Source organism: Tachypleus tridentatus, chromosome 10 (assembly GCF_004210375.1).
Source record: "Tachypleus tridentatus isolate NWPU-2018 chromosome 10, ASM421037v1, whole genome shotgun sequence".
Classification (NCBI taxonomy): Eukaryota; Metazoa; Arthropoda; class Merostomata; order Xiphosura; family Limulidae; genus Tachypleus; species Tachypleus tridentatus.
In genome coordinates, this window is record NC_134834.1 from 108,891,176 (window position 1) to 108,957,716 (window position 66,541).

General features: G+C 34.8%; 1 protein-coding gene across 1 annotated transcript; it reads right to left on the minus strand.

Annotated features, from left to right (window-relative positions):
- Positions 1 to 26,857: 26,857 nt before the first annotated feature.
- LOC143230061 (venom allergen 5-like) lies at positions 26,858 to 40,563 on the minus strand. The gene is made up of 5 exons (XM_076463061.1): positions 40,416 to 40,563; positions 36,849 to 36,946; positions 33,374 to 33,508; positions 30,180 to 30,439; positions 26,858 to 27,284 (listed from the first exon to the last, which is right to left on the minus strand). Exons 2-5 carry the CDS (start codon positions 36,922 to 36,924, stop codon positions 27,198 to 27,200), a joined length of 558 nt encoding a protein of 185 aa, XP_076319176.1. The 5' UTR covers positions 36,925 to 36,946; positions 40,416 to 40,563; the 3' UTR covers positions 26,858 to 27,197.
- Positions 40,564 to 66,541: the final 25,978 nt, after the last annotated feature.

Here is a 66,541-nt window from a genome sequence, read left to right on the forward strand (position 1 = left end):
AAGAGACAGTGAAAAATGCTAACATCATGACTAGTAATTATTGACCTAAAAAACCGTATATTCCAAAGACAGTGAAAGTCATAGCAACATTATAACCTATCATATTTCTGGCTTAAAACAATATACTTTACAGATAGTGAATCATAGATGGTAAGATATTAGGCCTAAAACCACGTACCCTAGAGACAGTGAATGATAGCAACATAATGACAAGTTATCATTGGCCTAAAAACAATATATTCCTGAGAGAGTTAATCATACCAACATCATGACTAGTTATTATTGTCCTAAAAAACAGATACACTAAAGAGTGTGAATCATAGCAACATTTTGACTAGTTATTAATGGTCTAAGAATTATACACTCTAGAAACGGTGAATCATAACAATGTCATGAGTAGTTGTAAGTTGCCTTGAAACCACATAATCCAGAGAACGGTGAATCACATCATGAGTAGTTTTATATTGGCCTAAGAACCATAAATACTAAAAGCCAGTGAGTTATAGCAACATCGTGAGAGACATTATAGACTTAAAATAACATCTACTTTTAGATCACAGCAACATCATGTCTAGTTATTAGTGTAAGAACGATATACTCTAAAGTTAGCAACATCACGTCTAGTTATTTTTAGTGTAAGAACGATATACTCTAGAGTTAGCAACATCACGTCTAGTTATTATTAGCCTAACAACGATTTACTCTAAAGTTAATGAATCGTTGGAAACATCATGAGTAGTTACTATTGGTCTAAAGACCATATACTCTAGAAACACGGGTAAAATCCCTGAACTTAAACTGAGCTTGATGCTGGGAGACTGAATAGGGAGTACAGTTCCTAGCGATGTAGTTTAGTGTATGGGGCAGTGAGAGAGTGATAAACACCAGTTTACTGGAGATTCCTTGACCTTTCCCTTGGATGAGAATCTTCCAGTGTTGCTGTAAATCTACCTATTCTATAAAAATCTACTGTGAATAATCATTCAGGTGTTGAGAATCATTACCAGAGTTACAGATGTTTAGAGAGAGAAAAGTAAGCTGTAGAAAGGAGCAGACTGGGACAAAGACAGATAGAGTCAGAGTCACATTTGCCGAGAGAAAAGTAAGCTGTAGAAAGGATCAGACTGGGACAAGATGAGAGGTTTTCAGAGTTACAGATGTCGAGAGAGAAAAAGTACGTCAAAGGAGCAGACTGGGACAAAGATGAGAGAGCCAGAGTTACAGATGTCGAGAGAGAGAAGTGCTCAAGAAGGAAAGGAGCAAGATCCTGGGACAAGATGAGAGAGAGCCAGAGCTTACAGATGTCGAGAGAAAAGTAAGTGAAAGATCGAACAGAAACAGGATGATAGAGGATAGAGCCACAGATGTCGATAAGGAGAAAGCACTGCAGAACGGACAAGACCGGGACAAGATTGGAGACAGGATTACAAGATGTCACAGAGAGATATAAGCTACTGTAAGAAAGTGGGCTAAGACCGTATCAAAACAGAGAGTATATCGAGCGTCACGAATATGATAGCCGCAGAAAGAAACAGACTGGGACAAGATAGAAACCAGAGTTATTGATGTACGAGAGAGAAAAAGTAAGCTGTAGCAGAGCGTACTGACAGAATGAACAAAGAGACAGAGGTTGGTATCGTCGAGCCGAGTTAGAGCAAGTCAGCTGCAGAGAAAGCATAAGACTGGGACAAGATTTGATAGAGGAGGAAGGCAATGCCAACAAACGAAACATAGAACTTGGTGCAGAAGAGAATTCATTGATGTGTGGCAATCCGTACGTTTTAGTTTTTACGTTTGCCGCCAGGAAAATTACTATGACGTGATAATTGCCCAACAAGTCGCCAAAGCCAGCGCGTTGAATGTTAATAAACATGGCCAGTGCATACGGAGAAACAGAAGCGGAGTCTGTTTTGACTTTGTGTTCTGAACAGTGTTGAGTAGCACCATATCAATTCAAACTCACTGAACGAACCTAGAACAGTTACTTTTGACACAGATCTGACAAGTTCTAATGATGAGGACAGTTCCACGAACAAGAGTAGCGGAACTGTGAGTGATACTGAAGAAATAAGATTATATATTAAAACAACATGCTTTATGAGGTTTCCAGGATTTGCATTTAATATAACAATGTCAAAGTACTGTTTTAAGATTAATTTTATTATGATGAGTTATGGAAATATGTTATGGAGTTTATATTTGATTTTTTACAAGTCTACATTTTTTTAAATACATAACATATACTTGATTTATTTCAACATGTTCAAGACATAGTCTTATTTCAATTTATCTTGAAATACTAAATTTGAAAAATGGAATTCTTCAAACTTTTCCATGTTTAAAAATGATACAAAAACATCTACAGAATGATCTATCAGCTTTTAAACTTGGAATATACTCATTTGGGATAAATTTGTCCACTGTCTAGACGGTAAAATCAAGGTTTTACTGACTTTCAGGTGCCACAAATGCAAAACACGCTTATGAATGAAATGCATATGTTTAATTACATTCTTCAAAAACTTGTACTTTTTAAATTATTATATTATACTAGTTATTGTTTACCGCTTTATACTGCACACATACCTGTAAGTTTGTTCTTTTCGTGATGGCAAGGGATGGCTTCAGAGGGGTGGAACCTGTACGCTGCAGGCTGAGATCAGTTTTCAGCTCTACACGAGGAAACATGGTGGGGACGATCCTGTCTACTGCCGATGGTTTTTTCAGTCTCAACCTGTCTGGCTTGAAACCCACGGAATCCAAAACAGTGGGATCCGACACAAAACATGAGCGTTAAAAGTGATCTTGACAAAGCTTTGCATGGTGTGAATGTGTCCAGTTCTTCCTATTGACCATCCACACCCACTGTCGCCATCTTGCCGATTCCTTCTCCTTGCACGGAAACAAAAAGAAGCTTTTGCCCGATGCCAAACCGTTTTTACAACCATAAGCAACGCAGTAAACCATGTTATCATAAAACAAACATAAGCTAGCAATATCAAGACAAAAATAGTCTCACAAAATATGTAATCCGAAAAAAGCACCGATAGATTTACATAAAACATCAGCTCTGAAAGGAACAAAATGGTCGGCGCGCAACGAAGCGTGTTTGGCAACTATTACGTCATAGTTGTAAAACGTCACGGAAACAGCCGAACGACCGAGAGGAACTTGAGTTCGAGGACCCACATATTTTGTTTCATTTTTTACTCAAAAACTAAAGTGTTTAAAAATATGGCAACCACACAGCAATTATACCAAACCAAAATACAGTTTCTAAGCCAATTATTAAATTTGTTGAAAATTCACCTTTAAAATACTGATGCTTGACTTGGAACAGAAAAGAAATGCTACAAAATGACATTGGATCTGATAGTCCAAAAGAAGACAGAAGGGCTTAAGTAGGAATCATTGCCTCTCAATGGGTATGTAGGCTCCAGAAAAAGCTTGAAAACGTGGCTGATGCGATGGAGTTGAAGGATGCCTCAATAAAGCAAAATATGATCATTTGATGGACATCCTTATGGACTTTAACCTTATGGCATATCTTTCTGGATAGTCAATTGGATCACAGTTATATTCGAAAAGAAGGACGTAAGCTTCACAGATATTTGGACATACAGCTGCATAATCTTCTATTGGGACTGCTTCAGAGGTCACACACATACATCCTGACCTATTAAATATATACATATATACACCAAAAGTGCCAAAATGCAGGCTTGGAAGAACTTACAGTTGCAGAAAACATGGTAGTCTACAGGAGTGTTCAGGACAGAACACAAATTGCAAGAGAGCTGTAAAGTGCAACGCATAGCATATTAGTTTGGTGGGAGGATGCTGATGCTATCATTGAGCCATATAAATAATTCATACTATGGTGCTCAATTACCAATTGGATATTAAAGGATTATGTCCCAGAAATGGTAATCAAGAAATCTACCATAAAGTGATGAGATATCGGGGCATCACCTTTGATAGGACAAAGAAGGAGCTTCAGGCCTTGATAATCATGACCAATTTAGATATGGAGGGTTCTATAACAGTATCTCGTGATATCAGCTGTAGACTATAGCGTCATATTACTAACACTACAAAAAATGTTGTTGTGAAAACAAAAGCACATTTAGAATGAGGCCACAATGGCCATCTTGGCCTGTAAGAGCACACCCAATACAGGAGTTGATTCATGTTGGGACTGCCTTCCATTGAGAAAGGAAAGACAGTTCTGGAGGTAAAAGCCGAACTAAGAATTGTTCTGACAAGAACCAGCCCTCAGGATGCCCTGACTGATGACAGGGATGCAAAACTAAAAAGAAGAATTTTCAGTTATGTCAGAATTTCAGTTTACCATTACAAAGATGTAAGGCTGGAGGAGACTTTACATGGAGAGAAATGAGTACAGATCTACAGCGAAATGAATTTATTTTGCTAGAGTTATGATTATCATCGAGAGAGAGTTGCACTGATATATTAATTGAGATCAGACAACTGATTGAAGAAAATTCGAAACTTAGGGACCTAGTGATTTGTATTTATGGCTGAGTTACTAGAGGTGAGTATAGTAGAATGGGCATTGGGCAGCAATCTGGGCAGGTTGTTGCTTAACAAATAAAAGCATATACTACTACAACATTAAGCATGCAGTATGGTGATTCTGAGTCACATTAGCTGCCAATACACACACCAGTTTCTCTGATTCACAAAATAAGTTTCTTAAAATAAGATCTGGAGATTCTCGTGCAAGTCCTAAAATCCCTGTGAAAGTTACACGTGCGTAAAGAGACAAGCATTTGTATTTTACTCCCATTCATGCTGGGGTCCAAGGAAATAAAAAACAGATAAACTGCCTGGTTAGGCTTTGTGAAACCAGAGGTCAGAGAGACTAGAGATTGAAAAAGTTCTATGGGAAATCTTTCAGTAGAAAATTAGAAAGGTTGAATAAGCAATAACTAAAAGACTCAACACGTTTTTTTCTCTAGAAGAGATTAAAGAAATTACTGGCTAAAAGGAAAAGAACAGTGAATGTAGAATCAATATGTTATAGGATGAATCAGTTCACCCACGCTTCGATGGCTACTTAGGGTGAGACAGAGCGTGCATGTGAATGTACAAAATGCGTAGATGTCAGTTCTTCAACCAAGTCAGTAAATAGTTCCAACAAACTGAATGTTGATTAAGATTCACAACTCATACACAAATAAAGGAGTTTTTCAATCCATGTTTTGAAAGATGGAAAAACGTGTGAAGATGCTTCAGTTGGAGAAAAAGCATTCCCTAAGGTTTTATAAATATTCTGTGTGTGAGAAACCTTTTGGTGGCTTGGTTGAAAAGAGTGGGATTCTTACCAAACACTTAAAGGTTTCAGTTTTGTCCCAAATTAATTTTAAGTCTATTTAAAACTATTAACTTGATGAAAAAAGTTGGTAATTGCTTAGTAAGATTATAAATGAAGGGTCGGCAGATTTCCTCCCTCACAGACAGGTAGAGGAAGCACGAAAGTGTGCAGAAGTATAGTGAGTGGAAGACTGATGGAAGAAGTATGTTGGTCAACCATTACTGTCACTCCTTCCTGAAGAGTTCTATTAGACAATCCTTTCTTTCTGTGTAAGGAATACTGGTTTATGGTAGTATTGACAGATTTTAAAATAGAGTCGTCAGAATATATTGTAACCGTGCTTGACCATCAAATTACCATGGTAACATTAACAGTTTCATTTCATCAACTCTGACACATTTACTTAGGACATTATGCAACCAGACCTATGAGGAAGACCTTTAAAAATATTAAAATTCTGTGTTTTGGTTTGCCTTTGACTGGCCAAATACTTCAATAGATTGTGCCCACGAACTATCACTCCATGGATGTGACTTGAAAGAACATGGACAAAAAGTCTGGTTAATTATTATTTTATTTATAAGTATCTGCTATACAGCATTCATATGTTGGCTTCTTATTTAAAAATATAATGTTACACTGCCAAACAAAACACTGCAGCAATTTCAAATTATTAAGTAAGTATCTTATTACACCAATCAACAGGCAGAAATGTTCTACACAAAAACTGAGGGCTTCTAAGTTGAACCTAGTCATAATTTACCAACTCATTGACGAAAGGAGATAACACTGGGATTTCTTGTTTACACAGACTCTAGACTAGCAGAAAAATCTAGGTTCTACTCCTTGGGAAAACTTATTAAATCATAAGGTTTCTTATGTTTGGTTCTTAATAAACTACCTGCTTAATAAATGAAACCCGCACCAACAATTCTTGTTACAGTAAAGTACACATACACACATCTGTATCTCAAGAATATGATTCTCACTGTGACACATAATTGGTAGTACATCTATTAGCAAATATGCTCAATAAAATAATACTAACTATATGGAACACGTTACGATATGAACATCACTCAATAAAATAATACTAACTATATGGAACACGTTACGATATAAACATCACTCAATAAAATAATACTAACTATATGGAACACGTTACGATATAAACATCACTCAATAAAATAATACTAACTATATGGAACACGTTACGATATAAACATCACTCAATAAAATAATACTAACTATAGGGAACAACGTTACGATATAAACATCACTCAATAAAATAATACTAACTATATGGAACACGTTACGATATAAACATCACTCAATAAAATAATACTAACTATATGGAACACGTTACGATATAAACATCACTCAATAAAATAATACTAACTATATGAAACACGTTACGATATAAACATCACTCAATAAAATAATACTAACTATATGGAACACGTTACGATATAAACATCACTCAATAAAATAATACTAACTACTTGGAACACGTTACGATATAAACATCACTCAAAATAATACTAACTATATGGAACACGTTACGATATAAACATCACTCAATAAAATAATACTAACTATATGGAACACGTTACGATATAAACATCACTCAATAAAATAATACTAACTATATGGAACACGTTACGATATAAACATCACTCAATAAAATAATACTAACTATATGGAACACGTTACGATATAAACATCACTCAATAAAATAATACTAACTATATGGAACACGTTACGATATAAACATCACTCAATAAAATAATACTAACTATATGGAACACGTTACGATATAAACATCACTCAATAAAATAATACTAACTATATGGAACACGTTACGATATAAACATCACTCAATAAAATAATACTAACTATATGGAACACGTTACGATATAAACATCATCTCAATAATAATACTAACTATATGGAACACGTTACGATATAAACATCACTCAATAAAATAATACTAACTATATGGAACACGTTACGATATAAACATCACTCAATTAAAATAATACTAACTATATGGAACACGTTACGATATAAACATCACTCAATAAAATAATACAAACTATATGGAACACGTTACGATATAAACATCACTCAATAAAATAATACTAACTATATGGAACACGTTACGATATAAACATCACTCATTAAAATAATACTAACTATATGGAACACGTTACGATATAAACATCACTCAATAAAATAATACTAACTATATGGAACACGTTACGATATAAACATCACTCATTAAAATAATACTAACTATATGGAACACGTTACGATATAAACATCACTCAATAAAATAATACTAACTATATGGAACACGTTACGATATAAACATCACTCAATAAAATAATACTAACTATATGGAACACGTTACGATATAAACATCACTCATTAAAATAATACTAACTATATGGAACACGTTACGATATAAACATCACTCAATAAAATAATACTAACTATATGGAACACGTTACGATATAAACATCACTCAATAAAATAATACTAACTATATGGAACACGTTACGATATAAACATCACTCAATAAAATAATACTAACTATATGGAACACGTTACGATATAAACATCACTCAATAAAATAATACTAACTATATGGAACACGTTACGATATAAACATCACTCATTAATACAATACTAACTATATGGAACACGTTACGATATAAACATCACTCAATAAAATAATACTAACTATATGGAACACGTTACGATATAAACATCACTCAATAAAATAATACTAACTATATGGAACACGTTACGATATAAACATCACTCAATAAAATAATACTAACTATATGGAACACGTTACGATATAAACATCACTCATTAAAATAATACTAACTATATGGAACACGTTACGATATAAACATCACTCAATAAAATAATACTAACTATATGGAACACGTTACGATATAAACATCACTCAATAAAATAATACTAACTATATGGAACACGTTACGATATAAACATCACTCAATTAAAAATAATACTAACTATATGGAACACGTTACGATATAAACATCACTCAATAAAATAATACTAACTACATGGAACACGTACAATATATAAGTCACTCACATAAACAACCAGTGGCGAATCATCGCTACGGCTATAAAACATCACTAATAAAATAATACTAACTATATGGAACACGTTACGATATAAACATCACCTCAAAATAATACAACTATGGAAACACGTTGATATAAACATCACTCAATAAAATAATACTAACTATATGGTTCACGTTATATAAACATCACTCAATTAAATAATACTCAACATATGAACACGTTGACGATATAAACATCACTCATGTCAGCACATGTTGTTAGAGGAAGCCACTTTGTTAAACACCATGTTGTTGATGTCCCTCCATTAAGTACTGCTTCTTTGTTGGCCCCTAAAGATGGTGTTAAAGGATAGAAGTCCTTATTACACTTGTAGGTTCGTATATAAACACCACTATACAATGAAAAATATGTTGACCAAATGTGATAACTTAGGGTGTGAGTAATATTGTTGCTCTGATTGGTGTTGAACTCATGGCAAACATTCATTACATAGCACTTTGATTTCAGACTGTCCCCTCTCATTACCTTGCGAGTTGTATTTACAATTTATTTCAAAGGATAGAGAAGACGTAAAGTGAATTTTTGAAAAGTGCATTTACCCTTCATTCTTGTACTTCTATTGAGACCACCTGTGGTGAATATCTAAATCTACCCTTGATTCTTGTAGTTTTATTGAGGCCACCTGTGGTGAATATCTAAATCTACCCTTGATTCTTGTACATCTATTGAGGCCACCTGTGGTGAATATCTAAATCTATCCTTGATTTTTATACCTCTATTGAGGCCACCTGTGGTGAATATCTAAATCTACCCTTGATTCTTGTACTTCTATTGAGGCCACCTGTGGTGAATATATAAATCTACCCTTCATTCTTGTAGTTTTATTGAAGCCATCTGTGGTGAATATCTAAATCTACCTTTGATTCTTGTACTTCTATTGAGGCAACGTGTGGTGAATATCTAAATCTACCCTTGATTCTTGTACTTCTATTGAGGACACCTGTGGTGAGTATCTAAATCTATCCTTCATTCTTGTAGTTTTATTGAGGCCATCTGTGGTGAATATCTAAATCTACCGTTGATTCTTGTAGTTTTATTGAGGCCACCTGTGGTGAATATCTAAATCTACCCTTGATTCTTGTAGTTTAATTAAGGCCACCTGTGGTGAATATCTAAATCAACCCTTGATTTTTGTACTATTATTGCGGCCACCTGTGGTGAATATCTAAATCTACCTTTGATTCTTGTAGTTTCATTGAGACCACTTGTGGTGAATATCTAAATCTCAACGTGTTTTACAGGATCTTCTACAAACCTCCACATCATAAACTAACACAACGTCTATAGCTCTTGTTAATATTACAAAGGAAATCTCCACATCATGAACTAACACAACGTCTGTAGCTCTTGTTAACATAGCTATAAGAATTTTAACATCATGAACTAACACAACATCTGTAGTTCTTGTTAATATAGCTATGGGAATCTCCACATCAAGAACTAACACAATGTCTATAGCTCTTGTTAATATTACAAGGGAAATCTCCACATCATGACCTAACACAACGTCTATAGCTCTTGTTAACATAGCTATGGGAATCTCCACATCATGAACTAACACAACGTCTATAGCTCTTGTTAATATTACAATGGAAATCTCCACATCATGAACTAACACAACGTCTATAGCTCTTGTTAACATAGCTAGGGAATCTCCACATCATGAACTAACACAACGTCTATATCTCTTGTTAATAAAGCTAGGGAATCCCCACATCATGAACTAAAACATCGTCTATAGCCCTTGTTAATATAGCTGTGGGAATCTCCACATCATTAAATAACACAACGTCTATAGCGCTTGTTAATATAGCTATGGTAATCACCACATCAAGAAATAACACAACGTCTATAGCTCTTGTTATTATAGCTATGGGAATCTTCACATCAAGAACTAACACAACGTCTATATCTCTTGTTAATATAGCTATGGGAATCCCACATCACTAGCTAACACAACGTCTATATCTTATGTTAATATAGCTATGGGAATCCTCACATCATGAACTAAGACAACGTCTATAGCTCTTCTTAATATAGCTATGGGAATCTGCACATCATGTACTAACACAACGTCATTAGCTCTTGTTAATATAGCTATGAGAATCTCCACATCAAGAACTAACACAACGTCAATAGCTCTTGTTAATATAAATATGGGAATGTCCACATCATGAACAAACACAACATCTATAACTCTTGTTAATATATCTATGGGAAACTCAACATCATAAAATAACACAACGTCTATAGCTCTAGTTAACATAGCTATGGGAATCTCCACATCATGAACTAACACAACGTCTATATCTCTTGTTATTATAGATAAGGGAAAATCCACAACATGAACTAAAACAACGTCTATATCTCTTTTTAATATAGCTGTGGGAATCTCCATATCATGAAATAACACAACGTATAAAGCTCTTTTTAATATAGCTGTGGGAATTTTCACATCATGAACTAACAGAACGTCTATAGCTCTTGTTAATATAGCTATGGAATCTCCACATTAAAAACTAAAAACAACGTCTATAGCTCTTGTTAATATATTGCTATTGGAATCTTGACATCATGAACTATCACAACGTTTATAGCTCTTGTTAATATAGCTAAAAAATCTCACATCATGAGCTAAGACAACGTCTATAGCTTTTGTTAATATAGATATGGCAATCTCCACATCATGAACTAACACAACGTTTATATCTTATGTTAATATAGCTGTGGGAATCTCAACATCAAGAACTAACACAACGTCTATAGCTCTTGTTAATATAAATATGGGAATGTCCACATCAAGAACTAACACAACATCTATAACTCTTATTAATATAGGTATATGAATCTCCACTTCACAAAATAACACAAAGTCTATAGCTCTTGTTAATATAGCTATGGGAATCTCCACATCAAGAACTAACACAACGTCTATGGCTCTTGTTAATATTACAATGGAAATGTCCAAATCATGAACTAACACAACGTCAATAGCTCTTGTTAATATAGCTTTGGGAATATCCACATCATGAAATAACACATCATTTATAGCTCTTGATAATATAACTATGGGAATCTCCACATCATGAACGAACACAACGTCTATAGTCTCTTGTTAATATAGCTGGGGAATCTCCACATTATAAACTAAAACAACGACTATAGCTCTTGTTGATATAGATATAGGAATCTCCTTATAATGAATAAACACATCGTCTATAGCTCTTTTAATATAGCTGTGGGAATATTCATATTATGAATTAACACAACGTCTATAGCTCTTGTTAATATAGGTATGGGAATCTCCACATCATGAACTAACAGAACGTCTATTGCTCTTCTCAATTTAGCTTTGGGAATCTGAACATCATGAACTAACACAACGTCTATAGCTCTTCTTGATATAGCTATGGGAATCTCCACATAATGAACTAATAGAACGTCTATAGCTCTTGTTAATATAGCTATGGGAATCTACACATCATGAACTAACACGACGTCTATAGCTCTTGTTGATATAGCTATGGGAATCTCCAAGTCAAGAAATAATAGAACGTCTATAGCTCTTGTTAATATAACTATGGAAATCTTCACATCATTAACTAACACAACGTCTATATCTCTTGTTAATATAGCTATGGGAATCTCCATATCACTAGCTAACACAACGTCTATATCTTATGTTAATATAGCTATAGGAATCTTCACATCATGAACTAAGACAACGTCTATAGCTCTTGTTAATACAGCTATGGGAATCTGCACATCAAGAACTAACACAACGTCAATAGCTCTTGTTAATATAAATATGGGAATGTCCACATCATGAACTAACACAACGTCTATAGTTCTTGTTAATATAGCTATGGGAATATCCACATCATGAATTAACACAACGTCTATAGCTCTTGTTAATATAGGTATGGGAATCTCCACATCATGAACTTAACACAACGTCTATAGCTCTTCTAAATTCCAGCTTTGGGAATCTCTGAACATCATCAACTAACACAACGTCTATAGCTCTTCTTGATATAGCTATGGGAATCTCCATATCATGAAATAACACAACGTCTATAGCTCTTGTTAATATAGCTATGGGAATCTCCACATCAAGAACTAACACAACGTCAATAGCTCTTGTTAATATAAATATGGGAATGTCCACATCATGAACTAAAACAACATCTATAGCTCTTGTTAATATAGCTATGGGAATCTCCACATCATAAAATAACACAAAGTCTATAGCTCTTGTCAATATAGCTATGGGAATTTCCACATCAAGAACTAACACAACGTCTATAACTCTTGTTAATATACAATGGAAATATCTCACATCATGAACTAACACAACGTCTATTGCTCTTCTTTTATAGGTATGGGAATCTCCACATCATGAACTAACACAACGTCTATAGCTCTTGTTAATATAGATATGGGAATATCCACATCATGAACGAACACAACGTCTATGCTCTTGTTAACATAGCTACGGGAATCTCCACATTATAAACTAAAACAACGTCTATAGCTCTTGTTGATATAGATATAGGAATCTCCACATATGAACAAAACAACGTCTATAGCTCTTTTAATATAGCTGTGGGAATATTCATATCATGAATTAACACAACGTCTATAGCTCTTGTTAATATAGGTATGGGAATCTCCACATCATGAACTAACAGAACGTATTGCTCTTCTCAATTTAGCTTTGGGAATCTGAACATCATGAACTAACACGACGTCTATAGCTCTTGTTGATATAGCTATGGGAATCTCCAAGTCAAGAAATAATAGAACGTCTATAGCTCTTGTTAATATAACTATGGAAATCTTCACACATCATGAACTAACACAACGTCTATAGCTCTTGTTAATATAGCTATGGGAATGTCCATATCACTAACTAACACAACGTCTATATCTATGTTAATATAGCTATAGGAATCTCACATCATGAACTAAGACAACGTCTATAGCTCTTGTTAATACAGCTATGGGAATCTGCACATCAAGAACTAACACAACGTCAATAGCTCTTGTTAATATAAATATGGGAATGTCCACATCATGAACTAACACAACGTCTATAGTTCTTGTTAATATAGCTATGGGAATATCCACATCATGAATTAACACAACGTCTATAGCTCTTGTTAATATAGGTATGGGAATCTCCACATCATGAATTAACACAACGTCTATAGCTCTTCTCAATATAGCTTTGGGAATCTGACATCATCAACTAACACAACGTCTATAGCTCTTGTTGAATATAGCTGTGGGAATCTCCATATCATGAAATAACACAACGTCTATAGCTCTTGTTAATATAGCTATGGGAATCTCCACATCAAGAACTAACACAACGTCAATAGCTCTTGTTAATATAAATATGGGAATGTCCACATCATGAACTAACACAACGTCTATAGTTCTTGTTAATATAGCTATGGGAATATCCACATCATGAATTAACACAACGTCTATAGCTCTTGTTAATATAGGTATGGGAATCTCCACATCATGAATTAACACAACGTCTATAGCTCTTCTCAATTTAGCTTTGGGAATCTGAACATCATCAACTAACACAACGTCTATAGCTCTTCTTGATATAGCTGTGGGAATCTCCATATCATGAAATAACACAACGTCTATAGCTCTTTTTAATATAGCTATGGGAATCTCCACATCAAGAACTAACACAACGTCAATAGCTCTTGTTAATATAAATATGGGAATGTCCACATCATGAACTAAAACAACATCTATAGCTCTTGTTAATATAGCTATGGGAATCTCCACATCATAAAATAACACAAAGTCTATAGCTCTTGTCAATATAGCTATGGGAATTTCCACATCAAGAACTAACACAACGTCTATAACTCTTGTTAATATTACAATGGAAATATCTACATTATGAACGAACACAACGTCTATTGCTCTTCTTTATAGGTATGGGAATCTCCACATTATGAACTGGCACAACGTCTATAGCTCTTGTTAATATAGATATGGGAATATCCACATCATGAACGAACACAACGTCTATGTCTCTTGTTAACATAGCTACGGGAATCTCCACATTATAAACTAAAACAACGACTATAGCTCTTGTTGATATAGATATAGGAATCTCCTTATAATGAATAAACACATCGTCTATAGCTCTTTTAATATAGCTGTGGGAATATTCATATTATGAATTAACACAACGTCTATAGCTCTTGTTAATATAGGTATGGGAATCTCCACATCATGAACTAACAGAACGTCTATTGCTCTTCTCAATTTAGCTTTGGGAATCTGAACATCATGAACTAACACGACGTCTATAGCTCTTGTTGATATAGCTATGGGAATCTCCAAGTCAAGAAATAATAGAACGTCTATAGCTCTTGTTAATATAACTATGGAAATCTTCACATCATTAACTAACACAACGTCTATATCTCTTGTTAATATAGCTATGGGAATCTCCATATCACTAGCTAACACAACGTCTATATCTTATGTTAATATAGCTATAGGAATCCTCACATCATGAACTAAGACAACGTCTATAGCTCTTGTTAATACAGCTATGGGAATCTGCACATCAAGAACTAACACAACGTCAATAGCTCTTGTTAATATAAATATGGGAATGTCCACATCATGAACTAACACAACGTCTATAGTTCTTGTTAATATAGCTATGGGAATATCCACATCATGAATTAACACAACGTCTATAGCTCTTGTTAATATAGGTATGGGAATCTCCACATCATGAACTAACACAACGTCTATAGCTCTTGTTAATATAGCTATGGGAATCTCCACATCATGAACTAACACAACGTCTATAGCTCTTGTTAATATAGCTGTGGGAATCTCCATATCATGAAATAACACAACGTCTATAGCTCTTTTTAATATAGCTATGGGAATCTCCACATCAAGAACTAACACAACGTCTATAACTCTTGTTAATATTACAATGGAAATATCTACATTATGAACGAACACAACGTCTATTGCTCTTCTTTATATAGGTATGGGAATCTCCACATTATGAACTAACACAACGTCTATAGCTCTTGTTAATATAGATATGGGAATATCCACATCATGAACGAACACAACGTCTATGTCTCTTGTTAACATAGCTACGGGAATCTCCACATTATAAACTAAAACAACGACTATAGCTCTTGTTGATATAGATATAGGAATCTCCACATAATGAATAAACACATCGTCTATAGCTCTTTTAATATAGCTGTGGGAATATTCACATTATGAATTAACACAACGTCTATAGCTCTTGTTAATATAGGTATGGGAATCTCCACATCATGAACTAACAGGACGTCTATTGCTCTTCTCAATTTAGCTGTGGGAATCTGAACATCATGAACTAACACAACGTCTATAGCTCTTGTTGATATAGCTATGGGAATCTCCACATTATGAACTAATAGAACGTCTATAGCTATTGTTATTTTAGTTATGGGAATCTCCACATCATGAACTAACACAACGTCTATAGCTCTTGTTCAATATAGCTATGGGAATCTCCAGGTCATGAAATAATAGAACGTCTATAGCTCTTGTTAATATAACTATGGGAATCTTCACATCATTAACTAACACAACGTCTATAACTCTTGTTAATATAGCTATAGGAATCCCCACATCATGAACTAACACAACGTCTATGCTCTTGTTAATATAGCTATGAGAACCTACACATCATGAACGAACAAAACGTCTATGTCTCTTGTTAATATAGCCACAAGAATCTCCACATTATAAACTAAAACAACGACTATAGCTCTTGTTGATATAGATATAGGAATCTCCTTATAATGAATAAACACATCGTCTATAGCTCTTTTAATATAGCTGTGGGAATATTCATATTATGAATTAACACAACGTCTATAGCTCTTGTTAATATAGGTATGGGAATCTCCACATCATGAACTAACAGAACGTCTATTGCTCTTCTCAATTTAGCTTTGGGAATCTGAACATCATGAACTAACACAACGTCTATAGCTCTTCTTGATATAGCTATGGGAATCTCCACATAATGAACTAATAGAACGTCTATAGCTCTTGTTAATATAGCTATGGGAATCTACACATCATGAACTAACACGACGTCTATAGCTCTTGTTGATATAGCTATGGGAATCTCCAAGTCAAGAAATAATAGAACGTCTATAGCTCTTGTTAATATAACTATGGAAATCTTCACATCATTAACTAACACAACGTCTATATCTCTTGTTAATATAGCTATGGGAATCTCCATATCACTAGCTAACACAACGTCTATATCTTATGTTAATATAGCTATAGGAATCCTCACATCATGAACTAAGACAACGTCTATAGCTCTTGTTAATACAGCTATGGGAATCTGCACATCAAGAAAGAACACAACGTCAATAGCTCTTGTTAATATAAATATGGGAATGTCCACATCATGAACTAACACAACGTCTATAGTTCTTGTTAATATAGCTATGGGAATATCCACATCATGAATTAACACAACGTCTATAGCTCTTGTTAATATAGGTATGGGAATCTCCACATCATGAATTAACACAACGTCTATAGCTCTTCTCAATTTAGCTTTGGGAATCTGAACATCATCAACTAACACAACGTCTATAGCTCTTCTTGATATAGCTGTGGGAATCTCCATATCATGAAATAACACAACGTCTATAGCTCTTTTTAATATAGCTATGGGAATCTCCACATCAAGAACTAACACAACGTCAATAGCTCTTGTTAATATAAATATGGGAATGTCCTCATCATGAACTAAAACAACATCTATAGCTCTTGTTAATATAGCTATGGGAATCTCCACATCATAAAATAACACAAAGTCTATAGCTCTTGTTAATATAGCTATGGGAATTTCCACATCAAGAACTAACACAACGTCTATAACTCTTGTTAATATTACAATGGAAATATCTACATTATGAACGAACACAACGTCTATTGCTCTTCTTTTATAGGTATGGGAATCTCCACATTATGAACTGGCACAACGTCTATAGCTCTTGTTAATATAGATATGGGAATATCCACATCATGAACGAACACAACGTCTATGTCTCTTGTTAACATAGCTACGGGAATCTCCACATTATAAACTAAAACAACGACTATAGCTCTTGTTGATATAGATATAGGAATATCCACATAATGAATAAACACATCGTCTATAGCTCTTTTAATATAGCTGTGGGAATATTCACATTATGAATTAACACAACGTCTATAGCTCTTGTTAATATAGGTATGGGAATCTCCACATCATGAACTAACAGGACGTCTATTGCTCTTCTCAATTTAGCTGTGGGAATCTGAACATCATGAACTAACACAACGTCTATAGCTCTTGTTGATATAGCTATGGGAATCTCCACATAATGAACTAATAGAACGTATATAGCTCTTGTTAATATAGCTATGGGAATCTACACATCATGAACTAACACGACGTCTATAGCTCTTGTTGATATAGCTATGAGAATCTCCACATTATGAACTAATAGAACGTCTATAGCTATTGTTATTTTAGTTATGGGAATCTGCACATCATGAACTAACACAACGTCTATAGCTCTTGTTCATATAGCTCTGGGAACCTCCAGGTCATGAAATAATAGAACGTCTATAGCTCTTGTTAATATAACTATGGGAATCTTCACATCATTAACTAACACAACGTCTATAACTCTTGTTAATATGGCTATGGGAATCCCCTCATCATGAACTAACACAACGTCTATGTCTCTTGTTAATATAGCTATGAGAACCTACACATCATGAACGAACAAAACGTCTATGTCTCTTGTTAATATAGCTACGGGAATCTCCACATTATAAACTAAAACAACGACTATAGCTCTTGTTGATATAGATATAGGAATCTCCACATAATGAATAAACACATCGTCTATAGCTCTTTTAATATAGCTGTGGGAATATTCACATTATGAATTAACACAACGTCTATAGCTCTTGTTAATATAGGTATGGGAATCTCCACATCATGAACTAACAGAACGTCTATTGCTCTTCTCAATTTAGCTGTGGGAATCTGAACATCATGAACTAACACAACGTCCATAGCTCTTGTTGATATAACTATGGGAATCTCCACATAATGAACTAATAGAACGTCTATAGCTCTTGTTAATATAGCTATGGGAATCTACACATCATGAACTAACACGACGTCTATAGCTCTTGTTAATATAGCTATGGGAATCTACACATAATGAACTAATAGAACGTTTATAACTCTTGTTAATATAACTATGGGAATCCTCACATCATTAACTAACACAACGTCTATATCTCTTGTTAATAGAGCTATGGGAATCTCCACATCACTAGCTAACACAACGTCTATATCTTATGTTAATATAGCTATGGGAATCCTCACATCATGAACTAAGACAACGTCTATAGCTCTTGTTGATATAAGTATGGGATTCTCCACATCAAGAACTAACACAACGTCTGTAGCTCTTGTTAATATAACTATGGGAAACTACACATCATGAACTAACACAACGTCTATAGCTCTTGCTAATATAGCTATGGGTATCTGCAGATTATGAACTAACACAACGTCTATGTCTCTTGTTAATATAGCTACGGGAATCTCCTCATTATAAACTAAAACAACGTCTAAAGCTCTTGTTAATATAGCTGTGGGAATCTGCAGATTATGAACTAACACAACGTCTATGTCTCTTGTTAATATAGCTATGAGAACCTCCACATCATGAACGAACAAAACGTCTATGTCTCTTGTTAATATAGCTACGGGAATCTACACATTATAAACTAAAACAACGACTATAGCTCTTGTTGATATAGATATAGGAATCTCCACATAATGAATAAACACATCGTCTATAGCCCTTTTAATATAGCTGTGGGAATATTCACATCATGAATTAACACAACGTCTATAGCTCTTGTTAATATAGGTATAGGAATCTCCACATCATGAACTAACAGGACGTTTATTGCTCTTCTCAATTTAGCTGTGGGAATCTGAACATCGTGAACTAACACAACGTCTATAGCTCTTGTTGATATAGCTATGGGAATCTCCACATAATGAACTAATAGAACGTATATAGCTCTTGTTAATATAGCTATGGGAATCTACACATCATGAACTAACACGACGTCTATAGCTCTTGTTGATATAGCTATGAGAATCTCCACATTATGAACTAATAGAACGTCTATAGCTATTGTTATTTTAGTTATGGGAATCTGCACATCATGAACTAACAAAACGTCTATAGCTCTTGTTCATATAGCTGTGGGAATCTCCATATCATGAAATAACACAACGTATAAAGCTCTTTTTAATATAGCTGTGGGAATTTTCACACATGAACTAACAGAACGTCTTTAGCTCTTGTTAATATAGCTCTAAAAATCTCCACATCATGAGCTAAGACAACGTCTATAGCTCTTGTTAATATAGATATGGCAATCTCCACATCATGAACTAAAGCAACGTTTATATCTTATGTTAATATAGCTATGGGAATCTTCACATCATGAAGTAACACAACGTTTATAGCTTATGTTGATATAGCTATGGGAATCTTGACATCATAAACAAACACAACGTCTATATCTCTTGTTAATATAGCTCTGAGAATCTCCACATCATTAACTAAGACAACGTCTGTAGCTCTTGTTAATATAGCTATGGGAATCCTTACATCAAGAACTAACACAACGTCTATATCTCTTGTTCATATAGCTATGGGAATCTCCAGGTCATGAAATAATAGAACGTCTATAGCTTTTGTTAATATAACTATGGGAATATTCACATCATAAACTAACACAACGTTCATAGCTCTTGTTAATATAGTTATTGGGATCTCCACTTTAAGAACTAACACAACGTCTATATCTCTTGTTCATATGGCTATGGGAATCTCCACATCACTAACTGACACAACGTCTATATGTTATGTTAATATAGCTATGGGAATTTTCACATCATGAGCTAAGACAACGTCTATAGCTCTTGTTCATATAGCTATGGGAGTCTCCACATCAAGAACTAACACAACGTCTATATCTGTTGTTAATATAGCTATGGGAATCTCCACATCATAAAGAAACACAACATCTGTAGCTCTTGCAAATACAGCTATGGGAATCTGCACATCATGAACTAACACAATGTCTATAGCTTTTGTTGATATATCTATGAGAATCTGAACATCATGAAATAATAGAACGTCCATATCTCATGTTAATTTAGCTATGGCAATCTGCATGAACTAACACAACGTCTGTAGCTCTTGTTAATACAGCTATGGGAATCTCCACATCATCAACTAACACGACGTCTATAGCTCTTGTTAATATAGCTATGGGAATCTCGACATCAAGAACTAACACAACGTCTTCAGCTCCTGTTAATATAGATAAAGGAATCTCCACATTATGAACTAACACAACATCTATATCTCTTGTTAATATATTTATGGGAATCTCCACATATTGAACTAACACAACGTCTATAGCTCTAGTTAATATAGCTATGGAAATCTCCACATTTTGAACTAACACAACGTCTATAACTCTTGTTAATATAGCTATGGAAATCTTTGCATAATGAACTAACACAACGTCTATAGCTATTGTTGATATAGTTATGGGAATCTCCACATAATGAACTAACACAACGTTTATAGCTCTTGTTAATATAGCTATGGGAATATCCACATAATGAAGTAACACAACGTCTATAGCTCTAGTTAATATAGCTATGGGAATCTCCACATAATGAACTAACACAACGTCTATAGCTCTTGTTAATATACATATAGGAATCTCCACATCATGAACTAATACAATGTCTATAGCTCTTGTTAATATAGCTATGGAAATCTACACATCATTAACTAACACAACGTTTATAGTTCTTTTTAATATAACAAATAGAATCTCCACATCATGAACTAACACAACGTCTATAGGTCTTGTTATTATAGCTATGGGAATCTCCACATCAAGAACTAAGACAACGTCTTTAGCTCTTGTTGATATAGCTATGGGGAATCTCCATATCATGAACTAACACATCTTCTATAGCTCTTGTTCATATAGCTATGGGAATCTCCACATTAAGATCTAACACAACGTCTATAGCTCTTGTTAATATAACTATGGGAATGTCCACATCCTAAACTAACACAACGTCTATAGCTATAGTTAATATAGCTATGGGAATCTCCACATGATGAACTAACACAATGTCTATATCTTATGTTAATATAGCTATGGGAATCTCCGAGCTTTTCATTCTTCTGTCGTTCAAAAGTTCTTCATAAATTTGCTAAGACAATAATTTGCTTACGTTCTCTGAAGAAACATCCAAATTATAATCCTATAAAATTTCGTAGATGGAATAGTTGTTTCGGATTCTGTGATGAAACAGAAGAGTGAAAATGGAAGTTTAAGGTAATTTTGACTTCAGTTACAAGAGTTATAATTAAATTATAAAACAGGGTAGCTGTATTAATAACGTCTTTAAACATCTTTTCAGAGATTTCATCAGTGTCAATGAAACGTTCCACCAAGGTATTTTATCCAAATAGTATGACCATTTGATGTACTTTCCTTAGAAAATATTGGATCATATTTGATCATTCATCAGTATATTAACCTCTTTTTTATGACGACATAGACGTTTCAGAATTGTCATAGACAATAACCATAGTAACAGATCTACAAGCACTAAACCTCTGAAAACGTATAACTATTGTACAAGAAAGATGAAGAACAACTCTCAACAACTCTTACTATATATCATGCAAAATAACAACTATATATTTTATGGTGTCATTATCTGTCATCTAAATATACAAAGAAACTACAAAATGTGCTCGTTGTACGTAAATAGTGACATTTTCTTAAGGTGGAGGAGGTGGTGTGTGTGGCATGATGTAAATAGGGACACTTTCTTAAGGTGGAGGAGGTGGTGTTTGTGGCATGATGTAAATAGGGACACTTTCTTAAGGTAGAGGAGGTGGTGTGTGTGGCATGATGTAAATAGGGACACTTTCTTAAGGTGGAGGAGGTGGTGTGTGTGCATGACGTAAATAGGACACTCTCTAAGGAGGAGGTGGTGTGTGTGGCATGATGTAAATAGGGACACCTCTTTAAGGTGGAGGATGTGGTGTGTGTGGCATGATGTAAATAGTCGAACTTCTTAAGGTTGAGGAGGTTGTGTGTGTGGCATGACGCAAATAGGACACCTCCTTAAGGTGGAGGAGGTGGCATTTGCGGCATGATGTAAACAGGACAACCTCCTTAAGGTGGAGGAGGTGGTGTGTGGCATGTGGCAAACAGGACATCCTCCTTAAGGTGGAGGAGGTGGTGTTTGTGGCATGATGTAAACAGGGACACTCTCTTAAGGTAGAGGAGGTGGTGTGTGGCATGATGCAAAGTGATCAACCTCCTTAAAGTGGAGGAGGATGGTGTGTGTGGCATGATGTAAACAGTGACCTCCCTAAGGTGGAGGAGGTGATGTGTGTGGCATGACGTAAACAGTGACACCTTCTTAAGGTGGAGGAGGTGGTGCGTGTGGCATGATGTAAATAGTGACAACCTCTCCGGAGAGGTGAAGTGTGCGTGGCATGACGTAAACAGGATCAACCTTGCTGGTGGAGGAGGTGGTGTGTGTGGCATGATGTAAATAGTCGATCCTCCTTAAGGCAGAGAGATGTGATGTGTGCGGCATGACGTAAACAGCGACACCTCCTTAAGGTGGAGGAGGTGGCGTGTGTGGCATGATGTAAACAGCATCAACCTCCTTACAGGTGGATGAGGTGGTGTGTGTGGCATGATGTAAACAGGACACCTCCTTAAGGTGGGAGGAGGTGTGTGTGGCATGATGTAAATAGGGACACCTCCTTAAGGTGGAGGAGGTGGTGTGTGTGGCATGATGTAAATAGTGACAACCTCCTTAGGTGGAGGAGGTGGTGTGTGTGCAGCATGATGTAAATAGTTGACCTTCTTAAGGTGGAAGAGGTGGTGTGTGTGGCATGATGTAAAAAGTGACACCTTCTTAAGATGGAGTAGGTGGTGTGTGTGGCATGATGTAAATAGTGACACCTTCTTAAGGTGGAGTAGTTGGTGTGTGTGGCATGATGTAAAAAGTGACACCTTCTTAAGGTGGAGGTGGTGGTGTGTGTGGCATGATGTAAATAGTGACACCTTCTTAAGATGGAGTAGGTGGTGTGTGTGGCATGATGTAAAAAGTGACACCTTCTTAAGGTAGAAGTAGGTGGTGTGTGTGGCATGGCTTCCCCTGTTGTTTTTTTTCCTGAGTTTAATGACAAACGTCTTACACGATATCAAAGTTTGGTGTTTATAGACTTTGACCGTTTCTTATAATTTTCTTAGTTACAATATTTAAATGCTGATTTGAAACACAAGGATGGACATTTCTGAATCCTATTCTTTTAAATAATCTACCAGGTTAAGACCAGAACGGTGCTGGTTCTAGTATATGTATATATATATATATATATATGTATGTGTGTGTAAAACAAACGTTCCTACATACAGATTGATATAAAAGGAAAATGAGGGCTTATAAATTTTACCTTTAATTTCAATCATAACTGTATTTCATCAATAGCTTACATGTACATCAGTATTAAGTATTATATTATATGATGCATAGGTCTTGGCGGTACGGCATATTAAGTTTGGTATATATCAATATTAAACATTACATCGTGGATGTATGTATTTAGGGGTAAATCATATTTACTCTGATGCAAGTCAGTAACAAATATTATTCTGTGGGTTTATTTGTGTTGAGCTTTCGTCTGACCTACGTCAGTATTAAGTTTGTTTCTGAATTTCGCGGAAAGCTACAATATGGCTATCTGCGCTAGCCGTCCCTAATTTAGCAGTATAAGACTAGAGGGAAGGTAGCTACTCATCACTACCCGCCGCCAACTCTAGGTCTACATTTTTACCAATTAATAGTGGAAATGACCATCACATTATAACGCCCCCAAGGCTAAGAGGGCGGTCATTTTTTGGTGCAAGGGTGATTCAAACCCGAGACCCTTGAATTACGACTCAAGCGCCTTAACCCCTGGCCATTCCGCGCTTCAGTATTAAGTACTGTACAATAGAATGTGTATTTCGTCTGATGTACGTCTGTGTAAAATATTGTATTATAGGATATATATATATATATATGTCTGGCTATTTAGTCCGATGTTTAATTGTATTAAATATACTTTTGAGATATACATATGTCTGGGATTTATCTGGTGTATATTTGTATTAAATATATTATATCATGGTTGTATATGTCTCGAGGTAAGATATGTTTAATTTTATAGTTATATTATACCTGTTATCGTCATTGTTACATCATTCGTTTCAGGAAACGAAACGTTGCTCTCTCCTTATCAATAAAAGTGTTAATACCCATATCAGCTGTTATGAGATACATGTATATCGATGTATTTTGTTATACAAAATATATATATATATATATATATATATCTATTTTTAAGATATATATTTGGAATTTTATGGTGACAGCTATATCTTTACCTATATCTTTGTTGTTCCAATTTCTGGTTTTTATATATTTGTAGTTATATTGTATTTTGACTGATATCTATTGTTATAAAATATTTTTGGTTTTATATGTTATTAGTCTTGATACATCTCGTGTGATGTCTTTATTTGACGAATATATTGTTAATATTGTTAGTGAATATATTGTTAATATTGTTAGTTATATTGTTCTTGACGTTGCTACAGCAAAGGGTAGTCAAAATATTTTTTCCTATTTTAAAATTTAATAATTTACTAACTAAGAAGTATTTGGTTTATTTTGAATTATGCGCAACGTTTCAATAGGACTATCTGCGCTAGCTATCCCTAACTTAACAATGATAGACTATAAGTAAGACAGTTACTCAATACTATCTATCACTAGCTCTTGGGCCTCTCTTTTACCAACAGGTAGTTGGATTGAAAGGGTGACCATATTCGGTGTGACGTGGATTCAAACCCGCGACCCACAATTTTACTGACACATTGGTTGACTTCTATGTATGCACAATTCTTAGCTCTCAGCACTTCTAGCCAATATTCGATTTCAATCCACGTTCACTGCATCATGCCCACAGTTACATCGACGATACTATTTCCCATCCTGGCCTTTAGTTCTGTGATTTTTCTATAGGTGTGCGTTACACGATATCCTTAACATACCCCTTCCCCCATACATATTTTCTGTATTGGCGTCTGTAATTACGCTGCACCACAAACATTGACAAGGCAAACGACGCATTGAGCCATCTTTTTTTGCACAGTTGCCTTTTTCAAGGGTAACACTACTCACTGGAATGAAAACACACAATATAGCGATAAAATACCGTTTGAGTTTGATTACAAAATGCTTGTAAATGTATAATATTTTACCTGATATCTGTTATTACAAATATTGTTGGTTTTTTGTGTTCATAGGCATGTTATATATTTTTCACGTGTCTATTGCTACAATATATGAGAGTATTTGAGTGAAAAGTCTATAACTTTTCTCTGTTTGATGCAGTTATCCTTAAATCACAGTGAAAGTATTATAGTGTGTGATTATTTATTTATCTCTGCAGTTTCTACAGTTTATTTGTGTTTTAACCGGCGTGGTTGATTTCTTTCATTGGATGTGTTTTTCTACATCATATATGTTCTTGGTAAATATTATATGATCTGTTTAGTGTTAACACACCTACATTGTACTTTCAGTTGTGTATGTATGGCTAGCAATGCTTAGTTAGAGATTACGATCACATGAACTCCAAAAGATGCTGTAATTCATAGGGATATGGACTTTCAGATTGATTCATTTACCTATAGGTCCAGTAGCTCAGTGGAAGTATGAGACCTTATAGCATTACAAGTCTCGGATGGGCAGAGTACAGATGATCCATTATGTTGCTTTGTGCCTTAACGAAATTCAAACAAGCCATAACTATTAGGTTTGAATGGAATACCCAAACACAGAATCTTACATTACTTATTCATGTATTTAATCACCAGGTGGATGAGGTGTGCACTGAGCCGAAAGCTCTTTGAATTGGATGAATTTTCCTTTACTAGGGAAGAAAACAGCATCAAACAGCAACTTTTATTCAAATTAAAATGTTGTTTTTTTATCGTAAAAATAATAAATAAAAGATAAACATCTGAGAAACAAAGGAGAGAAATTAAATAACATTGACTTTATTTTAATCAAATGTTTAAAGCAATCGACACACTAATATGCTACACGAATAATGTGGTTTCACATTAGATGTGCTGGACAATATGAACTGTCGACATGATTATAATAAAAAAGTAATACATCTGAGTCTCAAGAAATTTAAAACGGTTGTGTTTCCACAAGATGGGAAAACTAAGGAAATTTGTGCCATCGCGTTTTAGATTAATACTGAATCACCATCCAAATATCTGTGGGAAAACTGGAACTGGAAAGAAAAGTTCCTTGAAGTGGATTTTTTATTTGGAATCCTAAATCCACATGGAATAATTTTAGAGACGTACTAACACGGCCCACCTTTGACAGCAACATATCGCAGATTGACATACTGATCAGGAGCACCAGTTGGTACGCTAAACTCAACACCAACCTGTTTAAAGAAAAGAATAAACACGATAACTAAGACACAATAACACCTGGTCTAATCTGGCCTAGCAAGACAGTAAACATGTTAATTAATATACAATAATACCTGGTCTAATCTGGCCTAGCAACACAGTAAACATGTTAATTAATATACAATAATACCTGGTCTAATCTGGCCTAGCAACACAGTAAACATGTTAATTAATATACAATAATACCTGGTCTAATCTGGCCTAGCAAGACAGTAAACATGTTAATTAATATACAATAATACCTGGTCTAATCTGGCCTAGCAAGACAGTAAACATGTTAATTAATATACAATAATGCCTGGTCTAATCTGGCCTAGCAATACAGTAAACATGTTAATTAATATACAATAATACCTGGTCTAATCTGGCCAAACAAGAGAGTAAACATGTTAACTAAAATACTATAACATCTGGTTTAATCTGATCAAAGAAGACAGTAAACATATTAACTAAGGTACAATAACACTTAGTCTAACCTAGTCAAACGAGACAGTAGACATGTCAGCTAAGATATAATAACACTTGGTCTAATCCGTTCATAAAGATATTAAACATGTTAATTGAGGTACAATAACACCTAATCTAAACTAGTCAAAGACACAACTAAGACACAATAACACCTGGTCTAAACTAGTCAAAGAAGACAATAAACATGTTAACTAAGGTACAATAACACCTGGTGTAATCTGGTTAAACATGACAGTTAAGGATGTTAACAAGTGCACAAGATCCAACAAGACAGTTAAGGATGTTAACAAGAGCGCAAGATCCAACAAACCAGTTAAGGATGTTAACAAGTGCACAAGATCCAACAAAACAGTTAAGGATGTTAACAAGTGCACAAGATCCAACAAGACAGTTAAGGATGTTAACAAATGCACAAGATCCAACAAGACAGTTAAGGATGTTAACAAGTGCACAAGATCCAACAAAACAGTTAAGGATGTTAACAAGTGCACAAGATCCAACAAAACAGTTAAGGATGTTAACAAGTGTACAAGATCCAACAAAACAGTTAAGGATGTTAACAAGTGTACAAGATCCAACAAAACAGTTAAGGATGTTAACAAGTGCACAAGATCCAACAAGACAGTTAAGGATGTTAACAAGTGCACAAGATCCAACAAAACAGTTAAGGATGTTAACAAGTGCACAAGATCCAACAAGACAGTTAAGGATGTTAACAAGTGCACAAGATCCAACAAAACAGTTAAGGATGTTAACAAGTGCACAAGATCCAACAAAACAGTTAAGGATGTTAACAAGTGCACAAGATCCAACAAAACAATTAAGGATGTTAACAAGTGCACAAGATCCAACAAGACAGTTAAGGATGTTAACAAGTGCACAAGATCCAACAAAACAGTTAAGGATGTTAACAAGTGCACAAGATCCAACAAAACAATTAAGCGTATTAACAGGTGATGAACTGCAGGCAAAATCATGTTAGACAAATACAGTAAACATGTTAACATTTGTAGAATGATTTCCTTGTTAAAGAAACAGTATTTGTTGAATTTCACTATTCAAAGATAACATCAAAGTAGGAAAAGAAAATATTAGTAACCGAATATTTGTTTCCTTTTCTCAGCCATTTAAGGAAGATATAAAATCTGAATATTTAAACTGTGATGTGGGGCTTGGATTGTTCACTAAAACAGAGGTTTGTTTTAAACATATTAAAATGATTGTTTCTCATTAAATAGTGTAAGTAGCTAATGTTGTTAAGGTTAGTTGTCCAAATCCTGACATAAGTAGAGTTAGTATAAGGTTGTCGTGCTTAGTTGTCCCAACCTTACCGTGGGTTTAGCTGATTTAACCTTGTCATGGTCAGTTGTTCCAACCTTGCCGTAAATTTAGTTAGTTTAACATTGTCATGGTTAGTTGTCCCAACCTTAGCGTGGGTTTAGCTAGTTTAACATTGTCATGGTCAGTTGTCCCAATCTTAGCGTGGGTTTAGCTAGTTTAACCTTGTCATGGTCAGTTGTCCCAATCTTAGCGTGGGTTTAGCTAGTTTAACCTTGTCATGGTTAGTTGCATCAACGGTGTTGTAAATACTTGTAGACTTTTGTTAATAAATATTCTACTTGCAGCTGTTTGTTGTAGTTTAATTTATTTTTATAGATTAATTAATAGCTTTATTAACATTTCAAAATTTTACAGAAATGAAGTCTTATCTATAAATAACCCCATTGTCTCAGAGGTAAATGTGAGGAGTGTTAGTGTTAAAATTTGAGTTCTATCCCTGCTATGAGCTACAGATAGCCCATTTTGTATCTTTGGGTTGAACAGTTAAATGAATAAATAGTAGATAACCAGTGTTGATATGTCTGGTCACTTAAAGTTTTAGAACGAAAAACAAAAGCTTTAGGAAGAAACCTGAACAAGATAATTCTTTACAAAATATTTGAGATTGCAAAAGATTTCATAATAATCAAAATTATATCGTTAAATGTAGATTTGTTTGTTCTAAATTTTGCGCAAAGCTACTCGAGGGTTATCTGCGCTAGCTGTCCCTAATTTAGCAGTGTAAGACTAGAGGGAAAGCAGCTAGTCATCACCACCCACCACCAACTCTTGGGCTACTCTTTTACCAACGAATAGTGGGATTGACCGTCACATTATAACGCCCCCACAACTGAAAAATTGAGCATATTTGATGCAACGGGGATTCAAACTCGCCATCCTCAGATTACGAGTCGAACGCTTTAACCCACCTGGCTACGGCGGGCCGTTAAATGTAGGCATAATGAACAACTATTATGATGTATAAAATACCATGACGAAGACGTAAGTTAGAAAAATGTACAATTTTAAAACAGTGAGAAGCCGAGAAGAACATTTTTTAAACATACTGAGGTGAATACCTGTGTTTCAAACCTCCACTGAAGATAAATGGTATGTTTGATCCAGGATGAAGAGTCTAGACCTATTTGGGCTTTATATACATATGAATAAGCCGGAACCTGGATGTTTAGCTTCATGTTATTGTTGGATACGTCACCAGCCCTATAAGGTCCTTTCCGGTATTCGAACTGTACACACATGTTGTTAGAGGAAGTCACTTTTTTGTTAAACACCAGTGTTGTTGATGTTCCTCCATTAAGTACTGCTTCCTTGTAGGCCCCTAAAGATGGTGTTAATGGATGAAAGTTCTTTATTACACTTGTAGGTTCGTATATAACCACCACTATACAACGAAATATGTGTTGACCAAATGTGATAACTTAGGGTGTTATAATCATCACACCACGGTTAATATTGACATTCACCAAGATAGTCCAGGAACATGCAATTATCAAATATAAATATAAGATGAGATTAACGTGTTAATATAACATTTTTACTTTATTAACACATCAAATAAGCTAATTACGTTGCTATAAACATTTAACGAACCTAAAAAAAATATTTCTTTGAGTGTAGTCTTTCAAAATTTGTGGTACACACTGGAGATATTTGTACATTTTGATAAAAGTTAAAAAAGAACGACCTTTAAACTCCAGGTAATTATAAAATAATATTTTTTTTACTTAAACGAACGTTTCGCTTTTTCAACTTATTCGGAATTAATATACATAACTGTTTGATATATGAAAGTACCTCTATCCCAGGTACCATCCTAGTAGCCCTTTTCTGAACCGTTTCCAATAATTCAGCGTCTTTCTGAGGCCATTCACTCCTATGATAAACCTTTTTCTACATCGCATGCATTTAGTTTATCCTGACTCTCCCCACGTTTTAGTCCTAGTTTCAAACTTTTCTTACTACGGAGTTACTAGCCATTTCAGACAAGCCAGTTTTTACTATATTTAAATGTAAACTGATCCCAAGAGTCCAGTCTAGTCATCCTTACACATTAGCCTAAGCCTAGTTTTCAGCCCTAGTGACCTATTTATAATTTTATCTCCATAACAAATTCTTATCCTTGACACAATTAACTTATGGTACTTTTCTTTATCTGCCTTTACCAACTACTTTAACTTATTAATTAGCTCCTCTGACCTACCTTCCCCTACATCATTAGCCCCTACACGTACAACAAAAAATTCATTTCTATTAGCCCTCTTTATCATATCTCCTGCTCTGTCAGTTATATCATTCACTTTGGCAGCATAATCTGATTCTTTTCTCCTATTTACCCCACAAACTATCCTATCCACATGTTTTGTCAAGGAATAACCTATAACCTGTAACCTCTTTATTATCAACATCCTTCTTTGACCCTTTTATTTTCCTTTCTTCCAATAGTTCCTCATCTGCAAAAGCCAATGATTAAAATTTGTTGATCAATAGAACACTCTCGTTACAACAAAACCGTGTACTTTTAGCCCTAATATTACCCTTTCTATCTTCCTGAGAGTCGTTGTTATCTGATGTATTCATAACACGTAAGCTCCATCTGAAACTTTACATTTCACACAGTTTGCTCTTCTCGTTATGGTATTGCCTCTACTTTAATCACGATAACTTCCATATTTTCTAACGTGCAAGCACAACAAACTAATTGCACATCTTTACTACAATCCCTAGATCACAAATAAAGTTAACTCAGTGCACCCGCCACGTATCAGTCTTTACGATATATAAGAAGCAATATAAATTTCAGTATTAAAATAATACTTCACCAAAATATCTTTTTCCATAATAAGGCAACGTAATTTTTTTTTTACATTTTTAAACCATTAATGAGATAGACGTTTAAAATTCTGTTTAGAAGGTGATTGTCAAAACGTTCTACAATCAACTAGGACGGTTAATTAGAATTATACGAAAACGAAACAAACTGATAATTCAATAAAAATTTGAAATTAATTCAGTACTATAAGACTGGGTTATGCTCTGACTTACGAACAAGGACACTTACTAATAAACTAAATAGACAGATTGATTAATGTTCTGACTTACAAACAAGGACACTTACTGGTAACCTAAACAGACAGATTGATTAATGTTCTAACTTACGAGAAGGACACTTACTGGTAACCTAAACAGACAGATTGATTAATGTTCTGACTTACGACAAGGATACTTACTAGTAACCTAAACAGACAGATTGATTTGTGTTCTGACTTACGACAAAGACACTTACTAGTAACCTAAACAGACAGATTGATTATTGTTCTGACTTACGACAAAGACACTTACTAGTAACCTAAACAGACAGATTGATTTGTGTTCTGACTTACGACAAGGACACTTACTAGTAACCTAAACAGATAGATTGATTATTGTTCTGACTTACGACAAGGACACTTACTAGTAACCTAAACAGACAGATTGATTATTGTTCTGACTTACGACAAAGACACTTACTAGTAACCTAAACAAACAGATTGATTATGTTCTGACTTACGACAAGGACACTTACTAGTAACCTAAACAGACAGGTTGATTATTGTTCTGACTTAAGAACAAGGACACTTACTAGTAACCTAAACAAACAGATTGATTATTGTTCTGACTTACGACAAGGACACTTACTAGTAACCTAAACAGACAGGTTGATTTACGTTCTAACTTAAGAACAAGGACACTTACTAGTAACCTAAACAGACAGATTGATTTGTGTTCTGACTTATGAACAATGTCATTTTTACTAGTAAACTAAACGGAGAGATTCATTTATTCCATAAACACAAGAATATCAGTAGATGTATCTTGTATTAGCTAGAATGTAAAAAACCTATTATCTCTGCAATTATTTTGTATATTAAGCCACAAACACTAGAATGTTTCGTGGATGAATCCCGAATTACCGTATACTAATAGCAGTAAGTAATGACTCAGATGTTTCAAATATCATTCACTGGTCAATAGCTTAGATAACTCTTCAGAAAACATAATATCTCAAGGCTTATTTTATTAATATGTATATTTTAATTATGTCTTTGTTTTTCTGAAGAACAACCAGTTACAGAAAGTGACTCACACCTTGTCAGTGTTCTTCCACATTTATGGTTAAATCTAATCAAAGTTAGGCCTTACTTTAAATATATCCACACTCCTTTCTTTCCTATTTCAGACTATGAAAATACAGTTAACAATTTCTTTTACTTGCCATAGAACAGGGAGACTTTCTTCCAAGACTTTCCTGTCACCACTGCGTCACAGTCAGTGTTTCCCTCAAGGAAATCGCAGAACATTAAAGCTTGATCTGGGATTTCCATACTTGGTCCTTTTCCGTCTGTGGAATCTTTAAGTAAATGTTAAGAAGTTACACTTAAAACTCCATTTTTAACTTTAAAAAAGGTATTCATTGTAAAATATGAAACAAGTGGCAATTAATAGTAACTTTATTATTTGAGGTTCTGCGTTGTTTTACCCAGAAATATTGATAAATTCTGGTGAACATTTAGTATTTACAAATCAATTTTGATGTCATTTTAGAGGATATTTCTCTCTGGCTCAGCAATAAAGTTCCTCGGCTTATAACTCTAAAAATCGGGTTTCGATACCCGTAGGGACATATAGTTCATGGTATAGCTTTACAATAAACAAACTTACAGGATAACTACAGGTAACACGTTTTGTTATTCTAAGTGGTTATGTTGATGAATAAGCATAAAGCGTTGTTGTGGTTCACATGAACTACGTTTGAACTACAGTGTATAAAGCATTGTTCTTGTGGTTCACATGAACTACGTTTGAACTACAGTGTATAAAGCATTGTTCTTGTGGTTCACATGAACTACGTTTGAACTACAGTGTATAAAGCATTGTTCTTGTGGTTCACATGAACTACGTTTGAACTACAGTGTATAAAGCATTGTTCTTGTGGTTCACATGAACTACGTTTGAACTACAGTGTATAAAGCATTGTTCTTGTGGTTCACATGAACTACGTTTGAACTACAGTGTATAAAGCATTGTTCTTGTGGTTCACATGAACTACGTTTGAACTACAGTGTATAAAGCATTGTTCTTGTGGTTCACATGAACTACGTTTGAACTACAGTGTATAAAGCATTGTTCTTGTGGTTCACATGAACTACGTTTGAACTACAGGGTATAAAGCATTGTTCTTGTGGTTCACATGAACTACGTTTGAACTACAGTGTATAAAGCATTGTTCTTGTGGTTCACATGAACTACGTTTGAACTACAGTGTATAAAGCATTGTTCTTGTGGTTCACATGAACTACGTTTGAACTACAGGGTATAAAGCATTGTTCTTGTGGTTCACATGAGCTACGTTCGAACTACCGAGCATAAAGAGTGATTCTTGTAGTTTACATGATTATATTGTTTGAACTACAATGAATGTTATTGTCGGGTGATAAAAGAGCTACTTTGTTTTATTTAGCACACAGGCACACAATGACGTATCTTTGTTCTGTCTGCCGTGAGTAATCGAAACCTAGATTATAGTGTCATAAGTTCGCGAAGCCAGAGACCTATCGGAAGCATGGCCTGGTGGTTAAAGCAATCGACTCGTAATTTGAAGGTCAAGGGTGCGAATCCCTTTCACACCAAGCATGCTCGCCCTTTCAGCCGTGGGGACGTTATAATGTACGGTCAATACCACTATTCGTTGGTAAAAGAGTAGTCCAAGAGTTGGCAGTGGGAGGTGATGACTAACAGCCTTCCCTCTAGTCTTACACTGCTAAATTAGACACGGATAGCGCAGATATTCCTCGTGTAGTTTTGCGCGAAATTAAAAAACAATCAAACGTTAAGACTGTTGAAACGAATCTTCAATAATGATGGAGGGAATGAGTTGATTTGTGGGATAGCTGTGACAATAAGGGGTTTAGGGATAGGAGACTTAAAGCATAACAAACTAGATAATTATCTTTCTGATAAATCAGTAGTTAAGCCTAATTTAGAATATTGTAAACAGTTTCAGTCTCCTTATCTAAGAATATGATATTAACTTATTGGAGAAAATTGAACAGGGTACTGATACACAGATTTCGATTATGGAACGGTTGATTATCAGGTGGGGATAGGTTGATATATCTTAACTTCACTTGATATTAAGAAAAGTAGGCTTAAGAAATTATCTTATTGAAATGTGCAAAATTATATGGATATATACCCACTCTAAAATTTTTCACTTAAGAACAAACAAACAAAATGTATTCTGTTAAATATAACTACTTCTTCCTCTTTTCCTTTCATAATCGTATATTAACTTCCTGTTCTTATATTTCAGTGGATAACATACAAACCAACTGTTGACTACTTACAGATTATTAGTTAAATTTTGTAAAGACGTCAGCAGTAAAATTTATTATCTGTGCCACATTTTGAATACAATAACACGAGAAGAATTTGGAAATGACAGACTAGACAAGTAAGCAGGCTGCATGCAGTTATTAAATAAAATATTTTTAATGGTTTATTGCCTTTCGGAACGTATTTCTGTCAGCATTAGTAGATGGCAGCACGTTACAACAATCGACAATTTTCTGAAACGCGAAGGATGAGTTATATTAAATTTTGCTTTTTTTTCAGGGTTGTGCACGCGCGCGTGTGTGAACAACTTTGAAGGATCACATAACGTCTTGTTTTTCATGTGTGAACAACTTTGCTGGATCACATAACGTCTTGTTTTTCATGTGTGAACAACTTTGATGGATCACATGACGTCTTGTTTTTCATGTGTGAACAACTTTGAAGGATCACATAACATCTTGTTTTTCGCATGCTGTGTTATTACAATTTTATAGAAACAGTTAAAAGTAATAAACCAAGTATAATGCTTATTTTTTTACTCCTCGGTGGATGAGTGGTAAAAAACGGGACGATATCTGTGATGAAAACATAAACACATATCCCACTTTAAAATTATCCACTTAAGAACAAACAAACAAAATTTGTTCTGTTAAATTTAACTACTTCGTTTTCTTATCTTTTCATAATCATATATTAACTTACTGTTCTTATACTTCACTGGATAAAATACAAACTAACTATTGACTACACAGAGTGTTGGTAATTTAATTTGTAAAGACGTCAGCAGTATAAGTTATTATCATAATGTTCAGCTTTTTGTTATATAAATCTAAAAAAAACAAAAAAAAGTGGACTTTAATGTCGATGCAAATTGTGCTCCAAACATCTTGTAAAAATGCATAGACAAGAATTATGCCACATTAACATGAGTCGAACTCCGATAAACTGAAACTGATATTTTACATATCATATTTTTTCATAGAGGGAGCTTTGCGTATACAGAATAAAACTTTTGGTTTTAAATCGCTCCGAGGAAATTGTGTCACATATTATTTATTGTACGATACAACTGATGAGCAGTCGACATTTAGATTGTCCTGCCATCTAGTGGTAAGGATTAAAGTACCTAATAAATTATTAAAAAACAAATTTTATGATGTGCTGTCACCTAGTGGTAGCAACTATAAACGTATAGTATATGTTAAATACACACAAACGGATTATAGTTTATAAGTTAAATCGTAATATATAATACAGCTTTTAAATATAACAGAAGTCATTAGAAAAAAAAACACTTTCTTATTTCCCCACACCAGTCTGTAATACTTAAGTCTTGTTATCTTCAAGATACTTACAACATAAGCCAGCATAGTCACTCCCGCACGAAGTGTTGGGTGGGCAGTTACTACAACTGATACCTTTCTCGTACATCTGTCCATTTAAAATGTTACCTCTGGAAAATAAGAGACGTGCAGGTTATAATATGATAATCGATTATTACTTATTTGATCTGAACTCATCAGGTTTCTATGTAAGTATCGATTCATTATTTCTGTGTTCTATATAATTAGCAATTCATGTTTTTTCGTGTTCTAACGTAAAACCCGAAACCTTTTAAAAGTCAATTCTGGTTAATATTTTTTAAAGACTTATAACTAGTGCATAGACTATTAGTGAACATGTGATGTGATGATATGACCAGTACTTCGTAAAGGATGAAAAACAAACATTTAAAAATATTAAGTCAAATTATGAATGACTTTGAATGATTATGAACAAATTACTGCCAAACATTTGTAATTATCAGGACCAAAGTTGGTAGACGGACATAAGGTGGTTATATATAGCGTATGTCTGCCATGAAACGCTAGGGAGAGGGGTACATCCACGTTTGTTGTTTGTCTAACAGTGAAATTTCAAACTAGAGTACGTGTTACTGCTTCCCTTCAGTAACCCAAGTACGGACTTAGCGACACCATACTAGAACACACGAGCTCAGGTGCTACAGGTGGGTGTCCTACCAGTTATGCGTTTTGACGTGCTTAAAACCTCACCCCACTCAAACTGAGATAGTCATAGAGATAGCTGAAGATATAGAGGATATTGAGCAATACACTTAAGAGTTGTAGGAACTTAATAAGTATACTGGGAGATGTGAGCCCCACAGCTATAGAGTTGTAGGAATGTGATAAGTATACTAAGAGATTTGAACCCCACAGCTATAGAGCTGTAGGAACGTGATAGGTATACTGGGGTATTTGAGCCCCACAGCTATAGAGTTGTAGGAACGTGATAGGTATACTGGGGTATTTGAGCCCCACAGCTATAGAGGTGTGGGAATGTAAAAATTATACTGGCAGATTTGAGCCCCACAACTATAGAGTTGTAGGAACGTGATAAATATATTGGGGTATTTGAGCCCCACAGCTATAGAGTTGTAGGAACGTGATAAGTATACTGGGAGATTTGAACCCCACAGCTATAGAGTTGTGGGAGTGTGATACGTATACTGGGGTATTTGAGCCCAACAGCTGGCCCGGCATGGCCAAGAGTGTTAAGGCGTGCGACTCGTAATCTGAGGGTCGCGAGTTCGCGTCCCGGTCGCGCCAATCATGCTCGCCCTTTCAGCCGTGGGGGCGTTATACCGTTACGGTCAATTTTACTATTCGTTGGTAAAAGAGTAGCCCAAGAGTTGGCGGTGGGTGGTGATGACTAGCTGCCTTCCCTCTAGTCTTACACTCCTAAATTAGGGATGGCTAGCACAGCTAGCCCTCGAGTAGTTTTGTGCGAAATTCTAAAACAAACAAACAAACAAACCCAACCAACAGCTATAGTATTCGTATACGTGATAAGTATACTGGGAGATTTGAGCCCCACAATTATAGAGTTGTAGGAAAGTGATAAGTATACTGGGGTATTTGAACCCCACAGCTATAGAGTTGTGGAAACGTGACAAGTATAATGGGGTATTTGAGCCCCACAGCTATAGAGTTTTAGGAACGTGATAAGTATACTGGGAGATTTGAGCCCCACAGCTATAGAGTTGTAGGAACATGATAAGTATACTGGGGTATTTGAGCCCCACAGCTATAGAGTTGTGGGAACGTGATACATATACTGGGGTATTTGAGCCCCACAGCTATAGAGTTGTGGGAATGTGATAAGTATACTGGGGTATTGAGTCCCACAGCTATAGAGTTGTAGGAACGTGACAAGTATACTGGGAGATTTGAGCCTCACAGCTATAGAGTTGTGGGAATGTGATAAATATACTGGGGTATCTGAGCCCCACAGCTATAGAGTTGTGGGAATGTGATACGTATACTGGGGTATTTGAACCCTGCAGCTATAGAGTTGTAGGAACATGATAAGTATACTGGGAGATTTGAGCCCCACACCTATAGAGTTGTAGGAACATGATAAGTATACTGGGGTATCTGAGCCCCACAGCTATAGAGTTGTGGGAATGTGATACGTATACTGGGGTATTTGAACCCTGCAGCTATAGAGTTGTAGGAACATGATAAGTATACTGGGAGATTTGAGCCCCACACCTATAGAGTTGTAGGAACGTGACAAGTATACTGGGAGATTTGAGCCTCACAGCTATAGAGTTGTGGGAATGTGATAAATATACTGGGGTATCTGAGCCCCACAGCTATAGAGTTGTGGGAATGTGATACGTATACTGGGGTATTTGAACCCTGCAGCTATAGAGTTGTAGAAACGTGATAAGTATTCTGGGGCATTTTAGCCCTGCAGCTTTAAGGTGTTGTTTCTTTATGGAAGTTGAACAAACTTTTGTTGCAACATTCATGAATGAGATATGACAAAATCGTGATGTTTATCCTATGAAAGAAACATGTACGTTATCCGTTAACTGCTAAATAAAACACAGGCAAACAATATAATATAATAAGATACACATCCGAGATGTAGAGCAGACATGGAAAGCAGGATATAGAGTAGATATATGTAAAATAGAATATTACAGCAGTGCGATATATATAGAAGGCTGAGGGTAGATATCTGGAAATTAGAACGTTAAAACATTATGATAGAGGTCCAGGGTCCAAATGACGATTAAAACGGCATGCGAAAAAAATTTTAAATAATAAATTAACAATAAGAAGGAACGTGTCAGCTACGAAACAACTTTGTTCGAAAACAGCAAAACATGTCTTTCTGACAACCAAATTTCTTTTAAAATATATCTGTATTGAAAACAAAATGTCCGTAGGCTGTTGATTTAGTGTGCTTCTAACAAAGGTAGAAAGTTGGTTTCTGTCAGGCCAGAGCCACATTAGAAAATGTGATAGGTTCTCCGAAGGAGGAATTGAACCATAGATTTTAGCGTTCTAAGATCTTAGTGCTACCTTTGACCCTCCATAGAAGTGTCTTGAAATAAAGATATCCTGTTGTAAGCATATTAGCCATGACATTTGAAAGTGAGGTTAGATTTTGAAGACAAGTGTGGAATATGTAATTTTAATCTGAGACTGAAAGTAATATTTCAACATAAATTTGTGTTGAAAATCTTTGAAAAAATAAAACGTAGTTAGTTTTATTAACGGATAAGGACTGGGTGTTAAGTGAACTCTAAAATAACGTATACAACTTACATTTTGGATGTAATGCCGATTAATGCGGTATAAAGTTTTAGACCAAAGATAAATTCAAAGCACATGTATACATAATTATATGTTTGATTACGTTACCGTTCAACTTCGCCTCTAATTTAAAGGTATGAATGTTTATAAAATATATTTATATTTTCACCGCCACAATATTCGTTCTCAGAACTGAATAATTTAGCACTGTCGTTTCTGTTCTATACGAGTGTTAACTGTTGAATAATACTTACACGAGTGTTTACTGTTGAACAATACTTACACGAGTGTTTACGGTTGAACAATACTTACGCTGGACCGTAGTTGCATGTGTACAACTGTTGCCATTTAAAAGGACCTTTGTTGACAGCGAAACAGGTGAAGCCACATCCTAAACGCCATGTTGAAGCCCAAGCTATCTGAATAACACACAAGTAAAATAGCGCTAATTATGGTTATAAACATATCAAAATACTCTAACCACCAACTTTGTGCGGTTATTTTTTTTAATATGTAATATTACACAGAGTTTGTTGATACAGTTGTGTTATAACTTAACATTTGCTAACAATATATAATAAGTAAATGCTGTTTTTACCATATGTCTCAGGTTCGTCACGTCATTTTCCATACGTTTAAAAACTAAACTAATGCATTCTACACTGTGTAGACAACTGGCGTGTTCTACACAATGTAGGTAACTGTTCTGTTGTATACGGTGTAGGTAACAGGTGTATTTTACATAGTGTGTATAACTAGTGTCTTCTATACTGTGGAGATAACCGGTTTGTTCTACACTGCGTATATAACCGGTTTGTTCTACACTGCGTATATAACTGGTGTGTTCTACACTCTGTAGATAATTGATGTGTGCTACCAATCGCTGAGTACACGTGAGGTATATAACTAGTGTGTCTCTACGCTGTGTATTTAATTGGTGTTTTCTATACCTTGCACGTAAGTGCTGTGTTCTCTATTATAGTGCTCTGAATGTCAAAGAAATTCAACCAAACTCAGGTAAACGGTGAGAGTAAGTATGACTATTTTAAGGAGTTATTAAAACTCTCTTAAAGTCATAGAACATTGCAGAGTACTCTCTTCAAGAGGTACCTGCTCGTGGTACAGTTGGATACAGAACAGCCTGTAACTAAACCTCCTAACGTGAAGGAGAAAACTGAAAACTCACATGGTAAATTCACCACCAGTACGTGTCCAAAGGCAGGAGAAATAAACCCTAAACGAGAGATGGTAATCCTTTAAACTGTGATGAGGACTTACCGAAGTCACTGGCTATTCGGGTACCCATTGCGAATTGCAGTCCTACCCTGTATTAGCATTTTATAAGGACCTGGCCGACCCTATATCAGAGAAGGTCATTTTGAAAATATGGAACGTTGTTTAATAGATAAAATCTATGGTTTGGCATCCTTGGGGTGCCAGGGTGACGGCTAAACTCAAGCTACTTGGCACCATCCTGGTATGGTAACTTACAAGTGATTACCCGGCGACGAGGAAAAGGATAGTCTAACATCAGGAATAGAAGCATTGACAGATACCTATTCCGATACCAGTTCACATAAAGGATAGTCTACCATCAGGAATAGAAGCATTGACAGATACCTATTGCGATACCAGTTCACATAAAGGATAGTCTAACATCAGGAATAGAAGCATTGACAGATACCTATTCCGACACCAGTTCACATAAAAGATAGTCTAACATCAAGAATAGAAGCATTGACAGATACCTATTCCGATACCAGTTCACATAAAAGATAGTCTAACATCAGGAATAGAAGCATTGACAGATACCTATTCCGACACCAGTTCACATAAAAGATAGTCTAACATCAAGAATAGAAGCATTGACAGATACCTATTCCGATACCAGTTCACATAAAGGATAGTCTAACATCAAGAATAGAAGCATTGACAGATACCTATTCCGATACCAGTTCACATATAGGATAGTTTAACATCAGGAATGGAAGCATTGACAGATACCTATTGCGATACCAGTTCACATATAGGATAGTTTAACATCAGGAATAGAAGCATTGACAGATACCTATTCAGACACCAGTTCACATACCCAAAACGAAACCGGTTCAACTGATCTTTCTACCACTGGAGAAAGATACCACGTCGTAACACTCAGGTGGACGGCTCAAGTTATATAATCTCGTTTAGCGAGAAAAATTACAACCCTATCACTACGGTGGATGGCAATTATGAATAAAAAAAACGAACAAACATCAGTATAGGATGGGTAGACACAACAGCGTTTGTTGACACACCTGTAGAAAAAAATGGCATTTAACCTGTGTCCACACGAGGTTACGGCTCTTTCCAAGTTTGCAGCCAACCTGGCAAACAAACACAACTCGTTGGGACAAGCATCAACATAAGACATCGGCATCCTACTATCAAAAATGCCGGACAAATACTATTTCAAGGAGTCAGGGCGCAACCAGAGCGCCCACGCCATGTAGTGTGATTCGAGGAAGAAATATGAACCCTCCGAGGTGTGTAAGTAGTATACTCTAGCCATAAGAATATCACTGTTCTCAGTGCAGGACATATATCTGGAAAATCTCATAAGTAAGTCTCGGATAAGCGCCGTGACCTTAATAAGGTACAACCACCTGTCCAGGTTAATTGTAATAACACCATAAGTCGTGAAGACCCTGTTGATATTGTACAGTTTGAGAAACTAAATTGGGAAAAGATATTTCTCCCTGAACAAAATTCTAAATCCTGTTTGTACTTAAGTCAACCGAGAGATCAGAAGGGTCTCGATGAAGCAACATGGCGGGAGGTTGAAATTGTGACTAAACAATGGGTTGACGAGCTTTACCATTGAGAAGCGTTTTGGAGCAATGGAAAAACTTCGAAGCAGACGATTAAAAACCTCAAACCTGCCAGAAGACCATACAAGAGACGTCTTCACCGGGTGGAACGTTTTAAAATGTTCCAGAAATGTTCGATTTCGGACGTAAACGCCTAGCTGAGGACATACTGGATGACCAGGATGCTGTCCGATGTAACCTCGGTAAAAATCAGGTGAACGACAACTACCATCAGGTCTGTAGTGTTCCTGATGATGACTTTAATGGTGTGTGGATGCCCACTAACACCCAGGGCAAATAACACCAATATTCTGTAACCGATAACACCAGATGAAGAGAGGGCGGCACTTAAAGGTATGAAGAAAGGAGCTGCAGGTCCCAATAACATCACTACTCCGTTCCTACTCAAACGTTAAGTATGGTGTAGATGTTTCCTTGACAAATGTGTTCAGTTTCTGGCAATTTACAGGTCGCATTCCAGAATGCATGAAAGTCAATAGGTCGGTGCTCATTCTGAAAGGAAAAAGTAATCTACACGATGTCAAATACTGGAGGCCTATCACAATTTCATTCATTGTGCTTCGGCTATATTCCAGGATTATGGCACAACTCCTAGAGCAGGCAATGCAGATAAATCACAAACAGCGGGATTTATGCCTCAGGCTCGATGTAGGGATAATATATTTCTGTTTCAGTCTATCACGAAGAAGACCAAACGACATGGTCCTCTGGTTATGGCTTTCTTAAACCTGTGCAAAGCTTTTGATACGGCTGGCCACAAACACCTATTAGTCAGGCTTGTCAGATGTAAGGTTCATTCGCACTTCATTCAAATTGTGGAGAATATGTATGATTGAAGTACAACAACCTTTCGAGCCAGTATTCAGAATTCCAATCCAATCAGCCTACTCAAAGGTGTGAAACAAGGGGACCCCAATGTCTCCAATACTGTTTAGTATCACCTTGGACACTCTTCTGCGGAAGCTAGGAGAGCAAGGCCGATGAATACTGCTTGGCAAGAAACTGGAACCGGTCTCAACCTTAGCATGTGCCGATGATATGGCAGTACTGGCTAAAGACCATGCCATCCTCCGGGCGACGTTAAATACAGTGGATGATTACTGTTCGGGTAACCGTTAATGACTGCCTTTCATGGTCATTCAACGGAGAAACACTCCCAATGATCGAACCCGAACAATCATACCGATATCTTAGAGTAAATGTTTGTCCATGGACAAGGGTTTGCAATGAACCTGTAAAACCAACCCTTGAGAAGTGGACAAACAGTATATCCAACACTCCCCTCAAACCACATAAGAGGGTCAAAATGTTATGTAAATTTCCTGTGCCCAAGATTTTATACCAACTTGAACTGGGCAAAATAAATTCGAAGATGCTAAAAAAACTAGACAGTTTAATAAGAAAAACTGTGAAAAACTGGTGCCCCCTACCGGCCTGCTTTGTTTTGTTTGTTTGTTTGTTTTGGAATTTCGCACAAAGCTACTCAAGGGCTATCTGTGCTAGCCGTCCCTAATTTAGCAGTGTAAAACTAGAGGGAAGGCAGCTAGTCATCACCACCCACCGCCAACTCTTGGGCTACTCTTTTACCAACGAATAGTGGGATTGACCGCACATTATAACGCCCCCACGGCTGGGAGGGCGAGCATGTTTGGCGCGGTGCGGGCGCGAACCCACGACCCTCAGATTACGAGTCGCACGCCTTACGCGCTAGGCCATGCCAGGCCTAACGGCCTGCAAGGCTGACGGTTTGCTTTACTCACGTCACTTATTCCAACCTTAAAGATAATTTGAGACCCATTTACTCATTTAGTAACATCTTGCGTGGCAGAAAAAGATGGTTTGTTGAGGGTATTGCCATGAAAGCCAAACTTCCGATCCCTAAGCCTAAGCAGAGATCCGGAAAATATTATTCTAATTGGAAAGTTATGGAAAGGAAAAATTTGGAAAGGCTAGCCATGCAAGGGCATGGTGTAGAACTTTTCAAATGTTCAAGATCTGCCCACCACTGGTTACCTAAACCAGTTGGTATGAAAACCCACCAACAAGTATAGTGTCTGGCTCTAAGGGCAAATGTGTACCTTACAAAGGAAGCCCTCAGCAGAGGCAATGCCACTAAGAACAGGGAATCTGCCAAATGTCGGGGCTGCCACAAGAGAGACCCTATGTTATTTTAACGGTCAATGTCCTAAACTGAAGTCGATGAGAATACGTCGTCATCATTTGGTGAAAGAGGCTTCTTATGAAGGGTGGAATGTTCTTCAATAATCCACTTTTGAGAAAGAAAGCGGAGAACGTCAGTGACCTGGTCTCATCTTCCACCGTGATAACAAATCGTTGACGTGACGATTTACTAAGAACTTATGTATGACTCGTTAAAAGACGCATACGAGCCAAAGGTCTCCAAGTGTGAAAATCTAGCATTTTAAATAAAAGATCTAACAGGTGCATCTTCAGTTGTATTTCACGGTCTCCCAATTGGTTGCCTGAGAACACGGAAGTCCAAGCAGACACAGACATCAAGTCCAACTAATTCGAGGAATTTTTATGCAGGCGAACAATCCTCTTCACGCTGGACGTCCTATGGAAAGCGAATAACGAAGGACATCTCGACTCCATGGGAAGACTCCTCGTACCACGTCTCCATTCATGTTAAACAACATCCGGCATCTGTTGGTATCGTGGACTCTGATGTAAAATCGGGTAATTTGAAACATCGATAGCCAAACATCATCTAATTAGTGACGCGCATAAATGAATTAATGAGATTCCGATTGTCCTTATCTACTATCTAGCGAAACCACAGACAAGTGAACGAGCTTGTTGTGTGTACACTATTTTAATAACTGATTGGTTACATGTTGTGTAGATAATTGTAGCATTCGAACCCTACACTATCTGTGTAGTGTTGTAGATATCCTACGACCTGATAACGATTAATGTTATTTATTGGCAATCTTATCTGATAAAAATTTTAACACACTGAGTTTGCATGAATGGTTTGGTTACGTCTTAACTGATTCAACTCATTAGCGATTAAGACATTATTTTCCTGAGTAAGGTGTTTAAGTTACTTGTTGAGATCATTGTTAACTCAACAGTACTAATTACACATATATTGATGTATTACATGCTCTGTAAATAGTTGTTGTATTCTACCCTAGGTTTGTATCAGATGTGTTATATGCTATTTAGGTGACTGATGTGTTCTGCATCGGACACATAAGTATTGCATTATAAATGTAACGTCCTATTATATAATTACTGTATCATTCTATATTGTACGTCTAACTGATGTATTCCATGTACAAAACTGGTGTGTTGTTCTACATTGTGTATGTAACTGATGTATTCTATGTAAATAACTGCTGTGTTGTTCTATATTGTGTTTGTAACTTATGTATTTTGTGTACATAATTCGTGTGTTGTTCTATACAGTATATGTAACTGATGTATTCTATGTACATAACTGGTGTGTTGTTCTATAATGTATATGTAACTGATGCATTCTATGTACATAACTGGTGTGTTGTTCTATACAGTATATGTAACTGATGTATTCTATGTACATAACTGGTGTGTTGGTCTATATTGTATATGTAACTGATGCATTCTATGTATACAACTGGTGTGTTGTTCTATATTAGTTTTTAACTGATGTATTCTATGTACATAACTGGTGTGTTGTTCTATACAGTATATGTAACTGATGTATTCTATGTACATAACTGGTGTGTTGGTCTATATTGTATATGTAACTGATGCATTCTATGTATACAACTGGTGTGTTGTTCTATATTAGTTTTAACTGATGTATTCTATGTACATAACTAGTGTGTTGTTCTATACAGAACATGTAGCTGATGTATTCTATGTACATAACTGTTGTGTTGTTCAATACAGTACATGTAGCTGATGTATTCTATGTACATAACTGGTGTGTTGGTCTATATTGTATATGTAACTGATGCATTCTATGTATACAATTGGTGTGTTGTTCTATATTAGTTTTTAACTGATGTATTCTATGTACATAACTAGTGTGTTGTTCTATACAGAACATGTAGCTGATGTATTCTATGTACATAACTGTTGTGTTGTTCAATACAGTACATGTAGCTGATATATTCTATGTACATAACTGGTGTGTTGGTCTATATTGTATATGTAACTGATGCATTCTATGTATACAATTGGTGTGTTGTTCTATATTAGTTTTTAACTGATGTATTCTATGTATATAACTAGTGTGTTGTTCTATACAGAACATGTAGCTGATGTATTCTATGTACATAACTGGAGTGTTGTTCAATACAGTACATGTAGCTGATGTATTCTATGTACATAACTGGTGTGTTGTTCGATACAATACATGTAGCTGATGTATTCTATGTACATAACTACTGTGTTGTTCAATACAGTACATGTAGCTGATGTATCCTATGTACATAACTACTGTGTTGTTCAATACAGTACATGTAGCTGATGTATTCTATGTACTAACTACTGTGTTGTTCAATACAGTACATGTAGCTGATGTATTCTATGTACATAACTACTGTGTTGTTCTATACAGAACATGTAGCTGATGTATTCTATGTACATAACTGGTGTGTTGTTCGATACAGTACATGTAGCTGATGTATTCTATGTACATAACTGGTGTGTTGTTCAATACAGTACATGTAGCTGATGTATTCTATGTACATAACTGGTGTGTTGTTCAATACAGTACATGTAGCTGATGTATTCTATGTACATAACTGGTGTGTTGTTCAATACAGTACATGTAGCTGATGTATTCTATGTACATAACTGGTGTGTTGTTCGATACAGTACATGTAGCTGATGTATTCTATGTACATAACTGGTGTGTTGGTCTATATTGTATATGTAACTGATGCATTCTATGTATACAACTGGTGTGTTGTTCTATATTAGTTTTTAACTGATGTATTCTATGTACATAACTAGTGTGTTGTTCTATACAGAACATGTAGCTGATGTATTCTATGTACATAACTGGTGTGTTGTTCGATACAGTACATGTAGGTGATGTATTCTATGTACATAACTGGTGTGTTGTTCAATACAGTACATGTAGCTGATGTATTCCATGTACATAACTGGTGTGTTGTTCTATACAGTACATGTAGCTGATGTATTCTATGTACATAACTGGTGTGTTGTTCTATAATGTATATGTAACTGATGCATTCTATGTATACATAATTCGTGTGTTGTTCTATACAGTATATGTAACTGATGTATTCTGTGTACATAACTGGTTTGTTGTTCTATATTCTGTATGTAACTGATGTTTTCTATGTACATAATTGGTCTATTGTGTATGTAACATTCTTCACTGTATAAATAAGTGATGTGCTGTAACAACACATTCTTCACTGTATAAATAAGTGATGTGCTGTAACAACACTTTATTCACTGTATAAATAAGTGATGTGCTGTAACAACACTTTATTCACTGTATAAATAAATGATGTGCTGTAACAACACTTTCTTCACTGTATAAATAAGTGATGTGCTGTAACAACACTTTCTTCACTGTATAAATAAGTGATGTGTTGTAACAACACTTTATTCTCTGTATAAATAAGTGATGTGCTGTAGCAACACTTTCTTCACTGTATAAATAAGTGATGTGCTGTAACAACACATTCTTCACTGTATAAATAAGTGATGTGCTGTAACAACACTTTCTTCACCGTATAAATAAGTGATGTGCTGTAACAACACTTTCTTCACTGTATAAATAAGTGATGTGCTGTAACAACATCTCTTCACTGTATAAATAAGTGATGTGGTGTAACAACACTTTCTTCACTGTATAAATAAGTGATGTGCTGTAAACACTTTCTTCACACTGTTAAATAAGTGATGTGTGTAACAACACTTTAGTCACTGTATAAATAAGTGATGTAACAACACTTTCTTCACTGTATAAATAAGTGATGTGCTGTAACAACACTTTCTTCACTGTATAAATAAGTGATGTGCTGTAACAACACTTTCTTCACTGTATAAATAAGTGATGTGCTGTAACAACACTTTCTTCACTGTATAAATAAGTGATGTGGTGTAACAACACATTCTTCACTGTATAAATAAGTGATGTGCTGTAACAACACATTCTTCACTGTATAAATAAGTGATGTGCTGTAACAACACTTTCTTCACTGTATAAATAAGTGATGTGCTGTAACAACACATTCTTCACTGTATAAATAAGTGATGTGCTGTAACAACACATTCTTCACTGTATAAATAAGTGATGTGCTGTAACAACACTTTCTTCACTGTATAAATAAGTGATGTGCTGTAACAACACTTTCTTCACTGTATAAATAAGTGATGTGCTGTAACAACACTTTCTTCACTGTATAAATAAGTGATGTGCTGTAACAACACTTTCTTCACTGTATAAATAAGTGATGTGCTGTAACAACACTTTCTTCACTGTATAAATAAGTGATGTGGTGTAACAACACTTTCTTCACTGTATAAATAAGTGATGTGCTGTAACAACACTTTCTTCACTGTATAAATAAGTGATGTACTGTAACAACACTTTCTTCACTGTATAAATAAATGATGTGCTGTAACAACACTTTCTTCACTGTATAAATAAGTGATGTGCTGTAACAACACTTTCTTCACTGTATAAATAAGTGATGTACTGTAACAACACTTTCTTCACTGTATAAATAAATGATGTGCTGTAACAACACTTTCTTCACTGTATAAATAAGTGATGTGCTGTAACAACACTTTATTCTCTGTATAAATAAGTGATGTGCTGTAACAACACTTTCTTCACTGTATAAATAAATGATGTGCTGTAACAACACTTTCTTCACTGTATAAATAAGTGATGTGCTGTAACAACACTTTATTCTCTGTATAAATAAGTGATGTGCTGTAACAACACTTTCTTCACTGTATAAATAAGTGATGTGCTGTAACAACACTTTATTCTCTGTATAAATAAGTGATGTGCTGTAACAACACTTTATTCACTGTATAAATAAGTGATGTGCTGTAACAACACTTTCTTCACTGTATAAATAAGTGATGTGCTGTAACAACACTTTCTTCACCACGTATAAATAAGTGATGTGCAACAACACATTCTTCACTGTATAAATAAGTGATGTGCTGTAACAACACTTTCTTCACTGTATAAATAAGTGATGCTGTAACAGCACTTTCTTCACTGTATAAATAAGTGATGTGCTGTAACAACACATTCTTCACTGTATAAATAAGTGATGTGCTGTAACAACACTTTCTTCACTGTATAAATAAATGATGTGGCTGTAACAACACTTTCTTCACCGTATAAATAAGTGATGTGGTGTAACAACACATTCTTCACTGTATAAATAAGTGATGTGCTGTAACAACACTTTCTTCACCGTATAAATAAGTGATGTGCTGTAACAACACTTTATTCCCTGTATAAATAAGTGATGTGCTGTAACAACACTTTCTTCACTGTATAAATAACTGATGTGCTGTAACAACACATTCTTCACTGTATAAATAAGTGATGTGCTGTAACAACACTTTCTTCACTGTATAAATAAGTGATGTGCTGTAACAACACTTTCTTCACTGTATAAATAAGTGATGTGGTAACAACACTTTCTTCACTGTATAAATAAGTGATGTGCTGTAACAACACTTTCTTCACTGTATAAAATAAATTGATGTGCTGTAACAGCACTTTCTTCCACCGTATAAATAAGTGATGTGCTGTAACAACACTTTCTTCACTGTATAAATAAGTGATGTGCTGTAACAACACTTTATTCCCTGTATAAATAAGTGATGTGCTGTAACAACACTTTCTTCACTGTATAAATAAATGATGTGCTGTAACAACACATTCTTCACTGTATAAATAAGTGATGTGCTGTAACAACACATTCTTCACTGTATAAATAAGTGATGTGCTGTAACAACACTTTCTTCACTGTATAAATAAGTGATGTGCTGTAACAACACTTTCTTGTTCTTCCCAATGCTTTACCTGTAAAAGAAATTCCACTGTCAAATCATTAGCATTTGTATCCTAATTAGTAGAATTTCCAGATATAATAATGTTAGTAAAGCAGTAATGAGTTCCTTCTTTAGTTTGTGAAAAGCTCGTTCGTAACCATTATTCCAGTTAAACATATAAGGTTTGTCTGTAGTTTGTGTAGGGGATAAACCCTGCCACAGAACGTTTGTACAAAATGGTTGTAGCAAAACCACAGACGTACAAATAATTATACTTGTTTAATACACTTTATTAGTGAAAATGACTAGTTGTAAGCAGTTTTTGTGCAAAGGCTGTTGATAAATATGCATTTTTCTTCTTGTCCTGTAATTGTTTCAGCTCGTTCTATATAAAATAGTGAAACTGAAAGTCAGAAGGGTGACTGTGCATAATCATCGGATATTTACTAAATTTTCATTATTTCCTAACTCTTATCCTCGTCAGTGATTCTACAACTACTTCAATCAACTTGGAGTCCAATATCAATGGCTTGTCCAGCGATGTCTGATGGGTGGGGGTCATAAGGTGAACAACAACTTAGTTTTCCAAGTTTCTCTAGTGCATGATAAAGCTACAGTGTTATTGATATCACTAGTACTATCTGATAAAGCTACAGTGTTATTGATATCACTAGTACTATCTGATAAAGCTACAGTGTTATTGGTATCACTAGTACTATCTGATAAAGCTACAGTGTTGTTGATATCACTAGTACTATCTGATAAAGCTACAGTGTTATTGGTATCACTAGTACCTATCTGATAAAGCTTCAGTGTTATTGATATCACTAGTACTATCTGATAAAGCTACAGTGTTATTGATATCACTAGTACCATCTGATAAAGCTACAGTGTTATTGATATCACTAGTACCATCTGATAAAGCTACAGTGTTATTGGTATCACCAATACTATCTGATAAAGCTACGGTGTTATTGATATCACTAGTGCTATCTGATAAAGCTACGGTGTTATTGGTATCACTAGTACTATCTGATAAAGCTTCAGTGTTATTGATATCACTAGTACTATCTGATAAAGCTTCAGTGTTATTGGTATCACTAGTACTATCTGATAAAGCTTCAGTGTTGTTGATATCACTAGTACTATCTGATAAAGCTACAGTGTTATTGATGTCACTAATACTATCTGATAAAGCTACGGTGTTATTGATATCACTAGACTATCTGATAAAGCTACAGTGTTATTGATATCACTAGTACCATCTGATAAAGCTACAGTGTTATTGATATCACTAGTACCATCTGATAAAGCAACAGTGTTATTGATATCACTAGTACCATCTGATAAAGCCACAGTGTTATTGGTATCACCAATACTATCTGATAAAGCTACAGTGTTATTGATATCACTAGTACTATCTGATAAAGCTACAGTGTTATTGGTATCACCAATACTATCTGATAAAGCTACAGTGTTATTGATATCACTAGTACCATCTGATAAAGCTTCAGTGTTATTGGTATCACCAGTACCATCTGATAAAGCTACAGTGTTATTGATATCACTAGTACTATCTGATAAAGCTACAGTGTTATTGATATCACTAGTACCATCTGATAAAGCTACAGTGTTATTGATATCACTAATACTATCTGATAAAGCTACAGTGTTATTGATATCACTAGTACCATCTGATAAAGCTACAGTGTTATTGGTATCACTAGTACCATCTGATAAAGCTACAGTGTTATTGATATCACTAGTACCATCTGATAAAGCTACAGTGTTATTGATATCACTAGTACTATCTGATAAAGCTACAGTGTTATTGATATCACTAGTACCATCTGATAAAGCTCAGTGTTATTGGTATCACCAGTACCATCTGATAAAGCTACAGTGTTATTGATATCACTAGTACTATCTGATAAAGCTACAGTGTTATTGATATCACTGGTACCATCTGATAAAGCTACAGTGTTATTGATATCACTAGTACTATCTGATAAAGCTACAGTGTTATTGATATCACTAGTACCATCTGATAAAGCTACAGTGTTATTGATATCACTAGTACCATCTGATAAAGCTACAGTGTTATTGATATCACTAGTACCATCTGATAAAGCTACAGTGTTATTGATATCACTAATACCATCTGATAAAGCTACGGTGTTATTGATATCACTAGTACTATCTGATAAAGCTACAGTGTTATTGATATCACTAATACTATCTGATAAAGCCACGGTGTTATTGATATCACTAGTACCATCTGATAAAGCTACAGTGTTATTGATATCACTAGTACCATCTGATAAAGCTACAGTGTTATTGGTATCACTAGTACTATCTGATAAAGCTTCAGTGTTATTGGTATCACTAGTACTATCTGATAAAGCTTCAGTGTTATTGATATCACTTGTACCATCTGATAAAGCTTCAGTGTTATTGATATCACTTGTACTATCTGATAAAGCTTCAGTGTTATTGATATCACTAGTACCATCTGATAAAGCTTCAGTGTTATTGATATCACTTGTACTATCTGATAAAGCTTCAGTGTTATTGATATCACTAGTACCATCTGATAAAGCTTCAGTGTTATTGGTATCACTAGTACCATCTGATAAAGCTACAGTGTTATTGATATCACTAGTACTATCTGATAAAGCTACAGTGTTATTGATATCACTGGTACTATCTGATAAAGCTACAGTGTTATTGGTATCACTAGTACCATCTGATAAAGCTACAGTGTTATTGATATCACTAGTACTATCTGATAAAGCTTCAGTGTTATTGATATCACCAGTACCATCTGATAAAGCTACAGTGTTATTGATATCACTAGTACCATCTGATAAAGCTTCAGTGTTATTGGTATCACCAGTACCATCTGATAAAGCTACAGTGTTATTGATATCACTAGTACTATCTGATAAAGCTACAGTGTTATTGATATCACTAGTACCATCTGATAAAGCTACTGTGTTATTGATATCACTAGTACTATCTGATAAAGCTACGGTGTTATTGATATCACTAGTACTATCTGATAAAGCTACAGTGTTATTGATATCACTAATACTATCTGATAAAGCTACGGTGTTATTGATATCACTAGTACTATCTGATAAAGCTACAGTGTTATTGATATCACTAATACTATCTGATAAAGCTACGGTGTTATTGATATCACTAGTATTATCTGATAAAGCTACAGTGTTATTGATATCACTAGTACCATCTGATAAAGCTTCAGTGTTATTGGTATCACTAGTACCATCTGATAAAGCTTCAGTGTTATTGGTATCACTAGTACCATCTGATAAAGCTTCAGTGTTATTGATATCACTTGTACCATCTGATAAAGCTTCAGTGTTATTGATATCACTAGTACCATCTGATAAAGCTTCAGTGTTATTGATATCACTAGTACTATCTGATAAAGCTTCAGTGTTATTGATATCACTAGTACTATCTGATAAAGCTACAGTGTTATTGATATCACTAGTACCATCTGATAAAGCTTCAGTGTTATTGATATCACTAGTACCATCTGATAAAGCTACAGTGTTATTGATATCACTAGTACCATCTGATAAAGCTTCAGTGTTATTGATATCACTAGTACCATCTGATAAAGCTACAGTGTTATTGATATCACTAGTACCATCTGATAAAGCTACAGTGTTATTGATATCACTAGTACTATCTGATAAAGCTTCAGTGTTATTGATATCACTAGTACTATCTGATAAAGCTTCAGTGTTATTGATATCACTAGTACTATCTGATAAAGCTTCAGTGTTATTGATATCACTAGTACTATCTGATAAAGCTTCAGTGTTATTGATATCACTAGTACTATCTGATAAAGCTTCAGTGTTATTGATATCACTAGTACTATCTGATAAAGCTTCAGTGTTATTGATATCACTAGTACCATCTGATAAAGCTTCAGTGTTATTGATATCACTTGTACCATCTGATAAAGCTTCAGTGTTATTGATATCACTAGTACTATCTGATAAAGCTTCAGTGTTATTGATATCACTAGTACCATCTGATAAAGCTACAGTGTTATTGATATCACTAGTACCATCTGATAAAGCTTCAGTGTTATTGATATCACTAGTACTATCTGATAAAGCTTCAGTGTTATTGATATCACTAGTACCATCTGATAAAGCTACAGTGTTATTGATATCACTAGTACTATCTGATAAAGCTACAGTGTTATTGATATCACTAGTACCATCTGATAAAGCTTCAGTGTTATTGGTATCACCAGTACTATCTGATAAAGCTACAGTGTTATTGATATCACTAGTACTTTATCTGATAAAGCTTCAGTGTTATTGGTATCACTAGTACTATCTGATAAAGCTACAGTGTTATTGATATCACTAGTACTATCTGATAAAGCTACAGTGTTATTGATATCACTAGTACTATCTGATAAAGCTACTGTATTATTGATATCACTAGTACCATCTGATAAAGCTACAGTGTTATTGATATCACTAGTACTATCTGATAAAGCTACAGTGTTATTGATATCACTAATACTATCTGATAAAGCTACAGTGTTATTGATATCACTAGTGCTATCTGATAAAGCTACAGTGTTATTGATATCACTAATACTATCTGATAAAGCTACGGTGTTATTGATATCACTAGTACTATCTGATAAAGCTACAGTGTTATTGATATCACTAGTACCATCTGATAAAGCTTCAGTGTTATTGGTATCACTAGTACCATCTGATAAAGCTTCAGTGTTATTGGTATCACTAGTACCATCTGATAAAGCTTCAGTGTATTGATATCACTTGTACCATCTGATAAAGCTTCAGTGTTATTGATATCACTTGTACTATCTGATAAAGCTTCAGTGTTATTGATATCACTAGTACTATCTGATAAAGCTTCAGTGTTATTGATATCACTAGTACTATCTGATAAAGCTTCAGTGTTATTGATATCACTAGTACTATCTGATAAAGCTTCAGTGTTATTGATATCACTAGTACTATCTGATAAAGCTTCAGTGTTATTGATATCACTTGTACCATCTGATAAAGCTACAGTGTTATTGATATCACTAGTACTATCTGATAAAGCTTCAGTGTTATTGATATCACTAGTACCATCTGATAAAGCTACAGTGTTATTGATATCACTAGTACTATCTGATAAAGTTACAGTGTTATTGATATCACTAGTACTATCTGATAAAGCTTCAGTGTTATTGATATCACTAGTACTATCTGATAAAGCTTCAGTGTTATTGATATCACTAGTACTATCTGATAAAGCTTCAGTGTTATTGATATCACTAGTACCATCTGATAAAGCTTCAGTGTTATTGATATCACTAGTACTATCTGATAAAGCTTCAGTGTTATTGATATCACTAGTACCATCTGATAAAGCTTCAGTGTTATTGATATCACTTGTACCATCTGATAAAGCTTCAGTGTTATTGATATCACTAGTACTATCTGATAAAGCTTCAGTGTTATTGATATCACTAGTACTATCTGATAAAGCTACAGTGTTATTGATATCACTAGTACTATCTGATAAAGCTTCAGTGTTATTGATATCACTAGTACCATCTGATAAAGCTTCAGTGTTATTGATATCACTAGTACTATCTGATAAAGCTACAGTGTTATTGATATCACTAGTACCATCTGATAAAGCTACAGTGTTATTGATATCACTAGTACTATCTGATAAAGCTACAGTGTTATTGGTATCACCAGTACTATCTGATAAAGCTACAGTGTTATTGATATCACTAGTACTATCTGATAAAGCTACAGTGTTATTGATATCACTAGTACTATCTGATAAAGCTACAGTGTTATTGATATCACTGGTACCATCTGATAAAGCTACAGTGTTATTGATATCACTAGTACTATCTGATAAAGCTTCAGTGTTATTGATATCACTAGTACCATCTGATAAAGCTACAGTGTTATTGATATCACTAGTACCATCTGATAAAGCTACAGTGTTATTGATATCACTAGTACCATCTGATAAAGCTACAGTGTTATTGATATCACCAGTACTATCTGATAAAGCTACAGTGTTATTGATATCACTAGTACTATCTGATAAAGCTACAGTGTTATTGATATCACTAGTACCATCTGATAAAGCTACAGTGTTATTGATATCACTGGTACTATCTGATAAAGCTACAGTGTTATTGATATCACTAGTACTATCTGATAAAGCTTCAGTGTTATTGATATCACTAGTACTATCTGATAAAGCTACAGTGTTATTGATATCACTAGTACCATCTGATAAAGCTTCAGTGTTATTGATATCACTAGTACCATCTGATAAAGCTACAGTGTTATTGATATCACTAATACTATCTGATAAAGCTACGGTGTTATTGATATCACTAGTACTATCTGATAAAGCTACAGTGTTATTGATATCACTAGTACTATCTGATAAAGCTACAGTGTTATTGATATCACTAGTACCATCTGATAAAGCTACAGTGTTATTGATATCACTAGTACTATCTGATAAAGCTACAGTGTTATTGATATCACTAGTACCATCTGATAAAGCTACAGTGTTATTGATATCACTAGTACCATCTGATAAAGCTACAGTGTTATTGATATCACTAGTACCATCTGATAAAGCAACAGTGTTATTGATATCACTAGTACCATCTGATAAAGCTACAGTGTTATTGATATCACCAGTACTATCTGATAAAGCTACAGTGTTATTGATATCACTAGTACTATCTGATAAAGCTACAGTGTTATTGATATCACTAGTACCATCTGATAAAGCTACAGTGTTATTGGTATCACTAGTACCATCTGATAAAGCTACAGTGTTATTGATATCACTAGTACCATCTGATAAAGCTACAGTGTTATTGATATCACTAGTACTATCTGATAAAGCTACAGTGTTATTGATATCACTAGTACCATCTGATAAAGCTTCAGTGTTATTGATATCACCAGTACTATCTGATAAAGCTACAGTGTTATTGATATCACTAGTACTATCTGATAAAGCTACAGTGTTATTGATATCACTGGTACCATCTGATAAAGCTACAGTGTTATTGATATCACTAATACTATCTGATAAAGCTACAGTGTTATTGATATCACTAGTACCATCTGATAAAGCTACAGTGTTATTGATATCACTAGTACTATCTGATAAAGCTACAGTGTTATTGATATCACTAGTACCATCTGATAAAGCTACAGTGTTATTGATATCACTAATACTATCTGATAAAGCTACAGTGTTATTGATATCACTAGTACTATCTGATAAAGCTACAGTGTTATTGATATCACTAGTACTATCTGATAAAGCTACAGTGTTATTGATATCACTAGTACCATCTGATAAAGCTACAGTGTTATTGATATCACTAGTACCATCTGATAAAGCTACAGTGTTATTGGTATCACTAGTACCATCTGATAAAGCTACAGTGTTATTGGTATCACTAGTACTATCTGATAAAGCTTCAGTGTTGTTGGTATCACTAGTACCATCTGATAAAGCTTCAGTGTTATTGGTATCACCAGTACTATCTGATAAAGCTACAGTGTTATTGATATCACTAGTACCATCTGATAAAGCTACAGTGTTATTGATATCACTAGTACCATCTGATAAAGCTACAGTGTTATTGATATCACTAATACTATCTGATAAAGCTACAGTATTATTGATATCACTAGTACCATCTGATAAAGCTACAGTGTTATTGATATCACTAGTACTATCTGATAAAGCTACAGTGTTATTGGTATACCAATACCATCTGATAAAGCTAACAGTGTTATTGATATCACTAGTACTATCTGATAAAGCTACAGTGTTATTGGTATCACCAATACTATCTGATAAAGCTACGGTGTTATTGATATCACTAGTACCATCTGATAAAGCTACAGTGTTATTGATATCACTAGTACTATCTGATAAAGCTACAGTGTTATTGGTATCACTAGTACCATCTGATAAAGCTACAGTGTTATTGATATCACTAGTACCATCTGATAAAGCTACAGTGTTATTGATATCACTAGTACCATCTGATAAAGCTACAGTGTTATTGATATCACTAGTACTATCTGATAAAGCTTCAGTGTTATTGGTATCACCAGTACCATCTGATAAAGCTACAGTGTTATTGATATCACTAGTACTATCTGATAAAGCTACAGTGTTATTGATATCACTAGTACCATCTGATAAAGCTACAGTGTTATTGATATCACTAGTACTATCTGATAAAGCTACGGTGTTATTGATATCACTAGTACCATCTGATAAAGCTACAGTGTTATTGATATCACTAATACCATCTGATAAAGCTACAGTGTTATTGATATCACTAGTACTATCTGATAAAGCTACAGTGTTATTGATATCACTAGTACTATCTGATAAAGCTACAGTGTTATTGATATCACTAGTACTATCTGATAAAGCTACAGTGTTATTGATATCACTAGTACCATCTGATAAAGCTACGGTGTTATTGATATCACTAGTACCATCTGATAAAGCTTCAGTGTTATTGATATCACTAGTACCATCTGATAAAGCTTCAGTGTTATTGGTATCACCAGTACCATCTGATAAAGCTACAGTGTTATTGATATCACTAGTACTATCTGATAAAGCTACAGTGTTATTGATATCACTAGTACCATCTGATAAAGCTACAGTGTTATTGATATCACTAGTACTATCTGATAAAGCTACAGTGTTATTGATATCACTAGTACCATCTGATAAAGCTACAGTGTTATTGATATCACCAATACCATATCTGATAAAGCTACGGTGTTATTGATATCACTAGTACTATCTGATAAAGCTACAGTGTTATTGATATCACTAATACCATCTGATAAAGCTACAGTGTTATTGATATCACTAGTACCATCTGATAAAGCTTCAGTGTTATTGGTATCACTAGTACCATCTGATAAAGCTTCAGTGTTATTGATATCACTAGTACCATCTGATAAAGCTACAGTGTTATTGATATCACTAGTACCATCTGATAAAGCTACAGTGTTATTGATATCACTAGTACTATCTGATAAAGCTACAGTGTTATTGGTATCACCAATACTATCTGATAAAGCTACAGTGTTATTGATATCACTAGTACTATCTGATAAAGCTACAGTGTTATTGATATCACTAGTACCATCTGATAAAGCTACAGTGTTATTGATATCACTAGTACTATCTGATAAAGCTACAGTGTTATTGATATCACTAGTACTATCTGATAAAGCTTACAGTGTTATTGGTATCACTAGTACCATCTGATAAAGCTACAGTGTTATTGATATCACTAGTACCATCTGATAAAGCAACAGTGTTATTGATATCACTAGTACCATCTGATAAAGCTACAGTGTTGGATATTACCAATACCATCTGATAAAGCTACAGTGTTATTGATATCACTAGTGCTATCTGATAAAGCTACAGTGTTATTGGTATCACTAGTACTATCTGATAAAGCTACAGTGTTATTGATATCACTGGTACCATCTGATAAAGCTACAGTGTTATTGATATCACTAGTACTATCTGATAAAGCTTCAGTGTTATTGATATCACTAGTACTATCTGATAAAGCTACAGTGTTTATGGTATCACTAGTACCATCTGATAAAGCTTCAGTGTTATTGATATCACTAGTACCATCTGATAAAGCTTCAGTGTTATTGGTATCACTAGTACCATCTGATAAAGCTACAGTGTTATTGATATCACTAGTACTATCTGATAAAGCTACAGTGTTATTGATATCACTAGTACTATCTGATAAAGCTACAGTGTTATTGATATCACTAGTACCATCTGATAAAGCTACAGTGTTATTGATATCACTAGTACCATCTGATAAAGCTACAGTGTTATTGATATCACTAGTACTATCTGATAAAGCAACAGTGTTATTGATATCACTAGTACCATCTGATAAAGCTACAGTGTTATTGATATCACTATACTATCTGATAAAGCAACAGTGTTATTGATATCACTAGTACTATCTGATAAAGCTACAGTGTTATTGGTATCACCAATACCATCTGATAAAGCTTACAGTGTTATTGATATCACTAGTACTATCTGATAAAGCTACAGTGTTATTGATATCACTAGTACCATCTGATAAAGCTTCAGTGTTATTGGTATCACTAGTACCATCTGATAAAGCTACAGTGTTATTGGTATCACTAGTACTATCTGATAAAGCTACAGTGTTATTGATATCACTAGTACTATCTGATAAAGCCACAGTGTTATTGATATCACTAGTACTATCTGATAAAGCTTCAGTGTTATTGGTATCACCAGTACCATCTGATAAAGCTACAGTGTTATTGATATCACTAGTACCATCTGATAAAGCTACAGTGTTATTGATATCACTGGTACCATCTGATAAAGCTACAGTGTTATTGATATCACTAATACTATCTGATAAAGCTACAGTGTTATTGATATCACTAGTACTATCTGATAAAGCTACAGTGTTATTGATATCACTAATACTCTCTGATAAAGCTACGGTGTTATTGATATCACTAGTACTATCTGATAAAGCCACAGTGTTATTGATATCACTAGTACTATCTGATAAAGCTACGGTGTTATTGATATCACTAGTACTATCTGATAAAGCTACAGTGTTATTGATATCACTAGTACCATCTGATAAAGCCAGTGTTATTGATATCACTAGTACCATCTGATAAAGCTACAGTGTTATTGATATCACTAGTACTATCTGATAAAGCTTCAGTGTTATTGGTATCACTAGTACTATCTGATAAAGCTACAGTGTTATTGATATCACTAGTACCATCTGATAAAGCTTCAGTGTTATTGATATCACTAGTACCATCTGATAAAGCTTCAGTGTTATTGATATCACCAGTACCATCTGATAAAGCTACAGTGTTATTGATATCACTAGTACCATCTGATAAAGCTACAGTGTTATTGATATCACTAGTACTATCTGATAAAGCTACAGTGTTATTGATATCACTAATACCATCTGATAAAGCTACAGTGTTATTGATATCACTAGTACTATCTGATAAAGCAACAGTGTTATTGATATCACTAGTACCATCTGATAAAGCTACAGTGTTATTGGTATCACCAATACCATCTGATAAAGCTACAGTGTTATTGATATCACTAGTACTATCTGATAAAGCTACAGTGTTATTGGTATCACCAATACTATCTGATAAAGCTACGGTGTTATTGATATCACTAGTACTATCTGATAAAGCTACAGTGTTATTGATATCACTAGTACTATCTGATAAAGCTACAGTGTTATTGATATCACTAGTACTATCTGATAAAGCTACAGTGTTATTGATATCACTAGTACCATCTGATAAAGCTACAGTGTTATTGATATCACTGGTACCATCTGATAAAGCTACAGTGTTATTGATATCACTAGTACCATCTGATAAAGCTTCAGTGTTATTGGTATCACTAGTACTATCTGATAAAGCTACAGTGTTATTGATATCACTAGTACCATCTGATAAAGCCACAGTGTTATTGATATCACTAGTACTATCTGATAAAGCTACTGTGTTATTGATATCACTAATACTATCTGATAAAGCTACAGTGTTATTGATATCACTAGTACTATCTGATAAAGCTACAGTGTTATTGATATCACTAGTACTATCTGATAAAGCTACAGTGTTATTGATATCACTAGTACTATCTGATAAAGCTACAGTGTTATTGATATCACTCAATACCATCTGATAAAGCTACAGTGTTATTGATATCACTAGTACTATCTGATAAAGCTACAGTGTTATTGATATCACTAGTACCATCTGATAAAGCTACAGTGTTATTGGTATCACTAGTACCATCTGATAAAGCTTCAGTGTTATTGATATCACTAGTACCATCTGATAAAGCTTCAGTGTTATTGGTATCACCAGTACCATCTGATAAAGCTACAGTGTTATTGATATCACTAGTACCATCTGATAAAGCTACAGTGTTATTGATATCACTAGTACCATCTGATAAAGCTACTGTTATTGATATCACTAGTACTATCTGATAAAGCTACAGTGTTATTGATATCACTAGTACCATCTGATAAAGCAACAGTGTTATTGATATCACTAGTACTATCTGATAAAGCTACAGTGTTATTGGTATCACCAGTACCATCTGATAAAGCTACAGTGTTATTGATATCACTAGTACCATCTGATAAAGCTACAGTGTTATTGGTATTACCAATACTATCTGATAAAGCTACGGTGTTATTGATATCACTAGTGCTATCTGATAAAGCTACAGTGTTATTGATATCACTAGTACCATCTGATAAAGCTACAGTGTTATTGATATCACTAGTACCATCTGATAAAGCTACAGTGTTATTGATATCACTAGTACCATCTGATAAAGCTACAGTGTTATTGATATCACTAGTACCATCTGATAAAGCTACAGTGTTATTGGTATCACTAGTACCATCTGATAAAGCTACAGTGTTATTGATATCACTAGTACCATCTGATAAAGCTTCAGTGTTATTGATGGTATCACCAGTACCATCTGATAAAGCTACAGTGTTATTGATATCACTAGTACTCATCTGATAAAGCTACAGTGTTATTGATATCACCAGTACCATCTGATAAAGCTACAGTGTTATTGATATCACTAATACTATCTGATAAAGCTACGGTGTTATTGATATCACTAGTACTATCTGATAAAGCACAGTGTTATTGATATCACTAATACTATCTGATAAAGCTACAGTGTTATTGATATCACTAGTACTATCTGATAAAGCTACAGTGTTATTGATATCACTAATACTATCTGATAAAGCTACGGTGTTATTGATATCACTAGTATTATCTGATAAAGCTTCAGTGTTATTGATATCACTAGTACCATCTGATAAAGCTTCAGTGTTATTGGTATCACTAGTACCATCTGATAAAGCTTCAGTGTATTGATATCACTTGTACCATCTGATAAAGCTTCAGTGTTGTTGATATCACTTGTACCATCTGATAAAGCTTCAGTGTTATTGATATCACTAGTACTATCTGATAAAGCTTCAGTGTTATTGATATCACTTGTACCATCTGATAAAGCTTCAGTGTTATTGATATCACTAGTACCATCTGATAAAGCTTCAGTGTTATTGGTATCACTAGTACTATCTGATAAAGCTACAGTGTTATTGATATCACTAGTACCTATCTGATAAAGCTACAGTGTTATTGATATCACTTGTACCATCTGATAAAGCTACAGTGTTATTGGTATCACTAGTACCATCTGATAAAGCTACAGTGTTATTGGATATCACTAGTACCATCTGATAAAGCTTCAGTGTTATTGGTATCACTAGTACCATCTGATAAAGCTACAGTGTTATTGATATCACTAGTACCATCTGATAAAGCTTCAGTGTTATTGATATCACCAGTACCTATCTGATAAAGCTACAGTGTTATTGATATCACTAGTACTATCTGATAAAGCTACAGTGTTATTGATATCACTAGTACCATCTGATAAAGCTACAGTGTTATTGATATCACTAGTACTATCTGATAAAGCTACAGTGTAATTGATATCACTAGTACTATCTGATAAAGCTACAGTATTATTGATATCACTAATACTATCTGATAAAGCTACAGTGTTATTGATATCACTAGTACCATCTGATAAAGCCACAGTGTTATTGATATCACTAGTACCATCTGATAAAGCTACAGTGTTATTGATATCACTAGTACTATCTGATAAAGCTACAGTGTTATTGATATCACTAGTACCATCTGATAAAGCTTCAGTGTTATTGGTATCACTAGTACTATCTGATAAAGCTTCCAGTGTTATTGGATATCACTAGTACCATCTGATAAAGCTTCAGTGTTATTGATATCACTAGTACTATCTGATAAAGCTTCAGTGTTATTGATATCACTTGTACCATCTGATAAAGCTTCAGTGTTATTGATATCACTAGTACCATCTGATAAAGCTTCAGTGTTATTGATATCACTAGTACTATCTGATAAAGCTACAGTGTTATTGATATCACTAGTACCATCTGATAAAGCTACAGTGTTATTGATATCACTAGTACCATCTGATAAAGCTCAGTGTTATTGATATCACTAGTACTATCTGATAAAGCTTCAGTGTTATTGATATCACTTGTACCATCTGATAAAGCTTCAGTGTTATTGATATCACTAGTACCATCTGATAAAGCTTCAGTGTTATTGATATCACTAGTACCATCTGATAAAGCTACAGTGTTATTGATATCACTAGTACCATCTGATAAAGCTACAGTGTTATTGATATCACTAGTACCATCTGATAAAGCTTCAGTGTTATTGATATCACTAGTACCATCTGATAAAGCTTCAGTGTTATTGATATCACTAGTACCATCTGATAAAGCTTCAGTGTTATTGATATCACTAGTACCATCTGATAAAGCTTCAGTGTTATTGATATCACCTAGTACTATCTGATAAAGCTTCAGTGTTATTGATATCACTTGTACCATCTGATAAAGCTTCCAGTGTTATTGATATCACTAGTACTCATCTGATAAAGCTTCAGTGTTATTGATATCACTAGTACCATCTGATAAAGCTTCAGTGTTATTGATATCACTAGTACTATCTGATAAAGCTTCAGTGTTATTGATATCACTAGTACCATCTGATAAAGCTACAGTGTTATTGATATCACTAGTACCATCTGATAAAGCCCAGTGTTATTGATATCACTAGTACTATCTGATAAAGCTACAGTGTTATTGGTATCACTAGTACCATCTGATAAAGCTACAGTGTTATTGGATATCACTAGTACCATCTGATAAAGCAACAGTGTTATTGATATCACCTAGTACCATCTGATAAAGCTACAGTGTTATTGATATCACTAGTACTATCTGATAAAGCCACAAAGTGTTATTGATATCTACTAGTACCATCTGATAAAGCTACAGTGTTATTGATATCACTAGTACCATCTGATAAAGCCACAGTGTTATTGATATACCAATACTATCTGATAAAAGCTACAGTGTTATTGATATCACTAGTACTATCTGATAAAGCCACAGTGTTATTGATATCACCAGTACCATCTGATAAAGCTACAGTGTTATTGATATCACCTAGTACCATCTGATAAAAAAGCTTCAGCGTTATTGATATCACTAGTACCATCTGATAAAGCCACAGTGTTATTGATATCACAGGTACTCATCTGATAAAGCTACAGTGTTATTGATATCACTAGTACCATCTGATAAAGCCAGTGTTATTGATATCACTATAACTCATCTTGATAAAGCTACAGTGTTATTGATATCACTAGTACTATCTGATAAAGCTACAGTGCGTTATTGATATCACT

Coding starts and splice junctions, on each gene's coding strand:
- LOC143230061 (XM_076463061.1), bottom strand. CDS start 36,924: ATGTACGAGAAAGGTATCAGTTGTAGTAACTGCCCACCCAACACTTCG. Junction 30,440..33,373: donor GAAAGTCTCCCTGTTCTATG/GCAAGTAAAAGA, acceptor CACCATCTTTAG/GGGCCTACAAGGAAGCAGTA. Junction 27,285..30,179: donor AGTGGAGGTTTGAAACACAG/GTATTCACCTCA, acceptor TTCTTTAAACAG/GTTGGTGTTGAGTTTAGCGT.